Below are 72089 nucleotides of genomic sequence, written 5' to 3'. Positions count from 1 at the left end.
TCACCTGCGAAGTGGTCCTGAGTGCTTCCCGATATTTGTAACCGACACTTGGAGATATTTTTCATTAGATTTTTGTTGCCCAAATGCCCAAATTCTCCTTGTAAGTCACCAATGATAGGTTTCCTTAGTTTTTAAGCTAGGAATTTGGCAAAATATCAAGGGAATAGCTATCATTGTAATTTTGGTATAAAAGGGAGCCCGAGGAGCCTGTTCTGGGGTGTTAGAGCTTGTTCCAGGAGAATCCATCATAGATATATGTAAGCAACGAACAGAGCACTTGCTCTGTTTCTTCTATATATTTTTGTTTTCTTGTTCTTTGTCTTTCTAGCCAATCAAACTCTGAGGATTTTTCCTCAGAGGATGAGAGGCTAGACTCTTTGTCTCTTGGAGCTAAGGTAACCGGGTAAGTTTCCTCATGCATAAATTGGAAGTTTTGTTGTTTTAGTTTGGAATGAAGAGTAAGTGTGTCCCATGAATGGTTTCTACGTTTTTAGTTAACTTAAAACACCTTGGAGTCACCTGGGCCAACACTTGGTAAGGCAAGTGATCTCTAACCATGGAGATGCACTAGTTTACCCCTTGCGAGCCTCTGGTAGGTGACTTGAAGGTAGGATTTTCTAGAATAGCCAACACTTGGTAAGCTTTTGGACTCTTAGGAGACATCCATTAGTTACCTCTTGCGAGCTTTTGACGGGTAATCCAAGGTTAAAGATCACCTTGAATGGTAAAGGCTAGTGAGAGGCTCAAACCATTGCAAGTTGCATCAGTGAGAGAATTAAAGCTGAAATCCAATTGAGGGATGCATTTGTGCAGCAGCTATTAGAGAATTGACTTTATGTTAATTCTCTAATGTGAGGAAATGAAACAAGTGACCGGAACTCTCCTTTTTGTATGATGAATCTGAGCCTAGTGACCTGAAACTCCAAGAAACACTTTTCTTTGTAAGTAAAATCAGTTACTACTTTTGGTTAGTTTAAAACCTTTCATTTTTTCATTCAAACGTCTTTATGTTTTCTTTTAAAGCTAACCTTGAAATGAAAAGGCACCAATTTATCTTTGAAATAATATCATTTGTGAAGTGAAACCCATCCCAGTGAACGATCCTAGAGCCACTATGCTATAGTAGCTTTGTCTTTGCTACCCTAGTATATGGTGTAATAGGTTATAAATTTTGTTGATTAATCCCTCAATCAAGGAGCACCAGCTGGACACGAATCAGCTGAGACACCAATTAGGCATGAATCAAATGGCGCCGCTGCCGGGGATGGTGCCACTTTGCAGTGATATGATCTTTTGAGAACACTTGTGATCTTCATCACAAGTTTGGTGACTTTTCTTTTCTTTTTACTAACTCTTTTTAATTGTTCTTTTTCTTTATTTATGTTTTAGTTAACCTTTCAACTAGTTTTAGTTAGTCTTAATCTTTAGAATTTTATTTTCTTTTATTTTCTTTTGTGTTCTCTGTTTTTAATTCACAATTTGCTAGTTGTGCATGCCATATTGAATACGAGATAGCAGAGGAAGCCATGAACTTCATGAGTTATGTGGCTGAAGTTTCAAGAGAATGGGGTGAACCAAAAGCTAGAGATATGGGAAGAATGATGTCTCAACCTAAAGCTAAGGGTGAGATGTATATTTTAAATGATGGCATGGACATGAAGGCAGAGATTGCAGCTATGGAAAGGAGATTGGATGAGCTAGAAATGAAGAATATGCAACCAGTGCAAGCCACCTCTCAGACACCATTGCAAGCTATGCCTTGTGCCATTTGTCTATCTTATGAGCACTTGGTGGAAGAGTGTCCTATCATTCCAACGGAGAGGGAAATGTTTGGTGATTGCAACACCTACAATTCCAATTGGAGGGACCATTCAAAATTCTCTTGGAAATCACAGCCACCTCAGTACCAGCAACCTGCTCAAGCACCTCAGCAAGCCTCAAACCTTGACCAAGCTATGATGAATCTTAACAAGGTCATGGAAGACTTTGTTGAAGCTAACAAATCCATCAATGCTCAGCTCAGTCAAAGAAATGACTGTGTAGAGAAAAAGATGGATGAAGTGCAAAATTATCTATCTCAGAAGATAGATAATCTCCAAGATTCAATCTCAAGGTTTGCCAACCTCAACACAGTGCAAGAGAAAGAAAACTCTCCTTCTCAACCTTATCAAAATTCCATGAGTATCCATGAAATGGAGGCTAAGGAGGGAGAATCTTCACAAAAGAGGGAAGTCAAAGAAGTGATCACTTTGAGTGGTAAAGAGGTTGATCTGCCCACATGCAAGCTAGAGCATAAGGTAGAGAGTGAAACAGAGAAAGAAAATAGGGAGGAAATCAAAGGAAAGAAAAATGGGAAAAGCATAGAGAAAGATGACTATGATCTTAAATTGGATGAAGAACCACAGAGGATAGTCATCAAGGAAAAAATGAAGAAACACATGCATCCGCTTTTTCTCCAAGCTTTGTATGGCAAAAAGGGAATTGGTTTTGTTGCCATCATACAATGCAAATCTCTAGTGAGAGATGCAAACTTCATATGGGATCCGGGCAAGCTAAATCAGGATCAAATTTTTTGATGGACTTAGTCTTTCTAAAGACTAACTAGTCCATAGCTTTTTGTTTTATTTATTACTTGTTTTAATTTTGATTTCAATGTTTTAATTTTGATTTAAATGCTTTAATTTTGATTTTAATGATTTAATTCTACTTTGTTTTGATGTAATATAGGTTTTTGGATGATCAAAATCAAGAGGAATTGCAAAGGAAGAAATCGGGAAGAAATCGGAGCGAAAACAGAGCGAAAACAGAGCAAAAACAGGGGAAAAACAGGGGTCTGCGAGATTTCGCAGCCTCTGCGAAATTGGCATTTTGTTGCGAAATCACTTCGCAACACCTTTGAGCCCTCTGCGAAAGTTTTCGCAGCTGCGAAACCACCTTTTGGCACACGAGTGCCATTCCGCGGTACAGTAACCCCAATTTCGCAGCTGCGAAGTGGGCTGCGAACCACCAAAGCATGAAAGATCCCATTTCCGCGGAGAAAGCTCCATTTCGCAGAGGATTTTGAAGCTGCGAAGCCAACTTTTGGCACACGAGTACCATTTGGAAGCCCCGTACACTCATTTCGCAGCTACGAAATGGCTGTGAAAACCTCCACACCTTAAAATCCTTCAGCGCACACACCATGAACAGACCTGTCACAGCCGCGCCCCCATTTCGGCAACTATTGGACACATTTCGATCACTTTCTGAAGTTCATTTTGTGCATACCATATATCGTTTGAAAGCTTGGGAAGTCAGAAGTCCATAGCTTCAAACGGTGCTCGATTTGGATTTGAAACGGAAAAGTTATGGCTGTTTGAAGATGACTGTGCAAACCATGAGCGGAAATGTCGCACCTCCATTTCGCTACTGTTGGAGACATTTTTGAAGCACTTCCTGGAGCTCAAATTATGCATACCATATCTCGTTTCAAAGCTTGGGAAGTCAGGAGTCCAGCGCTTTAAACGGTATGCAATTTGGAGGTAAAATGAAGAAGTTATGGCCGTTTGAAGACGAGCGCGCAAAGCTGAGCGGGAATTTCACAGTCGAGACGCCATTTGGAAGGGTGTTTCGCAGCTGCGAAACCACTTCTTGGCACACGAGTGCCATTTCGCAGCACAGTGACCCTCATTTCGCAGCTGCGAAATGGGCTGCGAAAATTTTTTTCCTCCTTTTCATCACTTTTGGGCTACGAAATCACCTCCAAGCTTCAAAATGGCTGCAATATCACCACCAAAAGTCGAAATGGCCTTCAAATTGTGAAATTGACTTGAAAAATGGAGGGAAGTTTGCAAAAACACCTTGCAAAGCCAAGGGAAGTTGCTAAAATACCAACAGAGCCCCACGCACCAGCTGAGTACCCTCTGGAACTCATGAACAGCCACCTCTCCATTTCAGCCATGGCCAAGACTAGAGGAGAGCCCCGCGCACCCTGAGATCACACACATGAAGCCTCTCATTCCATTTCTTACCTCCTTAAACCATCAAATCCCATAGCTACCAACTGAGAGCTCCAGTTGAGGAGACTATGCCATCTAAGGAGACTATCAAAACAGAGGTTGAAGTCTTGATCCAACCCACTCAAGAGGCCACCACAGATGCATCAACTCCACAGGACCCTTCCATTACTTGATCATCTTTTTATTTTTTTTTTGTCTTTACATATTATATTAGTATTGATAATTCCATGTTTTGATGTTTTATATTGGATGTATTACTGATGATACATCATACATAGACATCAATTCTTGTTTAAACTTGGCATTTTTCTATTTTCTCTACTCACTGACTCTTATGTTTTCTTTGAAACATGTGGTTTCTCCTATACGACTCAGACTTCATGTCACTCAGGAGACTTCATGTCACTCAGGAGGTACCACTTCCTTCCTCCCTATTTTTTAATCGCTTTTGTCACATTGAGGACAATGTTCAGCTTGGTTGGGGGGAGAGTTGAGGAAGTAAGTATTGCTATTAATGCTAAGTTATTTTGGTAATTTAGTTGCTTTTTGTTTAATTTTTAAAATTTTTAAGTTTTTATTCTACTCTCCATGGTTATTAAGGAAAAATTTTCAAAATGAAAAGGGAGAAATTGAATTTTTTTGTTCTTTTTACTTGACTTAGAGTTTGTATTATGCTTACTAAAGTTGATGAATTGTTGAAACATCTATTGAATTCAACCTTAGTTTTTCCACTTTAAGCTATTCACACACTGTGCACACTAGGTTTCGTTTATAAGATGAAAAACTATTTCCCTCTTGACTTAGGAAAATTTTAGACTTGGTACCTTTGACCTCATTTAATAGTGTTGGGACACCTTATGAAAGGCCAATGAGCCTTTGAAAAAAAAAAAAAAAGAAAGAAAAATGTTTGCTTGCCTTGAAACCCGAGCAAGGTCTGAGGGGTATATGGTGAAAATCTTTAAAACCTGGTGCCCTAAGCCTTAATTGGTTGGGAGTCACCGACCTCAATGCTCGTTACATGGGTGAATAGGTGGAGTTTAACATACTGTAGGTGCTTGGGTATTAAAAATTCATTCTCAAAAGTCCGGGGTGAAATCCGAGGAGTTAGTGGTTGAAAAATCCTTAAAGCTTGATGCCCTAAACCTTGATTGGTTGGGAGTCATCGATGGACCCCCGTTACATGGACAATTTAAAAAAGAATACCTTTAAGCCTTGTACTCCTACAATAAAAAAAAGTGTGAAAGAAAAGAGGTGCGTTCTTAGCCTATTGGAGGTTGATTAGTTTGCTAAGCTTTGAAAAAAAACTAGGTTGGGGGAGAGATTAGTTTGACATACTATATTCGGAAACTAATAAATAACACTTAGATTTTTGTGGAAGAGTAAGTTTGGTCCTTTGGAAGTGGAAATGATTTTAAAGCTTAAATTTGCATAATGCCTTCTCTTTATGAATTGTGACTAGGCAAATTATTTGATAGCTCCTATTGAAGTTTGAGTTTTATTTCTTTAATGTTCCATGTGAGAGTTTGATCAGTCATGCCACTTAAACATTTTTTGAAGTGATCAGCATGATGTTGTAAATTATGGTACTTTTATTTTATTTTTCTCTCCTTCATTGCTAAGGGACTAGCAATATGTTGGTTGGGGGGAGTGATTACTACTCAAAAAGTGCTATTTGCTAGCTTCTAATTAACTCTTTTAAACACTTTTGAGTAGTAGTTAGTGCCTTTTAACCCAATTAGCATGTTAAGGCCCCTTTCAATCAATTCTAATCAAAATGTGTAAGTTTTGGTGTTTTTGTTAGTATTTTGATCACCAAAGCAATATGAGATTAAGGAGAGTTATTTGGAATCCTTGGAAAAGAATGGGGAGCTCAAATTCATGAAGAACCAAGATTTGGAGCTCCATAGCCCTTTGCCAAAGTCGTTCAAAGTATGCAAGGAGATAAGCAAAGAGGAGAAAAGCAAAGAAGAAAATAGGGGACAGCAGCTGCAGTCTTCCTTCGCACTTTTGGAGCACTTCCCGAAGTCCATTTTCTACATTCTATATACCATTTGAAAGCTTGGGAAGTCAACAATCCAATGCCTCAAACCGTGTGCAATTTGGAGCTGAAATGAGGAAGTTACAGCCTTTGGAAGACAACTGCATCAAGCTGAAGGAAGGCTTCAGAAAAGTGCTGCGAAATCACCATTTTGTTGCGAAGTGATTTCGCAGCCTTTTTGCATAGTGCCATGGATTTCCCCTGAAGTCTCATGCCGTGATGGAAGCCAAACTCCACAAGGTGGAAGTCAATTTCGTGAAGGTGTTGAAGCAGCTGGCTGCTATGAAGAAATTTCGCAGCTCTTCTTGTTCACCTGCGAAATCTCGCAGACCTCACTTGTCACCTGCGAAGTGGTCCTGAGTGCTTCCCGATATTTGTAACCGACACTTGGAGATATTTTTCATTAGATTTTTGTTGCCCAAATGCCCAAATTCTCCTTGTAAGTCACCAATGATAGGTTTCCTTAGTTTTTAAGCTAGGAATTTGGCAAAATATCAAGGGAATAGCTATCATTGTAATTTTGGTATAAAAGGGAGCCCGAGGAGCCTGTTCTGGGGTGTTAGAGCTTGTTCCAGGAGAATCCATCATAGATATATGTAAGCAACGAACAGAGCACTTGCTCTGTTTCTTCTATATATTTTTGTTTTCTTGTTCTTTGTCTTTCTAGCCAATCAAACTCTGAGGATTTTTCCTCAGAGGATGAGAGGCTAGACTCTTTGTCTCTTGGAGCTAAGGTAACCGGGTAAGTTTCCTCATGCATAAATTGGAAGTTTTGTTGTTTTAGTTTGGAATGAAGAGTAAGTGTGTCCCATGAATGGTTTCTACGTTTTTAGTTAACTTAAAACACCTTGGAGTCACCTGGGCCAACACTTGGTAAGGCAAGTGATCTCTAACCATGGAGATGCACTAGTTTACCCCTTGCGAGCCTCTGGTAGGTGACTTGAAGGTAGGATTTTCTAGAATAGCCAACACTTGGTAAGCTTTTGGACTCTTAGGAGACATCCATTAGTTACCTCTTGCGAGCTTTTGACGGGTAATCCAAGGTTAAAGATCACCTTGAATGGTAAAGGCTAGTGAGAGGCTCAAACCATTGCAAGTTGCATCAGTGAGAGAATTAAAGCTGAAATCCAATTGAGGGATGCATTTGTGCAGCAGCTATTAGAGAATTGACTTTATGTTAATTCTCTAATGTGAGGAAATGAAACAAGTGACCGGAACTCTCCTTTTTGTATGATGAATCTGAGCCTAGTGACCTGAAACTCCAAGAAACACTTTTCTTTGTAAGTAAAATCAGTTACTACTTTTGGTTAGTTTAAAACCTTTCATTTTTTCATTCAAACGTCTTTATGTTTTCTTTTAAAGCTAACCTTGAAATGAAAAGGCACCAATTTATCTTTGAAATAATATCATTTGTGAAGTGAAAACCCATCCCAGTGAACGATCCTAGAGCCACTATGCTATAGTAGCTTTGTCTTTGCTACCCTAGTATATGGTGTAATAGGTTATAAATTTTGTTGATTAATCCCTCAATCAAGGAGCACCAGCTGGACACGAATCAGCTGAGACACCAATTAGGCATGAATCACTGGCCACTCGGGAGAGCTGGGCATTTTATTTGTTGGAGTGGGGGAAGGCTTCTACGGAGGTGAGAAAGCTATTGAGACGTGTGGCAAGGATGTGACCACCTTGCCACGGTGGTGGTTGAAGCAGTAGAGCTGATGGAGGTTGAGCGGTAAGCAGTGGAGTTGGTAGAGCTTGGATTGGAAGCTAAAAACAGAGGGAGAGTTGGACTAAGACAAGGAGCAGTTTGAGAGAAAAATATTGGAGTAGGGAAAAGAAAAATAAGGGAGCTACGGAGGAGTTGGGGGGGAAGGGGTTTCTTTTTTTTTTTTTTTCAAGAGGAAGATTTAGAGAGAGAGCTATAGGAAGAGAAAATTTGGGTTCAAAATGAGAAAAAAAAAAAAAAAAAAACAAAGCAAGGAGAGGTAGAGTGGGGTTAGAAAGAAAGCAGGAGCTAAGGGTCACCCTGATTATGGTAGAGGATGCTCACATAGTCGAAACTCATGGATTGAAGTGGGATTTTAGATGAAAGTGAGAGGGTTGTTATGGGGGTGGAGAGCTGAAGAAAGAGATACGATACTTGGAGCTAAGAGCCAAGCATATCGGTGCTTGAAAGGGGGGTTTTACAGGTATGGGTATTCACTCCCTACTGTTCTTATTTCCTTCATGTTGATTTTGGGTTTATTTGATGCTTGGGTAGTGGGAAAAAAGTTACCTGGATTTCTATATATAAGTGTTCATGGTAGAAATAATGCAACTTTAGCCTTGATCCTTGTGACCACTAGTTCGTTTTGTTGCTAATCCATGTGCATGAGAGACAAACTTGAATTAGAAATAAGTGTTTTTTTTTTTTTTTTTCAGTTAATCATGGAGTCGTTGTGGAAGCTTTCATATTTGTTGGAACCTGTACCTATTACTCTTGTATTAATAGTCATGGTTGTGACATTTGGTCCTACACTTCGAGCTTTAAACCATGGGAAAGAGATGGAGCAAAACTGTGACTTAAAGCATCCATTTCTTTATATAGGTCCCAAACTATGATTGTCCCGATAATGAGCTCTTACAGTTTTCTCTTGATGTTCCACTTGTTCTCTTTTGTATCTCAACTCCTCACTGCATGCACTATTGTTGCCTCTACTTCATCCATTTTCTTTTTCCTATTCCTTACGTCATGTATTTGAAGTCACAACTTGGGTTTCTGGACCTATTTATGTCACGCTGCTGTTCGAAGTCTTTTACTCACATACAGGGGCTCCTATTGTTGTTATGCTTTGGAATAGTTGCGGCTTGGCTTGTGTCCGGGCATTGGATATTGAACAACTTGTTAGGCATTTCTATATGTATTGCATTTATGAGCCATGACTACCTTTAGAACATTAAAATATGTGCCATGCTACTTGTTTGTTTGTTCATATACGACATTTTCTAGGTTTTCTTTTTTGAAAGATTTTTTGGGGCAAATGTTATGGCGTCAATAGCTGCACAACAAGCATCTAATCTTGTGCACATGGTAGCTAACAGTTTTGAGTCTTCCCTAGTTGTAATTGATCATAAAGAAGCTGGAGTTGCCGGTGAAGATTGTTTTTCCTAGGAATTTGTTTGGAGGAGTTGTTCCTTACGGTAATTCTGCAAGCTTTATAATGCTTGGTCTTGGTAACATGGCTATTTTTGCCATGCTTTTCGCTTTAGTTCTCTGTTTTAATCATAGAAAAAGCAGGGATTCAGTAAGTCCCTTAGATATACCTTAAACTAAAGGGCACAAATATATATGGTATGCCATTTTGGGATATGCGATTGGACTTGTAACTGCTTTGGCAACTGGTGTTTTGTCTCACCACCAACAAAACCTACCACTTTGCACCTCGGGCCTACACTCATGCATAGTCACCTTTGGCATGCAATCCCACGACCACATTTTTTTTTAATTAATTAATTAATTTAAATTCTTCATTTTTTTATATCAAAGTTTAATTTTTCAAAATTCCTATTTTCAAATCTAATTTTCAAAACTTTCATTCTCAAATAATTTTTCAAAATTCCAATTTTCAAATTTAATTTTCAAAAGTTCCATTTTCAAATAATTTTCCAAAATTACAATTTTCAAATTTAATTTTTAAGAAATTCCTTTCTCAAATAATTCTTCAAAATTCCAATCAAAACTTCCATTTTCAAATAATTTTCCAAAATTCTAATTTTCAAATTTAATTTTTAAGAAATCCAATTCTCAAATAATTCTTCAAAATTCCAATTTTCAAAACTTTCATTCTTGAATAATTTTCCAAAATTCCAATTTTCAAAACTTCCATTTTCAAATGATTTTCCAAAATTCCAATTTTCAAATTTAATTTTTAAGAAATCCCATTCTCAAACAATTTTCAAATTTAATTTTCAAAACTTCCATTTTCAAAATTTAAAATTTCAAAACTTCCATTTTCAAAATTTAAAATTTCAAAATTTCAATTTCCAAATTTAATTTTCAAAACTTCAATTTTCAAATTTAATCTTCAAAACTTCAATTTTCAAATAATTTTTAAAGCTTCAATTTCTAAATTTAATTTTTAAAACTTCAATCTTCAAATAATTTTCAAAACTTCAATTTCCAAATTTAATCTTCAAAGCTTTAATTTTCAAAACTTCAATTTCGAAATTTAATTTTCAAAACTTCGATTTTCAAATTTAATTTTCAAAACTTCAATTTTCGAATAATTTTCAAAATTCCAGTTTATCAAATAATTTTAATTCAACTTCGATTTTCAAAGTATTTTTCACGCCACCCCGTTTGTTTTTTTTTTTTCAAATAATTTTAAGTCCTCAATTTTTCTTCCTTCCTTAAGGATCAAGGTCACCAAAAATCCTATTTTTTATAATAAACTTGCTATCTTTTATTCCAAGCAAGCACCTTCACAAATTTTCTTTAAATTTTCAAATAATTTTCGATTTTCTCGATTTTTAATAAGCATAAATGAATTTTTCATAATTCCAAAATAATGGAATTTGTGGGATTAATTCATGCAAAATCAATTGGGCTTTGGTAGGGACCCAACATTCATTTCTTTCGAAAATAATTCAAGTGAATTGCATGATTGATATTATTTGATTTTGATTGGTTTTGTGTGAGACATTTTACACTTATCATTGTGCACTAACTCTGTTTCATGATAGCGCTTTATTACTTGCTGCCAAGGTATGCTCTTACTCTCTCTTTTATTTTATTTTATTTTATTTATTTGTTATCATGACTTGAACTTTATCTACGATCATTTTGGTATCCATTGATTTTTTGGTTAATTGTTATGCTTGCTTCATCATATTTAGTAGATACCCATTTTTAGGGGCTTAGAGGGATGTTATGGTCTTTACCGTATCTTCCCAATAAGTAATCTGACCTTCGGACTCGACTTTGGTTTTCCATAGACTGTCTTTTCCAAATAAGGGGTCACATTTAGGATTTTCTTTCTTATTTTGTTTTTCTTTAAAAAAAATAAAACAAAAATAAGTGGCAATTCCAAGTCTTTTTTTAAAAAAAAAATCAAATTTTCACAAAATAAAAAACGAGTCTCGCCATCAAGTGAGAACACATTGAGCAAAATACGAGATCCACAAAATGACGACTCTGCTAGGGATGTTTAGAGGGTCAAACTTGAACTTAAGATGAGACAAATGTGGCGTTTAATTAGTTGGTTGATGGATACTTCTCTTTGTGCTTCTCCATGCTTGAGTGTTCATAGCTTATTGGGAGTTTTGATATGATGATTTTCTATGATTGACTCCTATTTACACTTAGGACATTGACATGTTGATTATGTTGATTGATTATCTTGCTTGTCTTAGCATTGTGACTCTGGTCTTACCATGATTGTTCTGCCCGCCTCACATGTATAGACTCACTATTGTATATTTTTCAACTTGATGTGTTGATTCTCTTGCTTGTATACTATCTTGGTCATGTTTAAGCATGTTGTCTTTGTCACTATTCATCTTGATTGTCATATTCTCGTTTAGCTTGTGTGTGGACATGGATGATATACTTGCGCTCTGCTTGACTACCTGTTGCATGACTGCTTTTCTCCTGTGTGATTGCATGTTGCTTGTTTATATGGGTCGCACTTTTATCCTCTTACTTCTAACCCTCTAGTTTCGATCATTTCCTTTATTTTGGATTTTACATTTGCAAGTATAAGTCCTTGTGTGTACTTGTTTCGCTTACTGAGCTAGAGATGAGGAGTAGGGTCTAGCGATGGGCTATATCGATGTTTGGAAGCATTCTGGAGGAGGTGGACATATTGATGCTGATTGGAGTTCGATCTTTGAAGACCTATGTAGCTTAGAGATAGGTTTCATGATATTTGTGTGACCAATGTATTTTTTTTCTACTTTAGCTTCATAGGATTTTTGGATGCACCCACACCACTCCTTGTGCACTTTAGTTGACTACTAAGTGCTGAGAGTTGTGAGAGCTTTCACCATAGGAAACCCCTTGGGATGTCGAGGTAGTGCATGTGTGGAGGTGATGACCACCTTGCATGGAAGCGCCCCATCTCTTCGAATGTGTGGAGAGGGTTGCATACTGCTGAAGAGTATGATCGCTTCTGCTAAGGATCTTTTAAAGTCCATCATTCCCCTTTTAGAGCCACCTTGACCTTGTAGGTTGAGTCTTAGATCCTTCGACTAAGACTCTTTCCTTACACACGGATGCATTTGAGAGCCTTCATAGCCTCTTTAGTTATAGTTCGGATCCAATACTTCCTCATTTAGTCATCAGTTGAGAGTACTTAGAGATCAGTATGGGTTTGAGTTATAGTTAGACCACCCTTCTGCTTTGTGTTAACTCATTTATTCCAGTTTAGATTAGCACTTCTTATGTGTTTTCCCCCGTGCCATGCCTTATCTTGTGTTTCATGCTTTGTAGGATTAGTTCTTCATTCTCAGTGTGGATTTACCATCTTGGGTTAGAGTAGAGGGCAGATTGGTTCGCAATCCTGTGAGATCAGACATGGATCAGCAGTCCATTACAGTTGACCAATTCACAATCATCATGGCTTCCATTTAGGAGGCCTTGACTAATCTCAGATAGGAGATGGGTAGTCAGTAGAGTAGAAAACCTATAACTTAGGGTGAGGTGCCTCATGATTCGCTGCCGTCTCCACCACCACTACCACTTGATTAGAAGGCACCACAGGCCTCGCCTTACCTATTACACGGTCAATCCAAGGTCATCTCACCTACAACAGTATAGACCATAGTCTTTGAGGATACTCATGCACGCATAGATCGTATCGAGCAACGTATCAAGCAGTTGAGAGTATCTGATAGTTTAATTATTTGGGATGATCTTGATATTATACCAGTGGCCAGTCTACCAGCCAAGTTTAGGATGCTTGACATTGAGAGGTACACGTGTGTTGGTTGTCCAAGTATTCATTTTTGACTCTATAGTATTGTGATGAGGGCCCATGGGACAAGTTGTAGATGATCACCATGTTCCCTTTATCTCTTAGTAGCGTAGCCTAGGGTATCGTATTGAGTCCATTTCTTCATTTATCTCCTGTTGGTAGGGGAAGATAGCAAAGATTGTTGATAGACTATCCGAGAGAAATCAGTTATAAATGATTTTGAGGAGTCTGTAGCCTAGGATCACTAGACATGTGGTCAGAGTACCTTTTACAGACTTTGGATCTCTGGTTTCAACATTGTATGATGCGGAAGATGGAATTTTGAGAGGGTTATGGTCCCTATTGATGCTAAGGGGAAGAAACCAATTGGAAGACAGAGATCAGATGTGGGCACTATTACTTCTACTAGTCAAAGGTCTCCCAGGCGTCATCAACTAGTTCCACAGCCTATTAGGACTTACCTTTCTTATTCACTTCATCAGTATAGGCCATGAGCACCTCCTCAGCCGTATCATCAAACTTACCTATCTTTCACACTAGTATAGTCGTGTTATGCGGTACCGAGCACAGAAAGGCCTCCAGTTTCATACTCTACTCTAGTACAGCCATGTTATGCATCACAGATCATAGAGACACCTCCAACTTTATACCCTAGACCTAGGGCTCCATAAGCATTTGCTCATTTTGCTCTGAGGACACCTAGACAGTTTTCATAGTTGGGTATACCATTGAGCCAAGCTCTTCAAAAGCTCACAGATGTTGGATTATTGACGTTTCTTGCTCCCAGGCCATTGCCTCAGCCTATTCCACTACAGTTTCAGATGGATCTACACTGTGCATATCATCAAGGGTCAAGACATGAGATCGATCGTTGTACTACTTTGAGGCATGCCATCCAGGACTTGATAGATCAAGGTTTGGTTCACTTAGGTTAGCTAAGTGTAACCACTAACCCTCTACCAGCTCATATTTCACATGTGGCCCCTCCTCCAGCCAACGGTGTACACTTCATGGATTTCACTAAGCCTGATGATCTCATTCACATGTTGAGTTGGGATGATTCTAAGCCCAAGCCTATAGTAGTGGATGAGAGCTATGAGGTTGATGGAGTAATCTCAGGCACATAGGCATTTGCACCATTTAGATTGGTTCTTGACACACCACCAGTGTAGTTGACTATGATTGGGCCGTTGATTCACCCATGCTATAGCATTCAGTTTTCGTTTATATTGAGTCGAGATCCTGATGAGATGGTTATTGAGGATGTTCAATGTGTCATCCGTGGAGGCAGAGTGGTACGACAACAACCTTCCACAGTTGCTAGACCTTTAGAGAGTGATGTCACTCGAGAAGAGATCAGACGAGAGGATGATGAGATTTTGAGGCAGTTCTAGAGCACTCAGGCTCGCATCTTCATTTGGAGTCTTTTAGCATCATCTACATTTCATTTAGAGGCATTGGTCAGGGCGTTGATTCAGATACAAGTTAAGACATCCACCTCTCTCGAGGAATTGATCCATATGTTGATAGTTGACAGGACCACATGCATTATCTTTTTTACTGACAATTTACCTCTTGAGGGTTCTAACCATACTTTACCTCTCTACATTTTATTTTTTTTGTTGTTCTAGGCATCGAGTTCCATCTATCCTTTTAGACAATGGCTCTACCTTGAACAATTGCCCTCTAGCTACAACAGTCACTCTCGGCTTCAGACCTTTAGACTTTGAGCCATTTTCTCAGACAGTTCAAGCTTATTATAGTACACGTAGAGAGGTTTTGGCTACGTTGACATTAGACTTGCAGATAGGCCCAGTCACATTCTCTATTTATTTCAGGTTTTGAGGATTCCCATATCTTTTAACTTGTAACTGGGTCGGCCTTGGATCCATAGAGCAGGAGATATACCATCTTCCCTTCATCAAAAGGTGAAGTTTATACATGAGGGCAAATTCATTACTATATAGTCTACTAGAGACACTTATTCTACTTCCGAGACAGTATTAGAGATTAGTCATGTCGACGACGACCTATTTTTGACTGGCTTCATCTTTGATGAGATACAAACTATGGAGGTTGAGCAGTTCTATAGAGATCATGTTGCACTTCCCTTTGATGAGCATGGTAGTATAGTGGTTTGAACATGATGAGATCTATGTTTTTCTTACCTGGCTTGGGTTTAGGACATCGTCAGCATGGCTTTGGAGAGTTCATTGCCATAGTTGATCATGATAATGATATTCCTTTTAGTCTTGGTTTTGTTCCTATAGAGGTTGATTACAGACACATGGCGCTTCTGCGCAATGAGAGACTCAGAGATCATTTGCTCCACATGCCATTTGACTATCATGTTTGCCCGTACAGGATGGACTTAGTAGATTATTTTGTGAGGCCACCAGAGGCACAGATGCATTCAAAGAGGATTACTAGTGGACTTAGTGTTGATAGGAGATTGAGCTTCAATGTCTAGTTCATCAGTTGCAGTTGAGTGACTGAGATCTTAATACTTCCACTTCTGTTTTGGTTACACATCCATCTTCATACCGTATGAGCCTATTGACACTTTATTTTCCAGAGGAGACTGATGAGTAAGGGACATCATTGAGATTGTACACATGATAGACGAGGCTATTCCGTGTAGTGACTATAGTGATGAGATGCTCGTGGTAGACATGAGTCAGATTACCAATGATGTTCAACTAGAGATTGCTTCTATACTCGATCTGTTTGGGGTACTTGCTATCGAGATGGCTGAGGATGTTCAACTTGTCCATGCTCCTAGGCTGCTTACTGCTATTACTCATGATGATGACGTATTTGAGGGTGTTACTAGCCTAGTGGTGATAAAGTTCAAGCATGTGGACTCACCACTTTCTTTTGATGCATTATCAAGATTTGTCTCCCATTTTGATGATATACTGGTTCTTTCTTCATATATGGATATGAGTCTTTTTTAGTATTTGCCTGTCTCTTGTGACATCATTTTATCTACATCTCATTCACCCACATCATAGATATTTGATATAGATGATGAGATTGTACAACACGATTCAAATGAGGACTCTTCTTCTGCTTCTGATCTGAGTCCCAGTGATCAGAGAGTTTCACCTACCACAGGAGACGCTAAGATTGTTGATTTTGGTACAGCAGACTAGCTTAAGGAGTTGAGGATTAGATTGGATTTGTCTATAAATGAGAGAGATGGCCTTGTTCAATTACTCGAATCATATTTGGATGTTTTTGCATGGTCTTATAAGGACATGTCAGGCCTTGATCCATCCATAATCCAGTATCACTTACAATTTTTCTCTCATGCCGGATCGATTAAGAAGAAGTTGAGATGATTACATCCTCATTGGAGTTTATAGGTGAAGGAGGAGATTCAAAAGCAACTCAGTATGGGATTCTTATTAGTGGTTGAGTATCCTAAGTGGTTGGCCAATGTCGTCCCTATTCTAAAAAATGACAACAAAGTGAGAGTCTCTGTTGATTTTCGAGATCTCAACAAGGCCAGTCCCAAGGGTGATTTTCCTCTCTCACACATTAACATGCTAGTTGACAATACAACAAGTCATTCGATGTTATCCTTTATGGACGGGTTTTTGGAGAATAATAAGATCCTCATGGTTCCAAAGGACATAGAGAAGACTTCCTTTATCACTGAGTAGGGTACTTACTGCTACAAAGTGATGTTGTTTGGTTTGAAGAATGCAGAAGCTACATACTAAAGAGCAACGACCACCTTTTTCCATGATATGATGCATTAGGATGTCAAGGTTTATGTAAATGACATGATTGTGAAATCCCGAGATAGAGCAGATCACTTAGCATCTTTAGAGAGATTCTTTGAGAGGATCATACAGTTTAGATTGAGATTGAATCCCAAGAAGTGCACTTTTGGAGTGACTTCTAGGAAATTGTTGGGATACATGGTTAGTGAGAGAGGTATAGAGATAGATCTAGATAGGATCATAGCCATCCTTGACATGCCTGCGCTGAGGACAGAGAGAGAGATCATAGGTTTCTTAGGTAGACTTTAGTACATCAGTAGATTCATCGCCAGATTGATAGATATTTGTGAGCCCATTTTCTGATTCTTGAGGAAAAGTTAGCCTACTGTTTGGGATGATCAGTGCCAACATGCATTTGAGAGGATTATGGGGTATTTTTTTGTCACCTCCAGTTCTGGTACCTCATTCACCAAGTCATCCATTACTCCTATACTTGTCAGTCTCAAACATAGCCTTGGGATGAATGTTAGCTCAGCTCGATGATTCAGGAAAAGAGCGACCTATTTATTATTTGAGTAAGAGGATGCTTGATTATGATACGAGATATGTCATGATTGAGCATTTTTGCTTAGCGTTGGTTTGGGCTGCTTGAAGATTAAGAAATTACATGATAGAGTATTCAGTGCACTTGATATCCCGTCTAGATTCTCCAAGATATTTGTTTGACAAACCTGCTTTGATTGGTCGACTCATGAGATGGTTGGTACTCCTAACTGAGTTTGGGATTCATTACGTCACTCAAAAGTCTAGCAGATGGAGCATTGTTGCAGATCACTTAGCCTCATTATCTGTTTATGATGGTAGAGCGATTGATGACGACTTTCCAGATGAGGATATCGCTTCGCTGCAGTGACTAGTTTGTCAGGTTAGCGCATGTACTTTGATGGTGTGGCCAACCATTCTGGATGTAAGATAGATGTTCTATTGACATCTCCTCATGGTAACCACATTCTTAGATCTGTTCATTTGGGATTCTCTGATTGACACCCTGCCACGAACAATATTGTTGAGTATGAGGCTTGTATATTGGGATTGGAGACAACTCTTGAGTTTGGGATTAGACAGATGGAGGTGTTTGGTGACTCTAATCTAGTATTGAGACAGATTCAAGGCCATTGGAAGACTAGAGATGTGAAATTCAGGCCTTGCCACGCATACTTAGAGCTACTGGTTGGGAGATTTGATGATTTGAGTTATACGCATCTGCTTAGAACACAAAACCAGTTTGCTAATGCCTTGGCTACTCTAGCTTCCATGATTGATATTCCTGTTAATGCCACTATTCGCTCTTTACTGATTGAGTCGAGATCGGTTTCTGCCTATTGTTGTTTGATTGATGAGGCAGAGTTAGATGATAGCTTGCCTTGGTACCATGACATATACCAGTTTATAAGATTTAACACATATCCTAAGGTCGTTATGTCCAAGGATAAGAGAGCATTGAGACAGTTAACCACCTGGTTTGTGATCTATGGGGAAACACTGTACAAACGATCAGTTGATGGGATGTTACTATTATGCTTATACCGCCCCTCTGCCAATCGAGTGATGAGAAAGGTTCATGCGAGAGTTTGTGGACCACATATGGGAGGGCATATGTTAGCCCATAAGATTATGAGGACCAGGTATTTCTGGTTGACTATGGAGACAAACTATTGTCAGTTTGTTTAAAGATGTCTAGAGTGTCAGATACATGGGGACCTCATTCATGTGCCACATTCAGAGTTACATGTACTAGCTTTGCTATAACCGTTTTCAGTATGGGGTATAGACATTATTAAGAAGATTTCGCCGAAGTCTTCCAATTGTCATGAGTTCATCTTGGTTGACATCAATCACTTCACCAAGTGGGTAAATGCTACCTCATATACAAGATTGACATAATCCGGGGTCGCTAGTTTCATCAAATCACATATTCTTTGTCGCTATGGAGTCCTTCATGAGTTAATTTCAGATAGGGGAGTACATTTCAGAGCAGATGTTGACACTTTATTACAGAGATAAGGTATCGAGCATCATAGATCATCTACGTACAAGTCGTAGACTAATGGGGTGGTAGAGGCTACAAATAAGAATATTAAAAGGATATTGCGGAAAATGGTTGAGACTTCTCGGGATTGGTCAGAGAAGCTTCCATTTGCATTGTGGGCTTATCAGACTTCTTTTCACATCTCTATAGGAGCCACACCCTACTCCTTGGTGTATGGTATGGAGGCAGTGCTACCAGTCGAGATAAAAATGGGTTTGATAAAACAAAGGCTATGAATAATTAAGGAAAATACCCAAAAGGGGGGAGGGGGGTGAATTGGGTTTTTCAAAATCTTTTTCCACACAATAATATATGCACAAAATAAATAAAGGAAAGAGATAAAGTTAGAGAATTCAAACTCGGGTTTATAGTGGTTCGGCACTCCCTTGCCTACGTCCACTCTCTTCAATCTCCTAACCGAGTGAGGGTTCCACTAACTTGAAGCTTCAATCAAGCTTTCAATCTTCTTACACTTGGATTCCGGCTCCAATGGGCTCTTACACAATCTCTTCAAGATTTGAACCACTTGAAAGCTTTCACACTCAGTTTACACAAAGATGAAACTCTCAACCTAGCTTAAGGATGGCTCAAGTACAAGAGAAAGCTAGGATGATTTACAAGAGTGCACTAAGAATATGCAAGTGATGGTTTAATGCACTAAGAAAGAAATGAGAGCTTTTTGATCAAGAACAGGTAGGTAGGTTTTGAATGCAATTGTTCTCTTGTCAATAAATGAAGTGGAGCTCTCAATTTATAGGTTTCTAAGCTCGGGAGTCAAAAACAACAAAAGACAACCTCGTCCGGTCGAGCTAGGGGTCGACCGGTTCACTAGCCGTTGGAGCATTTAATGCATGATAGGTTACCGTTGCCTCAACCGGACCTCGACCGGTAAAGGAATCACCTCGACCGGGAAGAGAAGGCTACTGGGAGAGAGAGAAGGTTTTTAACCTTCCTCGATCGGACGACCTCAACCGGTCAACCGGTTGGCCTTAGCCTCGACCGGTTGAGCCTTTTTGGCCCCGAAAAACCTATTTTTGATTCCTTTATTTTCTAACACTTAGGCAAGGTCTTTAGCTAAATTATTAAGCCAATTTTGAAACATTTTGCCTAAGGTAAATTAGTTAAAAACTCGGGTTTTAATGAAATCAACATTTTAAAGAATAAACTGAGTTTTCTAAGATGCATGAAAACGTATGAAAATCCTAAGTGCACTCATGCATTCATCTTACATTAGTTTCCTATGATCTCAAGTCTTCCAAGCGCCTTGATCTTGTGTCCATTTGGTCCTTTAATGAATTTTCGAGTTTATACCTGAGATTCTTAAACATTAAACCAATTAGTTACTTAACCATGGTTTGTTATCATCAAAACCCGATTAGGAGAACCCTTGGGCTAACAATCTCCCCCTTTTTTATGATGACAAACCTTGGTTATCTAGGAGAGAAAGAAATCTCCCCCTCAAACCAATCATGGATCAACCAAACGATAAGCAATGTAAAACACGAAGAATCAATGGATAAAAATATCATATCATATATATATGGAAATCTCACATGTACAATAAGATAGATATGATAATGATAACAATGACATGCATGAGAGACTCCTAGATCCTAGATCATACTATAAATATCTCCCCCTTTGGCAACAGCAAAAAAAAACGAAGGGGGTGTCTAAAAAGCCTTAAGGCTGAGGGGGTGGAGGAGGAAACATGGAGCGGAGATATGCCATCATCTCCTCATGCTGACTCGCCTGACGGCTCTCAATACGATCCATGCACTGCTCAAAATGGTTGAAGGTAGCCTGCTGCTGATCCATACGCTCCTCTATGCGCTCAAATCGCTGCTGGAAGTGATCAAACCGAGAGGTGACTCCAGTCTGATACTGATCGAGATGCTCCTCTATAGAGTAGAAGCGGGAGTCATGGACTAGGGCAAACTCCTCCATACGAGTCCCAAGAGAGCTGATCTGCGCGGAGAGATCCATCCAAGGTGCATGATCAGGAACATGAGGTGCCTGAGATGGTAGCTCGGTAAATGATGGCTGGGAGGAAGGGCCTGCTGTGAAGAATGACTCAGTCATCATAACCTCGGAGAAGGTAGCCTCAACATGAATGCCCTCTGACTGATATGGAGGCGGAATGTCAAGCTCGGGTCCTCTCTGCTCAAAGTCTCTCTGAAGGTCCAACCCATCCTCCATCTCTCTGATCTCGGCCTCCTTCTCTACTCCGGGGTGTATCTGATCATGTCCACAGGCGTGTCACTCAGCTTTCCTAACCCAGGAGCCATCGGGTGCCTTCTCAAACTTCATGCGCCCCAGAGACTGCTCATTATACGTGTCATAGGTAGTGGGGGCCTCAAAATCTGTCTCTCTACTCAAATCAACCCCGACATCCTTGAAAGCACGGGTAAGAAAGCGGCCGTAGGGGAGTACTCGTGTCGAGCTCTCAACATAGGAGATCATATGCATCATCATAAGGTAGCCAACATGAATCCGTCTCCTGGTAAGGATCGAGTCAATCATGAAAGCCTCGAGGTAGGAGACCTCGTCTCGATGTCCTCCACATGGCAAGAGAATCGAACAAATCATATGGTGAAGGACACTGCTAGTCACTGTCAAGCTGTGAGCCGATGGTTTGCCCATCCCCTGAAGATCGGCAAGTCCGCACAACCTCTGAACAGCCTCTCTAGGCTCAAATCCTGGCACAGTGGGCCACACCTTGGCCTCATAAACACAGAGTCCAACCGAAGGAATGTCGAGAATGCGGTAGATGCTCTTGGGACTCAAACGGATCTCAACGCCTCTCACAGTGGATAATACGAGTCCTCCAAGCCCGTAGGTCGCCCGAGAATAGAAAGCCCGCACCAAAGTCGGGAAGACCGGCTCAGAGATCGTCACTATGGGCAGTCATCCCATCCGTCCGAACAACTCCTCAAAGCCAAAGTGCTGAAGTTGGGAGAAATTGACACTTCTCCCTGGGACAACTTTCCTCTGAGCAAATTTTTGCTTGTAGCGCTGATAGTCCTCATTTGAACTGAAGAGTGTCGTGTCAAACCTCGCCTTTCGGTGAGTTTCTGTCTGCTCAGGCTGAGATGGCTCAACAAGGCGCTTGCCCTGAGCCCTGGAAGTACCCGTCTCCTTTCGAGGAGCCATCCAAAATCCCAAAAAAATGGAGATAAGCTCGGAAAACTGAAGCAAGCAGGCAAAGAGAGAAGACCAACCCAAATAAGCCCTAGGCGCGCGGGAAAGGAACAAAACCAGAAGATGGCATGCAATCAGAGAGGAACCCATCCAAATCCGAAGTCCAAATCCGTCCAAATATGAAACCCTAGCCTCAAAATCGTGTCAAAAAACACTCCAAAACCTGAAATCGGTCCAAGGAATAGCCCAAACTGGTCTTTGAATGCGGGAAAATGAAGAGTCTTCAAGGAACGGTGGAGAACAGTGAAAAAAAAAACTAATGCACGGGGGCTTTTTAAATTCCCAGCCCCGACGAACAGGTCAACCGCCTGGTCAACGGTCAATGGTCAATGGCATAGTCAATGGTCAAATTTTCCAATTTTTCTTGCATTTTCTTGTCTCGTGATCCTCCTCCTGCCCTTTTCAGTTGAAATCCCCAATTTTTTATGTCCAATGCCACGGGAATTTTGATTTTTGGTCAAAATTTGACCTCTTTCCTATGATTATTTCTATATGATGCATATGATATGAATTTCACGCAATCATAGGATATATTCAAGAGCAATATCAACAAGAATTCATCAAGCAATCATTTGATCATAAAGAAATCACCCCTAGTTGTCTTCTAATATCAACAAATTGCTCTTCACTTAGGGGTTTTGTAAAAATATTGGCAAGTTGATCTTTTGTGCTTACAAATTCAAGTGTAATGTCACCCTTTTGTGCATGGTCTCTAAGAAAATGATGTCTTATCTCTATATGCTTAGTCCTAGAGTGTTGTACCGGATTTTTTGAAATATTTATGGCACTAGTGTTATCACATTTTATAAGAACATGCTCAAAAATCAAATGGAAATCACTAAGTGTTTGTTTCATCCAAAGGATTTGTGCACAACATAAACCGGCTGCTATGTATTCGGCTTCCGCCGTAAACAAAGCTACCGAATTTTGCTTCTTACTATGCCATGAGACAAGTGAGTGTCCTAGGAAATGACAAGTGCCACTAGTGCTCTTTCTTTCAACTCTACAACCGACAAAATCGGCATCCGAGAAACCAATCAATTCAAAGTTATCACCCTTAGGATACCACAAACCAATATTCATTGTCTCTTTCAAATATCTAAGAATTCTATTAACGGCACTTAAGTGAGATTCTTTAGGACAAGATTGAAATCTAGCACACAAGCATACACTATACATGATATCGGGTCTACTAACGGTCAAATAAAGCAAGGATCCTATCATGCCTCTATACATAGTTGAGTCAATAGATTTACCTTTTTCATCCATGTCAAGCTTGATGGATGAGCTCATTGGAGTTTTCATCACCTTGGCTTCTTCCATGTTGAACCTCTTGAGAAGATCCTTTATATACTTTGCTTGATTGATGAAGGTTCCTTCCTTTAGTTGCTTGATTTGAAGTCCAAGGAAGAAATTGAGTTCTCCCATCATGCTCATTTCAAACTCACTATGCATACACTTAGAGAAATCTTCACAAAGAGAGTCATTAGTAGCTCCAAAAATAATATCATCAACATATATTTGAACTAGGAGCATATCATTTTCTTTGGTTTTTATGAAAAGAGTTGTGTCAATTTTTCCCATTTTAAAACCCTTTTTCAAAAGAAATTTACTTAGTCTTTCATATCAAGCTCTAGGTGCTTGTTTCAAACCATAAAGTGCCTTTTTAAGTTTAAAAACATGGTTTGGAAAGTTAAAGCTTTGAAAACCGGGTGGTTGTTCAACATATACTTCCTCATTTATGAAGCCATTTAGAAAAGCACTTTTCACATCCATTTGATATAGAATAAAGTCTTTGAAGCATGCAAAAGCAAGCAACATTCTAATTGCTTCCAATCTAGCTAAGGGGGCAAAAGTCTCTTCATAGTCTATTCCTTCTTCTTGATTATACCCTTGGGCTACCAATTTTGCCTTATTTCTTACTATGATGTCATTTTCATCCATTTTGTTTCTAAAGACCCATTTGGTTCCAATAACACTTTGATTTGAAGGTCTTGGTACTAGTTCCCATACTTCACTTCTTTCAAATTGATTTAATTCTTCTTGCATAGCAATCATCCAATTTTCATCAACTATAGCATCTTTTATGTTTTTAGGTTCAATTTGAGAGATGAATGCAAGATTATTACAAATATTTCTAAGGAATGATCTAGTTCTTACCCCACTTGATGGATTACCAATGATTTGATCTTGTGGATGGTTGATAACACTTCCAATCTTTTGGAAGGTCTTGACTTGATTCACCTTGTACTTGTTGAGGAGGAGGTAGTGCCAAAGGTGATTCTTCTTTCTTGGGATCCTCTCCACTTTCTTCTTGTTTTCTTTTGTCTTCAATTTGCAATTTTCCCATGGAGGTCTCCAATCCTAAATCATCATCAAAACTTTCTCCTTCTTGAAGAGAATTGTTAGATTCATCAAAAATGACATGGATGGACTCTTCTACAACCATGGTTCTTTTATTGAAAACTCTAAAAGCTTTACTTGAAGTTGAGTAGCCAAGAAAAATTCCAACATCGGATTTTGCATCAAATTTTCCAAGATTATCTTTGGTGTTTAATATAAAACATTTGCACCCAAAGACTTTGAAATAGCTAATATTGGGTTTCTTGTTTTTCCAAAGCTCATAGGGAGTTTTCTTAAGAATGGGCCTCAACAATATTCTATTTAAAACATAGCAAGAAGTGTTTACCGCTTCGGCCCAAAAATACTTTGGCAAATTGTTTTCATTTAGCATGGTTCTAGCCATTTCTTGAAGAGTTCTATTTTTCCTTTCAACTACCCCATTTTGTTGAGGAGTTCTAAGAGCCGAAAAATTGTGATTGATACCATGCTTATTGCAATATTCCTCAAAGTCAAACTTCTCAAATTCTCTCCCATGATCACTTCTAATGCAAGTGATTGTAAAGCCTTTTTCATTTTGAACCTTGTTATAAAATTTTGAAAACTCATAAAAAGCTTCACTCTTTTGACTTAAAAACAAGACCCATGTGTATCTAGAGAAATCATCCACAATGACATAAGCATAAGATTTTCCTCCTAGACTAGGTGTCCTAGAAGGACCAAATAAATCCATGTGTAGCAATTCAAGAGGTCTAGATGTTGAAATGAAATTTTTGTTTTTAAAAGAGTTTTTGATTTGCTTTCCCATTTGACAAGCTTCACAAACTTTATCTTTTTGAAAATTAATTTTGGGAAGGCCTCTAACGAGTTCATCTTTGTTGAGTTGGGAAATGAGGTCCATGTTAGCATGTCCCAACCTCCTATGCCACAACCAACTTTGATCATGCATGCTTGAAAAACATCTATCATGGCCATCATATTTTGAAATATTTATAGCATATACATTTTCACATCTATGGCCCATGAAGATGGTTTTGTCATTTTGAATATCCTTGATGATACAATGAGATGCTTCAAAAATTACTTTAAAACCTTTGTCACAAAGTTAACTAATGCTCAAAAGATTGTGTTTTAAACCATCTACTAATAAAACACTTTCAAAGGGAGGATGTACCATTACCTATGTTACCTTGACCAATGATTCTTCCTTTTGCATTGTCTCCAAATGTGACATATCCTCCTTTTCTCTTTCTAAGGAAGGCAAACTTGGATTCATCCCCAGTCATGTGTCTTGAGCACCCACTATCCAAGAACCACTTATCCTCCTTTGAGCCCTAAAAAATAGAATTCAAGTTGGTTTAGGTACCCATGTCTTTTTGGGTCCTTGAGGGTTAGTGACTTTGGATTTTTCAATCCAAACCTTTTTAACCTTAGCATTTGAATTCTTTTGAGCACCATTTCTTAAGGGACATGTACTACTAATGTGCCCTTCTCTTCCACAAAAGTTACAAATAGTGGAAGGACATTCACTTGAGGATTCTTTTACAAAATAGTTTTTAAAATACTTTTGGTTCTTTGAAGATTTGAATCCTAGTACTTGTTTATCAAAAACACATTTTTGGCTTGCTAAGATCATTTCAAAGGACTTTTGTCCACAAGATAAAATTGAAAGAGAGGAGGTCAACCATTCATTTTTCTTTTTCAAAATTTCATTTTCATTTCTTAAAATCTCATTCTCTTTTTCAAGATGAGTTTTAGAGATTTCATCAATTGAAAACTTTTCTTTCACTTCCTCAAGTTCTTTTTCAAGTTCTTGAATTCTCTTTTTAAGAGAATTATTTTTCAAACTAAGTTTTTCAAAATCCTCATATAGTTCTTCAAAAATAACATGCATATCTTCATCACCAGAGTTAGAGTTTACCTCATCAAGATCATTTATTGCCATGAAGCACATGTTTGCCACTTCTTTCTCCTTTTCTTCCTCGGAAGATTCTTCACTCTCACTCCAAGTGGCCATCATTGCCTTCTTCATTCTTCTCTTGGCTTCAATTTTGTAGAGAGGATAATCATATTTAATGTGTCCTGGCTTTTTGCATTTGAAGCATATCAAATCTCCTTTCTCTTCCCATTTTTCCTTGTCACTATGTGATGAGGATTCCCTTCTTGAGGGATTTCTTCTAGAGGTAAACTTTTTCCCTCTAAACCTTTCACCTCTCATGTACTTGTTGAGCTTTCTTGTGATGAGAGCTAAATCGTCATCTTCTTCACTTGGTTTTTCTTCTTCAACATATTTTTCTTCCTTGGTTATAGCTTTGAGAGCTATGTTTTTCTTCTTTTTGTCTTCACTCTCTTGTAGTTGCTTTGTCAAACTGATTTCATAAGTCATTAATGACCCTAAGAGTTCTTCCATAGGTAGCTTGGTCAAATCTTTAGCTTCTTGAATAGCGGTGACCTTTGTATGCCATTTTGAGGGGAGAGACCTCAATATCTTCATCACCTTTTCGGATTCATTTATGACCCTTTCCAATGCTTCAAGGCCATTGACAATTTTAGTGAACCTAATGATCATCTCAACAATAGATTCAGTTTCTTTCATTGAAAACAATTCATAGTTATGGACAAGTATATTAATTTTTTACTCTTTCACTTGATTAGTTCCTTCATGAGTTATTTCAAGCAATCTCCAAATTTTCTTAGCAGATTTACATTAGCATATTCTATTATATTCATTCCTATCCATAGCACATTGCAAAGTAAAAACGGCTTTAGCATTTAATTGAAAATTTCTTCTATCAAGCTCATTCTATTCTTGCTTGGGTTTTGGAACCAAAACTCCATCAACTAATTTAGTGGGAAAAGTTGGGCCATCTTCAATGACATCCCATACATCTAAATCAGTTGATTGTAAGTACCAAGTCATTCTAGCTTTCTAATAGGGATAGTCGGTTCCCGTAAAGAATGGAGCTCTATGTTTTGAACAATTTTCAGTTTGAGATGAGCTTGATGGAACAACCATTTTCCTCTTAGACGATTAAGTCTTAAGCAAGAGGTTTAGCTCTGATACCAATTGATAAAACAAAGGCTATGAATAATTAAGGAAAATACCCAAAAAGGGGGAGGGGGGTGAATTGGGTTTTTCAAAATCTTTTTCCACACAATAATATATGCACAAAATAAATAAAGGAAAGAGATAAAGTTAGAGAATTCAAACTCGGGTTTATAGTGGTTCGGCACTCCCTTGCCTACGTCTACTCTCTTCAATCTCCTAACCGAGTGAAGGTTCCACTAACTTGAAGCTTCAATCAAGCTTTCAATCTTCTTATACTTGGATTCCGGCTCCAATGGGCTCTTACACAATCTCTTCAAGATTTGAACCACTTGAAGGCTTTCACACTCAGTTTACACAAAGATGAAACTCTCAACCTAGCTTAAGGATGGCTCAAGTACAAGAGAAAGCTAGGATGATTTACAAGAGTGCACTAAGAATATGCAAGTGATGGTTTAATGCACTAAGAAAGAAATGAGAGCTTTTTGATCAAGAACAGGTAGGTAGGTTTTGAATGCAATTGTTCTCTTGTCAATAAATGAAGTGGAGCTCTCAATTTATAGGTTTCTAAGCTCGGGAGTCAAAAACAGCAAAATGCAACCTCGCCCGGTCGAGCTAGGGGTCGACCGATTCACTAGCCGTTGGAGCATTTAATCCATGACAGGTTACCATTGCCTCAACCGGACCTCGACCGGTAAAGGAATCACCTCGACCGGGAAGAGAAGGCTATTGGGAGAGAGAGAAGGTTTTTAACCTTCCTTGACCGGACGACCTCAACCGGTCGACCGGTTCCTCAACCGATTGACCGGTTGGCTTTAGCCTCGACCGGTTGAGCCTTTTTGGCCCCGAAAAACCTATTTTTGATTCCTTTCTTTTCTAACACTTAGGCAAGGTCTTTAGGTAAATTATTAAGCCAATTTTGAAACATTTTGCCTAAGGTAAATTAGTTAAAAACTCGGCTTTTAATGAAATCAACATTTTAAAGAATAAACCGAGTTTTCTAAGATGCATGAAAACGTATGAAAATCCTAAGTGCACTCATGCATTCATCTTACATTAGTTTCCTATGATCTCAAGTCTTCCAAGCGTCTCGATCTTGTGTCCATTTGGTCCTTTAATGAATTTTCGACTTTATACCTGAGATTCTTAAACATTAAACCAATTAGTTACTTAACCATGGTTTGTTATCATCAAAACCCGATTAGGAGAACCCTTGGGCTAACAGGGTTCATTGAGGGTAGCATTGGAGCAACAAATTTCAGAGGCAGATTGGGCTCAGACTCGATTAGACCAGCTCAATCTTCTACCTATCAGAGGAAGATGGCTCGTGCTTTCAAGAAGCGGGTCAAGCCTAAACCACTATAGAGAGGTGACTTGGTTTTGAAGGTCATTAAAGGATTGAACAAAGATCCCAAATGAAAGTTTAGACCCAATTGGAGTGAACCTTATTTCATTAAGGAGTTAACTTTAAAGGGCGTTGCATGGTTGATGGATTTATATGGAAACCGATTCTCAGAGCCAACCAATGTAGATCAGTTGAAGAAGTATTATGTTTGAGACCGTGGTCATGGGATGGGTGGCCATCATTTCGGTTAGCCACATACCTTGTTATTCATTTTTTTTTTTTTTTTTTTACATACAAACCATTGCTAGCCCATTGAGCCTTGCATGCGCATCAGAGTCTTTCTTTCTTATTGTCTTGCTTATATTTCTACACCGAGATAGGGGCCCTTTAATGTATTCATGCTTTATTTAGGAGTTTCATGAGCCTTGGGCCTACGGGCACATCTTTCTCTCATTATTTTTCCTACCATCACACTACTGCATTTCATCACATCTCATTGGTTGTGTTCTTCATCTCTTCTTCTTTATTCTATCTACTACTTGTTTTGCTTCATATTCTTCCCACCTTGAGTGGTGATCCTCCTCAGTTAATTACATGGAGGATAGTCGCATCATTTATACTATTTATCTCATAGACACTGATTCAGAGGTCCTTAGTTTAAGAAGGTGATCTCGTCAGAGAGAGTTTATGTTACTTTAGCACTTAAGAGTATGTCTATCCATTATTGATGTCATCTTTGGGGCTTATTTTGTTCATGTTCAAGGTATGTGTATTTGTATATATGTAAAAAAAAATAATAAAAAAAATTAAAAAAAATAAAAACACGTGTGTATGTGCCTAGTATTCTCCATCATTGAGCATGTATATAGATATTTGAGGGTCACTTTATTGAGTATATTTATTGTTGAGAGTTCGTATGTGAGCTTTCCAATATCCTCTTTTCTTTGTATTCACTTTGTCATATCTCTTTGAGAGTGAGATGAGTGACCTTCTCCTAGGGGCTCTAGGTCATTGTCTTTTCCATCATTACATTCATTGTTGATGTGACCTTACTTCATGTTTGATTTGAGTTGATCATCATTTTTCTTTGTATATTCATTGTTTTGCTATCATCCTCGTCATTGCTTTTGATTCATCCTCTTCGTTTCACCCCATTGCTTTTTTCTTACATTGACCTATTCCAAGTTTGATATCTCCTTACTTCATTCTTACTCAACTCATTATCACTTTGATCTGCTTCATTTGCCTCCCATCGATATTATATTCACATTGGGCACCCTTAGGTCCATGGCTCACGAGCTTTTCTGTACATGTTGACTTTTATACATAAGGGCATGGGTTTTTTTTATCATTGGGTGTTTGGGTTTAGTTTCCCTTCATTTTTATTACCCTATCACCCTAACCTACATTATGTCGCGTGTCTTAAGACCACCCTGGGGCTATGGGATCAGATGTCGTATTTGACAGTCCTTACTTGGATAGGTATTTAGGATTTAGTTGATATTTAGATATCATCATGCTTCTTCTTCAAGGAGACGCCCTTTTGATTTTTGGATCCAATTTAGTTGTGGATATGGATGACTGGGATTGCACATTTGATAATGGATGATCCAATGTTGTCTGATTTTCCAATCTACCATACATCTAATGTCATACTGGGGCATATTTCCCTTTTGGTTGAGATTTATAGATCTTCATAGAGTCGCATGATCCTCATCACTTACGGGATGCATGTCGAGTTGATGGTCTATTGTTATCTCATCATGTTCCCCCAGTGGAGTCTCTCTTGGGCCATTCAATCAAGCTCACAATTTTTGACATTTAGATATCATCATGCTTCTTCTTCTGGGAGACGCCTCTTTGATTTTTGGATCCGATTTAGTTGTGGACATGGATGACTCGGAGTACACATTCGATGATGGATGATTTGATGTCGTTTGATTTTTCGACCTACCACACTTGGTTCCATATTAGGGCATATTTCCATTTCGGTTGAGATTTGTAAATCTCCATTGATTTACATGATCATCCCCATTTACAAGATACATGTTGAGCTAATGATCTACTTTTATTTTATCCTGATTCTCCAGAGGAGCCTTTCTTGAGTCATTTAGTCAGACTCATACTTTCTGATATTGTCATAATTCTTTGATGGAGTTATCTCAAGTGCATAGACTCTCATATCATCATTTTAGTGGAGTACATACTAGATCTCCTATACACCCTCATAGAGTTATTCTCAAGTCACCAAGGCGAATTAGTATGCCCATGCTTTCTAAGTTGTGGTTGGTTTGACTTTTTGATACAAAGGTGATGGGCTTGAGCTATTTGTTTACCTGCATGCTAGGATGTATCAGTTGCTATACTAGGGCATATTCCCTATTTTTTCTGTTATCGAGATGATTGATTTATCACTTAGATTTTATGGCCTTCTTCGCTGGTCAAGGTTCCGATGATTTTATCTAGACGAGGCTTCAAGGGAGCGCGATGTTTGAGTTTTGATTGTTCTAGTTTCTATGACTCCTCAGAAGATCGTTATGTTGAGGCAATGATAGTTTCCCTAGTAGACTATTTTGTTTTAAACCCTTTTAGTGGATCGAGAGTTGTGGCGACATGCCACACTGGGTCATTTTTCCCCTCATCATTCCTCTTCAGCTTGGCGTTTAGAGTCGCCTTGCTCCTTTTAGGTGTTTAAAGCCATCTTGCTTAGTTTAGGCATTTAGAGTCGTCTTTCTTAGTTTAGGTGTTCAGAGCCACCTTGCTCAATTTAGGCAATCAAAGCCACTTTCCTCGATTAGGTGTTCAGAGTTGTCTTCTTCAACTTAGGTGTTTAGAGCCACCTTCCTCAGTCAGGCGTTTAGAGCCACTTTCGTTAGTTAGGTGTTCAAAGCCACTTCTACAGCTCAGGCGTTCAGAGCCATCTTCTCCTATTTTAGACGTTTAGAGTCATCGTTCACAGTTAGGCATTCAGAGCCATTTTTCCCCTTTAGGCTTTCAGAGCCACCACTTTGCCTCATATGCATTCAAAGCCACTATTTTCTCTCACAGGTGTTTAGAGTCACCATTTTCTTTCATAGGCATTCAGAGCCATAGGCGTCCAAAGCCATCATTTTCATGGGTGTTCAAAGCCACCATATTTCTTCAATTTAGGCATTCAGAGCCATCTTGTTTAACTTAGGCGTTTAGAGCCACCCTCCTCCAGTTTAGGTGTTTAAAGCCACTTACCTCAATTAGGTGTTCAAAGCCACTTTTCTTAACTTAGGTGTTCAAAGCCACATTCTTTATGTTTAGAGCTGTCAGTTTTTAGTTTGGCATTCAAAGTCATCATCTTTTCTTAGTTGGGCATTCAAAGCTACCTTTTCGGCATTTAGAGCCACATTCTTAGCATTGAAAGCTACCAATTTATGGTTAGGTGTTCAAAGTCGTGCTCACAGCATTCAAATCTATCAGTTTTCAGTTCGGCATTTAGAGCCACCCCATTATCCCTCATAGGCGTTTAGAGCCACTTTCCATAATTTAGGCGTTCAGAGCCACTTTTATCAGTTTAGGCATTCAGAGCCACCTTCCTCAGTTTAGGCATTCAGAGTCGTCGTTCGTTGTTCACAGTTTTAGGCATTCAGAGCCATCTCTTCTAGTTTAGGCATTCAAAGCCATTTATTCTAGCTTAAGCGTTCAGAGTCATCTCTTTCAATTTTAGGCATTCAGAGCCATCTCTTCCAGTTTAGGCGTTCAGAGCCATCTCTTCCAATTTAGGCATTCAGAGCCATTTCATCAGTTTAGGTATTCAAAGCCACTTTCTCTAACTTAGGTGTTTAAAGTCATTTCCTCAGCTTAGACGTTCAAAGCTACTTTCTTAGCTTAGACGTTCAGAGCCATTTCTTTTAGTTTAGGCATTCAGAGTCACTTCCCATAGTTCAAGCGTTCAGAGACACCATCCTCAGTTAGGCGTTCAGAGTCATTTCTTTAGTTTAAGTGTTCAGAGCCACATTTTTCAGTTTAGGCATTTAGAGCCATTTTGCTTAATTCTACCTTCCTTAGTCAGGCATTCAGAGCCATCTTTTAGTTTAGCCGTTCAAAGCCATCACTTTCCTTCATAGGCATTAAGAGCCATAGGTGCTCAAAGCCACCATCCCAAATAGGCTTTCAGAGCCATAAGCCTTCAGGGTCATTCCTCATATTGGCGTTTGGAGCCACCATTTCCATAGATGTTCAGAGTCATTTCCTTCATAGGCATGTAGAGCCATAGGTGTTCAAAGCCACCATCTCAGATAGGAGTTCGAAGCCATAGTCTTGGAATTCAGAGCCATATTTCAGGCATTCAGAGCCACCACTTTTTTCATAGGTCTTCAAAGCCATTTCTCTCAGGCATTCAGAGCCATAGTTTAGTTGTTCAAAATCGTTTGTCTTAGTCTTGGCATTCAGAGCCACATTTCAGGCATTCAAAGTCATGATTTTCCAAATTTTGTCATCCTTCATTGTGTATGATAGAGCTTATAGCTTGTGTTTTGATTGTATCATTGGTGCCCCTCACTTCACACTCTTGTATGATGCACGTGTAGTTTTCCTTCTATGTATGTTTGTCCCTAGGCTCCTAGATAGTTCAAATACTACTCAACTTTGACATCGATTTTTTATTCATGTCTGAAGACATCTTAGAGGGAGTCTGGATCCATAGCGCAGCTTTTAAGGCACTTTGAGAGCTACCATTCTCTTAGGATTTTAGAGCCATTTTTGTTCATTTGTTGGTTAAAGCAAGTTTGTGTTCTACTTGTGTACCTTTAGGGGTCTTTCTTTTTTTTCGATAAAGTTCACTTCGTTCCACTCACTAGTCACACTTTCTTTTCACTCTAGTGTTCATATTCCTTACACTCGTTAACTCTACCAAAGAGGGGCATATTTGTAGACCCTTTTTATGGACCAAGGGGTATTGTTGGCCACTCAGGAGAGCTGGGCATTTTATTTGTTGGAGTGAGGGACGGCTTCTGCAGAGGTAAGCAAGCTGTTGAGATGTGTGGCAAGAATGTAACCACCTTGCCATGGTGGTTGTTGAAGCAGTGGAGCTGGTGGAGGCTTAGCGATAAGCAATGGAAGTGGTAGAACTTGGATTGGAAGCTATAAATAGAGGGAGAGCTAGACTGAGATGAGGAACAGTTTGAGAGAAAAATATTGGAGCAGGGAAAAGAAAAACAGGGGAGTTACAAAGGAGTTGGGGGGGGGGGGGGGGTTCTTTTTTTTTAAGAGGAAGATTCAGAGAGTTGTAAGAAGAAAGAGAAAATCTAGATTCAAAATGAGAAAAAAAAAAAAAAACATAGCAAGGAGAGATAAAGTGGGGTTAGAGAGAAAACTGAAGCTAGGGGTCACCCGAATTATGGTAGAAGATACTCATGGAGTCAGAACTCATGGATTGACCACTAGTTCATTTTGTTACTAATCCATGTGCATGAGAGACAAACTTGAATTAGAAAGAAGTGTTTTTTTTTCTCGGCTAATCATGGAGCCGTTGTGGAAGCTTTCGTATTTGTTGGAACCTGCACCTGTTACTCTTGTATTGACAACCGTGGCTATGACATTTGGTCCTGCACTTCAAGCTTTAAACCATGGGAAAGAGATGGAGCAAAACCGTGACTTATTAGAAGCATCCATTACTTTAGATAGGTCCCAAGCTCTTATGATCCCGATAATGAGCTCTTGCAGTTTGCTCTTGATGTTCCACTTATTTTCTTTTGTATCTCAACTCCTCACTGCATTCACTACTGTTGCCTCTACTTCATCCCTTTTCTTTTGCCTATCTCTTTATGTCATGTATTTGAAGTCGCAACTTGGGTTACAAGACCCATTTGTGTCACGCTGTTGTTCAAAGTCTTTTACTTGCATCAGGGGCTTCTATTGTTGTTATGCTCTAGAATAGTTGCGGCTTGGCTTATGTCTGGGCATTGGATATTGAATAACTTGTTGGGCATTTCTATATGTATTGCATTTGTGAGTCATGTTCGCCTTCAGAACATTAAAATATGTGCCATGCTACTTGTTTGTTTGTTTGTATATGACATCTCCTAGGTTTTCTTTTTTGAAAGATTTTTTGGGGCAAATGTTATGGTGTTAGTAGCTGCACAACAAGCATCTAATACTATGCACATGGTAGCTAACAGTTTGAGTCTTCCTGGGTTGCAATTGATCACACAAAAGCTAAAGTTGCCAGTGAAGATTGTTTTTCCTAGGAATTTGTTTGGAGAAGTTGTTCCTAGTGGCAATTTTGCAAACTTTATGATGCTTAGTCTTGGTGACATGGCTATTCCTGCCATGCTTTTGGCTTTAGTTCTCCGTTTTAATCATAGAAAAAGTAGGGATTCAGTAAGTCCCTTAGATATACCTTCAACTAAATGGCACAAATATGTATGGTATGTCATTTTGGGATATGCGATTGGACTTGTAACTGCTTTGGCAGCTGGTGTTTTGACTCACCACCAACAAAACCTACCACTTTGCACCCCAAGCCCACACTCATGCATGACCACCTCAATCCCAATGACCACACCTCTTTTTTTCTTTTTATTTATTTATTTATATAAATTCTTCATCTTTTGATATTAAAGTTTAATTTTCTAAAATTCCTATTTTCAAATCTAATTTTCAAAACATCCATTTTCAAATAATTTTCCAAAATTCCAATTTTCAAATTTAATTTTTAAGAAATCCAATTCTCAAATAATTCTTCAAAATTCCAATTTTCAAAACTTCCATTTTCAAATAATTTTTCAAAATTTCAATTTTCAAATTTAACTTTTAAGAAATCCAATTCTCAAATAATTCTTCAAAATTCTAATTTTCAAAACTTCCATTCTCGAATAATTTTCCAAAATTCCAATTTTCAAATTTAATTTTCAAAACTTCCATTCTCAAATGATTTTCCAAAATTCCAATTTTCAAATTTAATTTTTAAGAAATCCCATTCTCAAACAGTTTTCAAATTTAATTTTCAAAACTTTCATTTTCAAATAATTTCCAAAATTTCAATTTTCAAAACTCTAATTTCCAAATTTAATTTCAAAACTCCAATTTTCAAATTTAATCTTCAAAACTTCAATTTTCAAATAATTTTCAAAACTTCAATTTCTAAATTTAATTTTCAAAACTTCAACTTCTAGATTTAATTTTCAAAACTTCAATCTTCAAATAATTTTCAAAACTCCAATTTTCAAATAATTTTTAAAACTTCAATTTCCAAATTTAATCTTCAAAGTTTCAATTTTCAAATAATTTTCAAAACTTCGATTTCTAAATTTAATTTTCAAAACTTCAATTTTCAAATTTAATTTTTAAAACTTGAATTTTTGAATAATTTTCAAAACTTCAATTTATTAAATAATTTTAATTCCACTATGATTTTCAAAGTATTTTTCACACCACCCCATTTTTTTTTCAAGTAATTTTAGGTACTTAATTTTCCTTCTCTCCTTAAGGATCAAAGTCACCAAAAATCCTGTTTTTGAAAATAAACTTGCTACCATTTTTTTTCCAGGTAAGCACCTTCACAAATTTTCTTTAATCTTCAAATAATTTTTTATTTTCTCGATTTTTAATAAGCATGAATGAACTTTTCATAATTCCAAAATAATGGAATTTGTGGGATTAATTCATGTAAAATCAATTGGGTTTTGGTGGGGGTCCAACATTCATAACATTTCTTTCGGAAATAATTAAAGTGACTTTTGTGATTGATATTGTTTGATTTTGATTGGTTTTGTGTGAAACATTTTACACTTATCATTGTGCACTAACTTTGTTTCATGATAGCGCTTTATTATTTGCTACCAAGGTACACTCTCACTCTCACTCTCACTTTATTTATTTATTTATTCATTATCATGACTTGCTTTTGATCTATGATCATTTTAATATCCATTGATTTCCTAATTAATTGTCATGCTTGCTTCATCTTATTTAGTAGAGACCCATTTTTAGGGACTTAGAGGGAGACTATGGTCTTTTACCGTACCTTCCCAATAAGTAACCTGACCTCTAGACTCGACTTTGATTTTCCACAGACTGTCTTTTCCAAATAAAGAGTCACACTTGGGGTTTTCTTTCTTATTTTGTTTTTCCTTAAAAAAAATAAAACAAAAATAAGTGGCGATTCTAAGTCTTTTTCAAAAAAATCAACTTTTCACCAAATAAAAAATGTCTCGTCGTCGAGTGGGAACACATCGAGCAAAATACGGGGTCCACAATGGATTTAATACATATATAGCTTCTTCTTTTTTCATGTAGAAATGATTCAATATATGTATGACTTTCCTTTTGTTTATTTGATTGTTTGTAAATGCATGTTGTTCAAATGAAACTGAAGGGATTCAACCCAAAGAGATTGATAGTCATTTAATTTTATGTTAGAGTTTTTGAAAGATTCCATCTATTTAAAAACTTACAAAGAAACTTCAACTTTGACTTTGGAAAATGAAAAAGGAAAAAATAAAGGTTTATGCAATAATTATGTTTTTATCTTAATTAAAATGTGTATACAAATTAGAATAAATATAAAATTTAAAAATAAAAACATGTAGACAAATGAAAATAAATATAATCTTTGAAAATGATATTTATTTCTCATAAAAAAAGAAAACCATTTAGAAGATTTTTTTTTTTTTAATAAATTTCAAGAAAAAGATGGATTATGATAATAAGGTTTGTGAGTTTTTTTACTAGCATAGACAATGTTATTAATAGTAATTTTTTTTTAAAAAAATAAAATTAATAATAAGTGACATAATAAATAAAATTACATAAATAACTTTTATATGTCATACTTATCTTCTCAAATAAATAAATAATAAAGAAAAATAATATAAATAGGGTGGATTAAGGTTGCTATGGTATATTACAAGTTAGTTTCAAATGAAAGTACCTTGCACACCACAACCAAACAAACCCATCTTCAAACTTCTAATCATTAAAATTAATTTTTAAACATTAAAATCTACATCTCTAAAATTATCACAAAAAATATATATATTCTTAGATAATATATTTGTAAATATTATTTATTGATTAATATCATATTCTCAATTGAATTATTAGTATATTATATATTTTTATATATTATTTAAATTAATTCAAATTATATATAAATTGTTTAAAGGAAATAATTTATCAAAAGTTAATATTTTTTAATAATGAATATATTTATAGAAAACTCTCTAATCTAATTTAAATTATTTCATTAAATATGATAAAAAATAATTTACAAAAGCTTCATATATTCAAAATAATAAAACCAAATCTTCTTCACTATTTCTTCTAACCCCAATTATACCACATACTGACTTATAAAAAACTAATTATTTTTAATAAATAAAACAAGATTTCAAAATGTGTATATAAAAATTCATTTAATGATACTAATTTAAATAATATAATATGGATAATTAAAATTAATTTTCAAATATTAAATCATCTAGAGTTACCATAACAAATTTTGATTTAAATAATATAATTGAAATAATAATCGAATAAAAATCTATATGATTATAAGAAGTAAATGCATATGTTAATTTTAACTCTTATGTAATAAATTTCTTATTTAAAAGTGAAACATTTGAAAATGACTATAAAAAGATAATTAAATTATAAAAATAACATCATCTATGTGCACCCTTGCGGGTGACAACGTGTCCACCTACTAGTTTAATTTTAAAATACTTAAATTTTGAAAACCATTTTATAAATTCATGCTTGCATGTAAAAGTGACAATGGAATTAATAGTTAACACAACATATAAAATAATTTAAAATAACAGGCAAATCATTTTAAACAAATTACGTAAGATTAAGTATAAGGTTTGAATGAGATTAATCTCACATAAGAAAAATATTGATAGTAAAAATGTATTTTGTTATTTTAATAACATTAATAATATCAATGTCAAAATCCTTTTTAAAATGATAATTTTAATATAAATTTATAGATTGTGTTTATATTGAACTCCAATTTTGACAAGATACTTTTAGTTGATATTAAAATTATCTTTCAAAAAGATGACTTCAGTATAAATTTATAAATCATAGTCATATTAATATCTCATTTTGAAAAGTTGATTTTATGTGAAATAAGAAATGAATAAAAGATGAGAAGCGTGATAGTATATAAGTGTAATTCACATGCAAATATAACAACATTCCACAATCAAGATTTATATTAACATCGAACAACACAAATTCAAATATCCTTTATTTCTTAAATCAATCTAGAAATTATTTCAAATCATTTCAATGATTTATTAAACAAATTCATCTCAAATTCTCCTCTAATCTACTCATTAAAACAATGTAACTCTTTTAATCCAAGATAAATACAAAGGAATTGGCTGAAAAAGATGTAGAGATTGTTATGGAAAAATGAGAATAAGCAACAAGAAAAATAAGAACACACAAATTTACGTGGAAAACCCTAGACGAGAAAAATCATGGGTAAAGGGGAAGAATAATCCACTATGTCAAAAATTGGTAAAAAGAGGGAAAATATCAAGCGACTACTACATAAATACTTGAAAACCTATACACTAGATCATAAATAGATATGGGAGAGAAATAAATAAATAAACCAGGAAAAATTGATAATTTTTTCTTTACCATATATATTGCACTACGAACTTTTCAGGTTTGACCAAAAAAGGAAATCGGGTCACCAAGCTTTAACAATCTTCCCCTTGACACAAATTCAAATGTAAGGAATAGAAAATACAAACTCCAATCTTCAACAAAAAAAAAACTCCTCACCTCTTCCAAAAACCCCCAAAGTGTAATTCAACAATAAACACTAACCAAGTCTAAACAATGCTCAACTTGGCTCCAGGGAATATCTTTGTCATCATATGAGCAGGATTATGATGGGTGCTAACTTTGGCCACAACAATATCGCCACGAGCAATGATATCACACACAAAATGATGCCACACATGAATGCGCTTTGTCCTCTCATGAAACATCTGAACTTTTGTGAGGAAAATAACACTCTAACTATCACAAAAAACTGTGGTAATCTGCAAGTTGTCACTAAGTTCACCAAATAGTCCTTTTAACCAAATAGCTTCCTTAAAAGCCTCTGTAATAGCCATGTACTCAGTCTTAGTAGTAGACAAAACAACTATAGTCTATAAAGTAGTTTTTCAATTGATAGCACAACCACCAATAGTAAAAACATACCCTGCAAGAGATATTTTATCAAGACCACTAGCAAAATCAAAATCGACATATCCAACAACTCCATCTCTAGTTCTCCCAAAATGCAAACAAGCATTAGTAGAACCGTGCAAGTATGTGAAAATCCACTAAACTACTTTCCAATGTTTTTTACTAGGATTTTCCATGTATCTACTATTTGCATATGATAAATTTGGATGTGAACAAACCATAACATACATGAGAGACCCCACTACACTAGAATATGAAACTCGTGACATATAATCAACATCATCATTTGATTGTGTAGATAAAGCGGATGAAATTCTGAAATAATCCGCTAGTGGAGTAGTAATAGGTTTGACATTCTACATATTGAACCTATGAAAAACTTTCTCAATTATCCTTTCTGACTTAGGTATAATTTACCTGCCTCCTGTCTCTCAAAATCTTCATTACAAGTATCTTCTTTGCTGTTCCTAAGTCTTTCATCTCAAACTCCTTATCAAGTTGGACTTTTACCTTTTTTTTTATCTCTTCCTTATCCTTGGTTGCTATTAACATATCATCAACATATAAGAGTGGATATACAAATGACCCATCATCACTCTTCTTAAACTAGACACAACTATCATAATTGCTTCTTTTGAAATCACGAGTGGTCATGAGTCAAACCTCTTATACCACCACTATTTAGGTGACTGTTTCAGGCCATAGAGAGACTTTTTCAACAAATATACATAATCCTCCTTTCTTGAAACTATAAAACCCTCAAGCCAATGCATGTAGATGTCCACTTCAAGTTCTCCATGTAAGAATGTTGTCTTCACATCCAACTACTCAAGCTCAAAATCATGCATGGTCACAATACTAAGCAAAGCTTGAATCGAAATATGCTTTACAACTAGAGAAAACACATCAGTGAAGTATATACCTGGAATCTAACTATAACCCTTTGCAACTAATCTTGCTTTATACTTGGCTTCTTCAACTCTCGGTACTCATTCTTTCATCTTGAACACCCATTTGTAAGGAACAACCTTTTTACCTTTAGGTAGTCTCACTAAGTTCTATGTGCCATTCGTTTGAAGTGACTCCATTTCTTCTTACATGACAATCATCCATTTGTCAGAATCATCACAATTAACTGCCTCTGAGTAAGTAGAAGGTTTTGCACTGGAATCAATACTTTCAGCCACATTTAAGGCATAAGCAACCAAACCAGCCTCAACATATCTCTGTGGAGGTTTAATATCTTTTCTAGGTCTGTATTTAGAAATAGAATACTATGGTAGTGCTGTGCTGGTGAGAGAGTAGCAACAACACCACTCTTCATCTCTGAAATAAACTGAGATGTAGACTCTAGTATGGATCCTAACCTAATCTCAAACTCCACCTGTGTGCTTGATTTCTATTGCTCTTTATCACAAGAATATCTAGAAGATGAGTCATGAAGCATAGTATTTTCATAAAAAATAACATCTCTAGTGACTATGAATTTCTTGGTATCTAAACACCATAGCTTATATCCTTTAACACTAGACTTATAGCCAAGGAAGACACTTTATAGATCTAGGTTCTTGTTTTCCATTATCAACATGAGCATAGGCAGGACATCCAAATATCTTCAAATTAGAGTAACTAGTACGAGTACCAGACCATACCTCTTGTGGAGTTCTTTTGATAATAGTGGTTAAGAGAGAGCGATTAATGAGAAATCAAGCTGTAAAGGCAGCTTCAATCCAAAAAGACTTAGGTAAACCAACATTGGAAAGCATACAACATACTTTCTCCATCAAAGTCCTATTCATTCACTCAGCCACACCATTTTATTATGGAGTATGACGAACTATATGATGCCTCACAATTCCTTCTGACATGCATAGAGCATTAAACTCATCAAACTCCAAGCTATTATCAATGCAGAGACATTTTACTTGTTTTCATGTTTGCTTTTTAATCATAATCTTCCATTCCTTGAATGTAGCTAGCACATCACTCTTTTGCTTCAAGAAGAACACCCAAACTTCTTTGGAAAAAACATCAATGATAGTCAACATATAACTAGCATCTCTCTTAGAAAGCACCCTAGATGGTCCCTAGAGATCAAAATGTATATATAATCTAGTGTCCCTTTTGTGTTGTGAATGCCTTATGTGAATTTGACTTTTTTCTGCTTCCCAAAAACACAGTGCTTATAGAACTTCAATTTACTAATACTCTAACCGTTAAGAAGTCCTCTTCTGCTCAATTTAGTCATCTCATTCTCACTCATATGCCCAAGACGCATATGCCAAAGTCTAGTAACATCACCATCTGATAAGGAAGTAGTAGCAACAACTACATCACCTGTAACTGTGGATCATTGCAAGACATATAATTCGACAGACCTTTTCTGTCATTTCATCACAACAAGAACATTTTTGCTAACCTTCAGGACTCCACCTTGACCAGTGTACTTGTACCCTTTTGAATCAAGAGTACTCAATGAGATAAGATTCCTATTTAGATCTGGAACATGTCTCACATCACCAAATGTCCTGACAACCCCATCAAACATTTTGATTCTAATAGTTCCACTACCAACTATCTTACAAGATGCATTATTTCCAATCAACACAATACCTTTGGACACTATTTCATATGTTGAAGACAAGTCTCAATTAGAACACATATGAAACATGCAACCTGAATCAAGAATCTAATCATCGCAAGGTTTAGAGTTGCCATAAAAAACAATTAGGAGTCCTCCATCACTGTACTCATCTTCTACAACACTAGCTTCATCAAATTTTTCTAGTTGTTTTCCCTTTTGATTTGCAATAGCTTTCTTATTCTTATTCTGCAACTTATAGCATTTAGATTTAATGTGCCCATTTTTCTTATAGTACTTGCAGGTTTTGTTTTTATTACTAGATTTCAATATGCCCCTCACATCACCACCAAAAAAATTTTCCTATGTCCTTCCTCGAATATCAAGTTCTGAGTCTTCTGGTAGCTTTTCATCTGAATAAACTATTCACCTGGTGCAATAGAAATAGAGGACAACCTAGTGATGTCCACCGAGGAAGGTCATCGAGAAGCAGGGCAGTAAGCCCATCACTTCAGATGAATGAGCCTGCTTTGCACCCTCCACCTGTATTGCCACCCATTAAATCTGCTCCAGCATCTGAAATGACCAAACGTCACATGCCTTTCAAACCCACCAATCACACCCATTTTCCATACCCACTAAGCCCATTTGCCATGCATGGTCATGCATGGCCACGTGACGCCCGCCACACCCATTTCTTGCTCAGCATACCCATTTTCTCCCTCAAACTTATCCACTGCAAGCTGCCGAACCATGGGCTGTGGGACATAGTTGATGATTTTGTGTATCAGTTTGAGAGCTTTTGAAAGTAAGGGCCTTTATTTTGTGCACATGCATGTTGGGACCCATCTTTTTGAAGTCATCAACCAGGCGGTAGAGGCTGTAGAGAAACGCATAAAGGAAACGTGTAGGAGTATTATGGAGTGCTATAAGGATGATGCCTCTCGAGCGAAAGATATTGCCCTGAGGAAGTTCAGGGATAAAGACCTTTTGGGTGCAAAGAAATTTGTTTTAAATGCCCAAAATTTGTATCCTGGGCGTGAGGGTATTTCTCAAATGTTAACTATACTTGATGTGTACATCTCAGCTGAGAAGAAAGTGAGTGGAGGAGTGGATTGGTATGGGATACTTGGTGTAATCCCCTTGGCTGATGAGGGAACTGTGAAGAAACAATGCAGGGAGCTGGCTCTTATGCTTTATCCTAATAAAAACAAGTCCATTGGTGCAAATGGTACATTTAAGCTTGTTTCAGAGGCGTGGAGTTTATTATCTGACAAGAGCAAGTATTTGCTGTAACCTTTTCGTTTCCCACTGATGGCATTGTTTAAACAAATTGGTGAATAAAAGTCAAAGACATGAGTTTTTTATATTATTTTTTATTCTTCATTGGTGGCATGGTTCCAGCAGGCTTCAAGGTGGTTTATTATTATTTTTTCTCTTTTCTCCCACGTGCCATCTTCTTAATTCCACTTTACATGTTAAAATTTTCATTTTTTTGAAAGTCCTGTTATCAAATAATTCTTTTAAAAATCCAAACGTTTCAAATTCATTCATTTATTCATTTATTTTATCTATTTTATTCATTTATTTTTTATTTGTCTATTTATTTATTTATTTATTTATTTATTATTTTATTTAAGAATATATATATACACGTATCATTTCCAAAATAATCTCGTAAAATGTGATTTTTAAATTTATTTTACGAAACTTCAAATCTAACATTCAATTTTCCAAAACTCCAATATTTTAAGTTTAATTTTTCAAAATTCAATTCTCGAAATAATTTTCTAGAACTCTAACTTTAAATTTAATTTTCCCAAAATTCAAATTTTCAATTCCAATATTCCAAAAATTCCATTATTCATGTTCATTCATTTAAACATTATTTTTGTTACTATTATTATTATTCCATATTTATTTATTTATTTTAAAATTTTCGATCATTAAAGTTTAATTATTCAAAAAAATCTGACTTCCGAATTTAATTTTCAATATAAAAAATTTTACTATTCACGTTCATTCGTTTAAACTATCATTCCATATTTATTTATTTATTTCTTTTAAAAATTCAAATTATTAAAGTTCAATTCTTGAAAAATTTAACTGTCGAATTTAATTTTCAATCTCAAATATTCCACTATTCACGTTCATTCATTTAAATATTATTCTCATTATTATTATTATTATTATTATTCAATTCATTTATTTTACAAATTCCAATAATTAAAGTTCAATTTTTCAAAATTCCGTTTTCCGAATTTAATTTTCAATCTCAAAAATTCCACTATTCACATTCAGCTGTTTAATGATTATTTTCGTTATTATTATTATCTCGTTCATTTATTTATTCACTTATTCATATATTTAAAAATCTCATCTCCAAATAATTTCTCAAAATCTCAATCTCTAAATTCAATCTCCCATCTCTAAAATTCTATTTTTCGCAATTATTTACCTAATCTTTATTATTTCATCATTATTATTATTTCACTCATTTATTTATTTACTTATTTGTTTATTAAAATTCCGTATTTAAATAATTCTTCAAAATTCCGATTCCCAAATTTAATTATCTGAAATTCCAATTCCTTTCAAATTTAATTACTAAAATTCTCATTCGTATATTTAATTTTTAAAAATCCAATTTTCAAATAATCTCTAAAACTCCAATTTTCAAATAAATTTCAAAAATCCAGTTTTCCCTCAAACAGTTTTAATTTCTATTTGGTGACGCATGTGGTATGTTTTGTGCTCTTTATTATACACTGACCCCATTTTTATGATAGTGCATTGCTCGTTCGTGGCCCAGGTATGCATCCCTTCCCATTCTGGTCATTCTCTATGCATGTTTTGATTCCCATGTGTACATGGTCAATTTGAATATCCGTTGGTTTTCCTATTGATCGCCACGTTAGCTTCATTTTATTAGTAGAGATCCGACTTTAGGGACTTAGAGGAGTACTACGGTCTTTACCGTACCTTTCTGATAAGTAACCTGACCCCCGAGCCCGATCAGGTTTTTCACAGACCACCTTTTCCAAAATAAGGAGTCACACTTAGGGTTTTCTTTCTTATTTTGTTTACCCTTTTAAAAATAAAACAAAAATAAGTGGCAACTCCAAATCATATTTTTTGTTAATAAATAAATATCATTTTCGAATAAAGATCGAGCTTGCCATCGAGTGGAAAATGCATGAACTGAAATACGGGGTCCACACATGCGATTTAACTTCTTGGTTAAAAGGAATCGAAAAGAGAAAAATATTTACAATGAAAAATTCTAAGGGAGAATCATTTTTTGGTAACCATTTCAAATTGATAAAAACACCAACTCCCCTTTAACATGATATATATTAATCTTCCTAATTTTTATGTTTTTTATAATCTTTCTATAACCATTTAATAAAATACTATTTCAATAAATATGTTATTTAATAAATGTATGCACCTTAACTCTATTATCTATTACAAATGAGCAAAAGAGAAGATACTTATAATAGGACTTGTATGTGTGAATCCACATTTTTCATGTATATTCCTACTTGATGGTGAAACTTGCTTTTTATATTGTGAAAAACTGATTTTTGAAAAAGATTTTAGAGTCATAATTTTTTTTTGTTTTATTTTATTTTTAAAATAAAACAAAATAAAAATGAAAACCCTAAGTATAATTCCTAGAAATGAAAAGTAGGTCTGAACAAAACCGAGTCTGGATTCAAGAGTCAAATTACCTATCGAGAAGGTGGGGTAATAAACCATAGTACCTTTATAAACCTTAATAATAGGTATCTACTTATCAAGGTGAGGCAAACATAACAATTGATTGATTAATCTATGGATATTGAGCAATAATCATCATGATAACGAGGAATAAATAAATCGGAGAGATTGGGGAGCGTACCTTAGTAACAAGTTGTGTGCTTCACAGGAAACATGATTTGTGTACAATGACAAGTATAAAATATCTCCCGTATCACAAAACAAATCAAAGTCAATCAAGGTCAATCATCCATCTTACTTGAACTGTTATCAAAGATGATATCACAAATGTTGAGCCCCCCAACAAGGCCCAATTTATTTTAGCATAAATTTATTTATGAATTCCATCTTCCCAATGATCATAGAAAAGAATCATAGGAATTTGGATAAATTCTATTATTTTTGGAATTTAGAGAATTTATTCATATTTATTAAAATAAAATAAAAATATCAAAAATCAATGAAAATAAGAAAATGTGCATGTCGGAAGTATGACAGAAAATGTTTATTAAAACTGAATTTTTTTCTTCTAAATGTGAAATATAAAAAAACTGGGATTATTTTAATGAAAAAGACTTCGAAAACCCAATTTAAAACATGTAAGATCACAAAGGAAAATAAAGAAAAGCATCAAGAGGAGGATGGTGTGTGGCCATGCAAACCATGCAGGAGTGGTTCCCAGGGTGCAACTGGTGGCTGCGGCTGGTATTCTCTGAATTCCTCCTCCTGCTGACCTGACAATCCCTCTCATGTCCTTCACCTGCTTGAAATTGCCTCCTTTCAGCACTGTGCTTTGTCAAAGGTACATCTTCTTGTTTGCACAGGTTTTGATTGCCTGTTCCAAGCTTCTGGCAACGCTCTTTCTAACAAACAGAGCAAAGAAGTCCTCTTGGTCCTCAGCTGGATCTTTTCGAAGCAGATGTTCAGAGCCTTCAAAAACAGGGAGGCCAGTGAGGGAATGGTTTTGCGAGTTGGAAACCATGTGTCGCAGCAGGGATAGGACAGATTTGATTCCGTCTTCCTTTTCAATTTGATGGATGGGGCATGTGCTGTAAACAACTCTCCTGTCTACCGGAAAAGATAATGCATGTTCCAAAGCCTTCTTCTGAAAAGCAGCAAGCTTGTTTAGCCCTTACTGTGCCAGCATCATCTGTGGCGTCACCTTTGAGTATGATGAGTCGAATTCCAAAAGATGTTCTGCACTTGTGATGACAGATGACTTTGAAAATAACTGGTGACTGCAACTGACTAGTTGCCATGGGAAGGAACAAAAAAAAACAACTATCTCCTTTGCATTCCAAGGGCAAGATATGAGGCAAAACACTATTGGATCAATCATCTCTCTTTATTGCTTGGTTTTACCACCAGAACTAAATAAGAAATCCAAAATTGTTGGAGCTTTCGTCAATTTGTTTTGTGAACCTCCACTATTTTCAACACTCCTAATTTCTTTATTGGTCTCCATACTGACAGAGGGGACAACAATGGACCAATCCATCTTCAAGGCAGATTCAGACTTTTGCTGCAAAAGCTAGAGTCGAAAAGAGAGCCTTCTGAGCTGGGCTTGATGTGTCTTTATCATGTCCATGGACTAACTGGTCCGAAACTGAAATAATTAGAGAAGCTGGAAGCCCCCATGGTACTCTGCTTGAGTTTTGAAATCTACTAGATGCCCTTTCATGATCCTCAGCAAGATCTGAGATAAATGGAAGTTGACTCACACCAAGTGTTCATAGTCATTTGAGCAGAAAAGAGATTCATGACTGATGTTACCGTCCATGGCACTCAACATTTTTCACTACCCAAAGAGCACATTTCAGATACTAAAAGCTCCTTGGACCTTCTGATTCTAGCCTTTTTCTCTTTCGTTGGACTCCTGAATGTCTTCAAGTGCCAGAAGACTGATCAAGAGATCCTCATAAGAATGTTTCCGCAATTCCAGGAAATCTGTATTACAATATTCTGTAAGGACTGGCGACCTGATGCTCCAGCAGAGAATGCAAGAAGTTTAGGAAGTTCCTTCCTCAAGCTTGACAGGTGTTTCTTTGGTCAAATGCTCATTGGCAACAAATGCACCATGTGCCGAACCCAAATCAATTGCATATACACTTCCATTCTTGTGAGGAATGACATCAACATGTTGTCATAAAACAGAATGATGATCAAGCACAAAATCACAACTAGTAGACTGCCTCCCAAATATGGCCCTCTGCTTGTCAAGATTATTCCAATAAAGAACCTCACCATTCTTCAAAATCTCAAGATGATACACCCCTGGTCAAGGCTCAGTGGCCCAGTCGGGAGGCAGTCAGATTGATCCCCTCACACCTGAGTCACCTGCTGAGGCAGCACTGCTAACAGTATCAGCATAAGCAACAGTTTCGAAGAATTTGCAGGACATGGCCATTTTGGAGAGGTGTTGGAGGTCGAGGTAACGCCCACACTCAGCCAGAGAATTGGCATCCATGTTGGTGATGAGGGTGGAAGTCTATCAAGGTGCTCCTATATTCTATGAGCCATCGGAGAAGATTGATAACCGAATATCAACTGTCTTCATCAATTCAGGCTGTGAAAAGAATCCCAGTAGCGAACAGTTCCATCCAGTGAAGAAGTCCAGCAGTAGCACAGGTATAGCAGTCAATTCTGGAAGTTTATGGAGGCTGGCTATGCATTGGATATCAATGTAAATCTGATAGCAGTACCAAGTCACAGGATCCAAAGTAAGTGTCCTCTAACAGCTACAGGTTATGAGACAACAGCTGCTCCATATGGATCAGGATCAGGCTTCAGCTTCTCTATTAATTACTTCAGTTCAGGAGCTTTTGGTTGACTGCCAGAAGGAGAGACATGAGACTGATCATTCTTCATCAGTACAGGTTTACTTATCTTACTAGCTGACTTGCTTTGAGATTCATCACGAGCTTGCTGGGAACACATGATCTCCCATTTGATTTGCAAATGGAGTCATATGACTCCCCTTTCCTTCCAACTAGAACATGAATGCTATTCAATCTCAATTCTAGATGGCAGTTTTCAAAGAGCTCTTGCAGGTCATCGACCCAGTTCTTGAAATGCCTAATTAAGCAGTTCATCAGAAGCTATTTCAGAAAGATGGAGGATTAAACGATTGTGATCAGCCCTGCCAGTCCAATCACTATCAGATTCTCATTTTAGGGCATGCACTTCCTATTGGTAATCTCTTATTCCCTTAGCAAACTCATCACAGAGGTCTTCTAAAGGCTCTCGTGATGCAAGACTTGAGAGTAGAGGCCCCATGACATATGGAAATTCCTTCTGCTCATAACCAGTTCTGATCCATGAAGAAGATCCCTTAATTTGCTCTCATTTGGCATTTCTCTTCCCGGAGTTCCATGGGATCCTCATTGTCATGTCTATTCTCATCATTTTTCTCATCGTCATCTTCATTTTGGTCCCTTGTGGTGCAGCGGGAGGTTTGTTTTGAAACGAAACAGAAAAAACACTCAAGAACAAACACAAAGATCACAATAGGGTCTGAAATTAGGGAATAATTCTGAAAATATATTGAACTCCTTCCAACAATTACAATAAGCCTTTAAATAATGTTTGTAATGCAAAAATAAAGGAAAAAACTGAAATAGGAAACTTAAAATAGGAAACTAATGATCAAACTAAAATAGAAACTAATGATGTAAAAAATAGAAACTAACCTAAAATAAAAACTAATGACGTAGAAAATAGAAATTAATCTAAAATAGAAACTAATGATAAACTTAAAATAGAAACTAATGATGTAGGAAACTAAAAATAGAAACTAATGATGATTGTGAGTTGCATCACCTTGGTAGTAAGAATGAGAAGCCTGAGTTTTCACAAATCAGTGGGGGAGGAGCTGAAGTTCGCAATGGTCCTTGTGGAGGTCTTGTTATTCTAGAGGCTGGTTTAGACTTCTCTATGGTCTCTGATGCTTTAGATTGAGCAGGACCATTATGTTCTGTTCACATAGGAAAACCACCATCGAATGTATCACTTGATCTCTCATCACAATCTGCCTCCCCAAATTCTAAGATCGGAGCATCTGCAGAATTAGTCTGAGCTATGTCCCCACTGGCAAGCTTTGATTTCCAAAGGGATTCACTGGGTTGTTTAAACTTTTCATTGGACTGTTGGGAAATAGCATCAGAATGCTTGTCACTATATTCTGAACTATTGTCCTGATCAGAAGCTGCTCTCTCAGCTGGTACTAAGCCTTTCCCACCTGATAGTTTCTGGCTTAATTGAGCAGTCCCACCTGCGAAATTCCCACTTGGCAATGAAGATCCATACTTAAACGAACCTGTAACACTTCCCTCACTCTTGAGACCAGGATATACAGTTTTGAGACCTTTAAGTAGTTGCAATCGCTCGATCTCCTCATCTTTTTTAGCAATTGTGTCTTTGGGGGATGCCACCTGATCCACTCCTCAAACGACACAAGATTGCAGTGCAGGCAGCAAAGAAAAGAGCATCTCCATGCATTTCTCAATGTTTGGTATATACTCTAGGGAGTCAACAGAAGCTCCATCCAGACAATGATCAGGGCCCTTCCAGCATGAAACCGATAACAAGCTTTTCCGACCAGGGTTATAGACTTGGTAAGAAGAAACTGAAGTAGATAGGTAGATGTCATCAAACAATTTCTCATTCCTAGAGCAGAAAATAGCTTTATCAGATCTTCCAAGTGAGAGAGCAAATGTGACTGCAGATTTAGCTTAAGGGAGCTGAACCTGGAGAGTTCAGAAAGCTCATCAAGGAAACCTAAGAGTGGATTGGCTACTGAAATCTGGAGCACTTTAATGTGTCATGTCCCATGACCCCAATGGCAGTCACCATCATGAGCAGCAGATGGAAAATTTTAGACCAAACTTGAGTATCTTAAACCACTTTCCTGCTCTATCTCAAACTTGGACCAGATCACTTTCCATGGCCCACTTTTAGTGCTCAACCTCTAGATGCCAGCTACAACATGCAAGATCATGAAGAAAAACAACCTAGTCCAGACTCCAGTCAAACCACATAGGGGAGCGGCCAGAAACTACCACAGAGTATGCAGCATATCCAAAGTCTGAAACCCCATAGTAGAAGCCATCAATAACAAATGCAATGGCATTCATTGGTTGAGATCCAGCAACAAACAATATACCACACCAGGCCATCTCCAGAACTTCCGAATCTGTTGTGAAGAAGCAAGCAAAAGTCTCAAAGCCAAGGAAAAGGATAACAGCCAAAGCAATTCTTGTGGCTAAATCCATCTTGAGGACTTTGTAAATTACTTGTTGTGCTTCCTCATCATTCCCTCAGGAGTAGCCACTGGCAAGAAGAGCCTTTAGTATAGGGCCCTCTCTTGCTGTCATTCTTTCAAAAACAAGTAAAGTAGCTTTCTGTACAGATGAAGCTCCTTTTTCAACTCACGAATCTTCCACAGGAATGGATTCTTTATCTTCAGTATCAAAGTATTCATCGGCTGGAAGCTGAAGATTGAACATTTTTCTCCTAAGCTTTGTGGGCCTGAAATCTAGCACCTCATAATCCTTTGAACAACCTCCATTTTGGAATTGAACAGAACCAGCTAGTGAACTGTTCCCTTCTATGAAACTCAAGGGATGATGACTGTTCTCAGTGCCTGAAACAGGTGGACCAACACGAACAGAATTTTATCAATGGTAAGCCAGGGATATGCCATTTTTGAGCTTCTTCAGACGGCATTTGAGATGATAAGGAGCTTGATGACAATGATGCCTCAACAGATACCCTCTGATTATGCAGTTCCTTTTTTAAATCCTGTACCACGGAAGACCTCTAAGCCTCTTCAAAGTCAATCAACTGAGAGTTCTCTGAACCAGTACTTGTTTCGACACCATCACTGTATGCTTTCTTTTTACACCAGCAACTTTCATATCCTCCATTGTCATCTCATCATTTGAGCAAGTCATTGTTGAATGTACAAAATGCAAGTGGACCTGAATATGAAAGAATCCGCCTTAATCTAAGGAGTCTGCATGGTCCATTTGCCACCCAGCTGAAATCTCCAAGTGTAGATTCCTTCCCTTAAGAATATTTCCATCCAGATAAACAGGATACTAAATACCCTTCTGGTCAAACATGTGTGACCCATAATTTACAGGTCCCATGCTTTCAACTTTACTCATTAATTCCAAATTTTCTTCTGTCTTCTGATCACACTGTTCTGAGGAAAACCTGTTGGGTGGCCCACTGTGACAGACATGATCATGAGATTTTTGACAAGGGTCACTATCTTCACCAGCAAGCATAATTCTAGATGTTCCCAGGTATGACAATTCTGACTGAGAACATGCCTGAATTCTTTGAAATTGCAATACCAGCATCTCCACCAGTGAAGCTTATACAGTTCACCCCAGGATGCATCGTGAGAAAATCAACAATTTCAGAGCCTTTCCCAGTAACAGAACTGATAAGGTCTTTTGGAAAGCCAGCCAGGTGAAAGCAATGCACCATATGAAGAGCAGATACAGCACCCTGGGTTGGAGGCTTGAGCCTGATTGAGTTTCCAGCAATCAGTGCAGGAGCAATTTTTGAGACAGCAAGGTTGACTGGATAGTTAAACTGGTGGAATGGTCAAAATGACCAGGTGGAATCTTTTATGTGAGGCAGTACTTGCTCCTCTCATTCCCAAGAAAGCTATCAGAAACCAGGAACTTTTCCTCTCCCACAATCTTAACTCCTTCAGCAGTATAAGAAACCAAATCCCCAGACCTCATAACCTCAGTAACTGCATCCTTGGCTGGCTTTGCAATTTCTTTCTCCAAACACTCTGCAATTGGGCCTTTGTGTTCTTTGAGGATAGCAGCTGCCTTGTGAAGCAGCTTAGCTTGCTTCCAAATCGGTGTCTTTGCCCATAGCTTTTGTGCACTTTTTGCTATTTCCATGACCTTGTTGACCTCTTCTTGTGAACAAGCTTGAACCCTGTACCGAGTCTTCCTGGTGGTGAGGTTAACAATGGCCACAGACTTCCCAGAAGCAGCCTTCTTCCATTCTCCCTTTGAGTAGTATTTGTGCACATCTCCATCAAAACCTCCAAAATGTTCTGCAGCATCCTGATTATTGTGCCCAGAATAAATGCTGAGAATATGAGAGTGCATATCAGTTAAATAATCTTCCACTCAGGTTTATAACAGATGATAGTGCCATCAATCATAACACTAATGTTCTGGCTGGAATCCCCAAGTACATGAAGACATGCCCATTGTACATTGGTATTCCATTGCTTCTTTTGTTTAACTCCACCCTTCACCTTCTGCACACCCTCAGTTGCCATGAGACCAGCTTTTTGAGCGTGATGGTGGTCACCGTTGTGTTGGAAATTTTCCTCATGATGGTGATCGTGGGTGGTAATTTTTATCCAACAAGGGTGCCTGCTATTGTGATCCTCATTTTGGGGCATAGTTCGAGATCACCCCTGAATACTGTAACAAGTGCTAGCTTTGAGTTCTAAGGGCACCCAAATTCTTCATTGATTCTCCAGCAGCTTTCCTTTATTTCGGTCTGTATTTCCTTCAAATCTGCTCCTTTACTTCTTGCAGGGTTTGCATTCTGAACCAACACGGCCTTTCCTGCACTACTTCCAACAGCCATGAGAAAACCATCATCTCCATCAAATGCTGTTCTGAATGTCCATGTCTGCCATTGAAGCTACTGCATATGAGTCATCAACTGCAGCTGGGGTGTTCTTCTTCTCAACAGTTTTCTCAATCATATCCTCTTGGGAATCTCTTTTCCTCCCAGGTGCCTGTGTATCTGACAAAATTCCAAAAATGGAGAAGATAAAGTCACTTGGTTGTCAGGATATGTCACATCCATGACAGAGTTAGGTCCCATGCATCAAAGCCCAATGATAATATATTTGAGACTGCTGTTGTCTCCCGCATCCATGGTGGCACTGGCATTGGCCACCAGAAGGGTGGAATTCTGCAAGGCAGAAGGCTTCTCAGGAGATAGGTCAGTCAACAAGGATGAACTGAAAAGTCACAAAACTAATCACTCAAAGTAGAGTTTCATAGCTTGAGAGCAGTTATATTGTCAGTAACCAGCTTAAACCCTTGCTTGAGCATCAACAATCTCAGCAATGGTCATTACATCAAGCAAGAAAAACACTATTTCACTAACTTCAGCAGATGCAAGGTGCCCCAATGTTTCTTGTGACCCACAAGCTCATAGCCATCAATAACCCCACTCTGATTTTACTAAAGGCTAAAGATTCTTCAACAACTATTCCTGCATATCCCACTCCAAATAGCAATGCCATAGCAACATCCTGATTGGCAGCAGCCCAGGACTAAATAATTGCAACTGCACCTGTTATACTACTCCTGTGCACTTCAGCATTTGCTCTTCAGTTACACTGCCCCCTTAGATGGCATCTATTCCACACCATGAAGCAGGCAAGATTCACTATAATAGGATCTAATAGCAGCAACAAACAGTGTAATCCTGAAGTGATGTGCATTTCCATCATGAGGTTCACCATAATGTGTCAATGGTCTAACATCAATAACTGACTGAGGATCAAGTTCATCATCGAATGCAAGACTATGCTTTAGCTCTCAATCTGAACTGTCTATTCATATCTTGAATTATTAAAATGCTGAAATTAATGACTCACTGAAACCTGCAGATTCCTCATCTTTCAGTTTCAATGGGTTCCTCTAAACCTGCTTTATAACGGCTGTGATCTCACCTGGAGATATCTTGAACTCGATTTCATTAATATCTTCAACATGCACTCCTGTTGGAGCACATAGCAGCAGGAAGAGGTGCAGTAGGTTTTCCAAAATCAGAGATGAATTCCAGCACCTGAGCACCAGTAAATTCTCCAAATACACCCTGTATTGCCTTGCCAACTTCAATGTATGGGGAATCTTATGTGGTTCTGAAAAGACATCAAATACGCCAAGAGGTGATAATTTGCAGACAGTCTTATTTCACACTGCAGTTCTGGTTGGAGTCTTCAGTGTGGAACCAAAAGATGAAAATGAGGCAGCAGCCAATTCTGAAAGGTAACCATTTAATCTACTGTGCCCCTCTTGATCTCCAATAGCAAAACTCTGCTCACCAGATCACAGTCCATTCCCATGATAATAACCACTTCCAAAACCACCAATGATAGGAGTTCTTTGATTAGCATAACTCACATGAATACTCTGGCACTTAGCTCTTGGCCATCCACTCAACTCGATGACAACTTTAAAGCAACATTCAGCATCCTCATTCTACTTGATCTTCAGTAGCCATAGATTATCACATGAATGGCTTCTTTAGGCAAGGATGTCGGGCTGGCACTTTCAGTGGGCAACCAGAAAACCAGGGGAAGGTGCAGAAACAGGAAAAAGGGTGAAACAGAGAGAAACAAGAAGAAAATAAACAAACAAAATAGGAATACAGTGAAGCCACATTTCATGCTCTTTCAATAGGCTTGGAATGGTGAGAAAAAATTTCACAAGCAGATTAAAAACAAAATGCAGTCAATATTGTTGAATATAATGAATTTATAGTGTACAATCTTTCCTTTTTAATATAGATTACATGTATGGTAGTTAGGACTCCTAGCCTTGTATATATATATTTTCTCAATTGTAAGTAGACACTACATGAATGAGAATCAAGGTTTTCTTCTCTCTCTCTCTTAACATGGTATCAGAGCCAAGGGAGAAAACCTAATTCTTTCCAGTTTCCCGTGTCATCAATTCCGGGAAACCTTCCTGTGACCGTGTTTCATTCCGGTCACCTTCCCCAGACCCCAAAGCTTTCCAGTCGGTCGAATCGTCGTCAGAAAACATTTACCGCCAACGACTTTTCCGACAAACTTTTCCGACGACGTCTTTTTCCAACACCGCAAGGAGCGCCTGGAGGAGATCTCCATTTTTTCCCAAAGCATCGGAGCCAGAAAACCACCCACGCGCTGGCCACGCACGTTTTTCCGGCCGACGACTACATCTCATGCGCCAACGCATGAGGGCGCGTGAGCCACTTTCCGACGACGCGCTTCCTCCTCCAGCCTCGCCTGACGTCGACTAGCCACCCTTCATACCTGTTTTTGCCATCCGAGCCCTGCACGTGCCTCTTTTGGGGTTCTTTTGCCTCCGTCGGCCCTCCGAACAGTTTTTCCGGCGTCCTCCGACTATTTTTTCTCAACCCCAATCCCTGCACGTGCCTTGGGAAGTGTTCTTCTACCTTTCCGGTGGTGCCACGGTTGTTTTTCTTTTCTATTTGGTCTCTCACACGGGCGATTCTTCAGTTTTTCCTTCTTCAGTCGCATCTGAAGCCGTATTAGGGCTCTCTTCGATCCAAATATACTTCATTCTCCAGATAAGTGGATATGGCTACTAAAACTTCCATTTTTTCCTCTGTCATATCTAGATCTCCTATGATTACTTCGGAGAAATTGGTTGGCAATGAAAATTATCTTTCTTGGTCTGCCTCTGTTGAACTTTGGTTTATGGGACAAGGATATGAGGATCACTTGGTTACACAGGAGGCAGATATCCCTGAGGTTGAGCGCGTATAGTGGAGAAAGATAGATGCCCAGTTATGTAGTGTATTATGGCAATCAGTTGATCCCAAGATCCTTCTTCATGTTCGGGCCTACAAAACTTGTTTTAAATTTTGGACTCAGGCCAAAGGATTATACACGAATGATATCCAGCGTCTTTATAAGGTGGCTTCTGCTATTGTCCATATCAACCAACAGGACTTGGATCTATCTACTTATATTGGCCAGATTGCCTCTCTTAAGGAGGAGTTCTTGACTGTGATGCCTCTTACTCCTGATGTTGGGGCTCAACAAACATAGCTTAATAAGTTCTTCATGGTCCTTACTCTTATTGGCCTCCGTCCGGATCTTGAGCCTGTCCGCGATCAAATTCTTGGTAGTTCATCAGTTCCGTCCTTGGATGATGTGTTTGCTCGCCTCCTTCGTATCTCGTCCACTCAGACTTTGCCATCTGATAGCATTTCAGATTCTTCTGTGTTAGTTTCTCACACTACCTCTCGAGGAGGACACAGTGATAACCGAGGTAGAGGCCAACGTCCTCATTGCACCTATTGCAATAAACTTGGCCACACTCGCGATCGTTGCTATTAGTTACATGGACAGCCTCCTCGCACTGCCCATGTGGCCCAGTCCTCTGATTCTCAGCTGCCTCAGCCTCTGAGCTCCTCCGCATCTCAGGCATCTCAGGCTTTTGTTGCCTCTGTTGCCCAGCCTGGTAATGCTTCTGCCTGCCTTACCCACACATCTTCTCTTGGACCCTGGATTCTAGATTCTGGAGCTTCTGATCACCTATCTGGTAATAAGGATCTTTTCTCCTCTATTACTACTACCTCTGCTTTACCTACTGTTACCTTAACTAATGGTTCTCAAACTGTAGCTAAAGGTATTGGTTTGGCCCTTCCTCTGCCTTCTCTACCTCTCACTTCTGTCCTTTATACTCCTGAATGTCCTTTTAATCTTATTTCCATCAGCAAAATCACTCGTACTCTTAATTGCTCTATTACCTTTTCTAATAAATTTGTGACCTTGCAGGAACGGAGTGATTACTACTCAAAAAGTGCTATTTGATAGCTTATAATTAATCCTTTTAAACACTTTTGAGTATTAGTTAGTGCCTTTTAACCCAATTAGCATGTTAAGGCTCCTTGCAATCAATTCTAATCAAATTGTGTAAGTTTTGGTGTTTTTGTTAGTATTTTGATCACCAAAGCATTATGAGATTGAGGAGAATTATTTGGAATCCTTGGAAAATAATGGGAAGCTTAGAGGCATGAAGAATCGAAGCTTTGAAGCTCTTTTGCCATAAACAAGTCTGGAATGCAAGGGAAAGCAAAGAGAATCCAGCCATGAAGCATTCTTGAAGACAGTCACTGCAGCCACTTTTGGAGCACTTCCTGAAGTCCAAATTATGCATGCTATATGTCATTTGAAAGCTTAGGAAGTCAACAATCCAATGCTTCAAACCGTGTGCAATTCGGAGTTGAAATGAGGAAGTTACAGCCTTTGGAAGATGACTGCTCCAAACTGAAGGAAGGATTCAGCAAAGTGTTGCGGAATCAGCCTTTTGTTGCGGAATGATTTCGCAACACTTTTGTACAGTGCTATGGATTTCCCCTGAAGCTTCACGCCGTGATGGAAGCCAAACACCACAAGATGGAAGTCAACTTTGCAAAGGTGTTGAATCAGCCTTTTGCTGCAAAGAAATTTCGCAGCCTTTCTTGTGCACCTGCGAAATTTCGCAGACCTCACTTTTCACCTGCGAAGTGGTCCTTAGTGCTTTCCGATATTTGTAACCGACACTTGGAGATATTTTTCATTAGATTTTTGTTGTCTAATTCCCCAAATTCTCCTTGTAAGCCTCCAATGATAGGATTCCTTAGCTTTTAAGTTAGGAACTTGGCAAAAATATCTTTGTAATAGCTATCAATGTAATTTTGGTTTAAATAGAGCCCGAGGAGCCTGTTCTGAGGGTGATGAACCTTTTGTAAAAGTTTCAAAGGAAGAAATACACAGAGCTTGAGCTCTGCTTTACCTTCTCACTTTGATTCTGTTTTTTACTTATTTACTAAGTTATGCACTCTCTGAGGAGTTTTCCCCAGAGAATGAGTAACTAAATCTTTTAGTTCCTTGGAGTTAAGGTTGCCGGGAAAGGTTCCAAGTGCAAGAATCAGAAGCTTTGTGGTTTAAGCTATGAATGAAGAGAAAGTGTGTCCCGTGAATGGTTTCTAATGTTTTTAGTTAACTTAAAACACCTTGGAGTCACCTGGGCCAACACTTGGTAAGGCAAGTGATCTCTAACCATGGAGATGCACTAGTTTACCCCTTGCGAGCCTCTGGTAGGTGACTTGAAGGTAGGATTTTCTAGAATAGCCAACACTTGGTAAGCTTTTGGACTCTATGGAGACATCCATTAGTTATCTCTTGCGAGCTTTTGACGGGTAATCCAAGGTTAAAGATCACCTTGAATGGTAAAGGCTAAGTGAGAGGCTCAAACCATTGCAAGTTGCATCAGTGAGAGAATTAGAGCTGAAATCCAATTGAGGGATGCATTTGTGCAGCACCTGTTAGAGAATTGACTTTATGTTAATTCTCTAATGTGAGGAAATGAACCAACTGACCGGAGCTATGCTTTTGCATGAGAAACCTCCCCTGTAAACCTGAATCTCCAAGGAATGCTTTTCTTCTTAAGTAATTTTCATCACTTGCCGTGTTGTTAACTTAAGCTTAACCCTTTTTCAACCAAAGTTTGTGTTTTATTTCTTAAGCTAATCTTGAAATGAAACAGCACCAATTCACTTTGAATTGGTATCATTTTCAACTTGAGTACCCTTCCCAGTGGAACGATCCTAGAGCCACTATGCTATAGTAGCTTTTTATTTGCTACCCTAGTTCATGGTGTTATAGGTTAAAAATTTTGTTGATTACTCCCGCCATCAAGGAGCACCAGCTGGACACAAATCAGCTGAGACACCAATTAGGCATGAATCACGGAGTACGGGGAAGAAGATTGGCATAGGACGTGAGTATCAAGGCCTCTATCACCTCACCTCGGATTCATCTCCTGCAGTTTGCATTTCCACTGATGCTCCTCTCCTTATTCACAACCGTTTGGGCCACCTAATCTCTCCAAGTTCCAGAAGATGGTCCCTCGTTTTTCCACTTTGTCGTCGCTTTAGTGTGAGTCATGTCAGCTTAGGAAACATACTCGTGTCTCGTTCCCAAAGCGTTTGAATAATCAGGCAAAGTCTCCTTTTGAGCTTGTCCACACTAATGTTTGGGGTTCTTGTCGAACTGCGTCTACTTTATGATTTCAGTATTTTGTCACTTTCATTGATGACTATTCTCGATGTACTTGGTTATTTTTAATGAAAAATCGAGCTAAGTTATTCTCTATTTTCCAGAAATTTTATGCTGAAATCCAGACCCAGTTCAATATTTCTATTCGTGTGTTATGCAGTGATAATGCCAGGGAATATTTTTCAGCCCCATTTACTTCATTTATGTCTCATCATGGGATTCTTCATCAATCTTCTTGTGCTCATACTCCTCAACAAAATGGGGTAGCTGAACGCAAGAATCGACATCTTGTTGAGACAGCTCGTACTATCCTCCTCCATAGTAATGTTCCTTTTCGTTTTTGGGGGGACGTTCTTACCGCTTGTTATTTGATTAATCGTATGCCCTCCTCTGTTTTACATGATCAGATTCCTCATTTCCTTCTCTTCCCTGACCAACCACTTTATTTCCTTCCTCCTTGTGTCTTTGGTTGTATTTGCTTTGTTCATATTCTCACTCCTGGACAGGACAAGCTTTCCGCTAAAGCCATGAAGTGCCTCTTCTTGGGATATTCCAGACTTCAGAAGGGTTATCGTTGTTATTCCCTTGAGACTCATCGATACTTTATCTCCGCTGATGTCATTTTCTTTGAGAACTCACCATTCTTTTCCACCACTTCTGAGTCTCTTCCTATTTCTGAAGTCTTGCCCCTTCCCATTGTCTCCCCATCTGATGTTGTGCCTCCTCGACCACTTCAGGTTTATCATCGTCGCCCTCGTGTCGCTGCTCCTCTCCCTTTTGCTAAGGCACCTGCTAACTCACTTCTTATCCCTTCGGCTTCTCCTGCCCCGGCTTTGCCTTCTCCTGATGATTTACCCATTGCTATTCGGAAAGGTACTCGCTCTACTCGTAATCCTCATCCTATTTACAATTTTTTGAGTTATCATCGATTATCTTCACCCTATTCTGCTTTTGTTTCTGCTATATCCTCTGTTTCTCTTCCAAAGAGCACCCATGAAGCTCTTTCCCATCCAGGCTGGCGACAGGCAATGATGGATGAAATGGCTGCTCTGCACTCTAATGGCACTTGGGATCTTGTTGTTTTACCCTCTGGTAAATCTACAGTTGGCTGTCGTTGGGTCTATGCAGTTAAGGTTGGTCCTGATGGTCAGGTTGATCACCTTAAGGCCCGCTTAGTTGCTAAAGGCTATACTCAGGTTTATGGTTCTGATTATGGTGACACATTCTCCCCTATTGCCAAGATTGCTTCTGTCCGCTTGCTTCTCTCCATGGCTGCTATGTGTTCTTGGCCTCTTTATCAGTTGGATATTAAAAATGTCTTCCTTCATAGTGATCTTGCCGAGGAAGTTCATATGGAGCAACCTCCTGGTTTTGTTGCTCAGGGGGAGTCTGGTTTAGTGTGCAGGTTACGCCGTTCTCTATATGGCTTGAAACAATCTCCTCGAGCATGGTTTGGCCATTTTAGTTCTGTTGTTCAAGAGTTTGGCATGCTTCGCAGTACAGCAGACCATTCAGTTTTCTATCATCATAACTCCTTAGGGCAGTGTATTTATCTGGTTATTTATGTGGACGACATCGTCATTACAGGCAGTGATCAGGATGGTATTCAAAAACTAAAGCAACATATTTTTACCCACTTTCAGACCAACGACTTAGGGAAACTCAAGTATTTCTTGGGAATTGAGATAGCTCAATCCAGTTCCGGTGTGGTCCTTTCCCAAAGGCAATATGCTTTAGACATCCTGGAAGAAACTGGTATGTTAAACTGTAAACTGATAGACACACCTATGGATCCGAATGTCAAACTTGTACCAGGACAGGGGGAGCCTTTAGGAGACCCTGGGAGATATCGACGGCTCGTAGGTAAATTAAACTATCTCACCATTACTCGTCCAGACATTTCTTTTCCTGTGAGTGTTGTTAGTCAATTCCTACAGTCACCATGTGATAGCCATTGGGATGTCGTAATCCGCATTCTTCGATATATCAAAGTACACCAGGCCAAGGTGTGTTGTACGAGAACAGAGGTCATACTCAGGTTGTTAGTTACACAGATGCAGATTGGGTTGGCTCACCCACAGATAGACGTTCCACTTCAGGGTACTGTGTTTTTATTGGAGGTAATCTAATATCTTGGAAAAATAAGAAACAAGATGTAGTGGTCAGATCTAGTGTTGAAGGTGAGTATCGAGCTATGGCTTTGGCAACATGTGAACTCATATGGTTGAGACATCTTCTTCGAGAGTTGAGATTTGGAAAGGATGAACAGATGAAACTCATCTGTGATAACCAGGCCGCATTACATATTGCATCCAATCCAGTCTTTCATGAAAGGACCAAACATATTGAAGTTGACTGTCACTTCATTAGAGAGAAGATCGCATCAAGATGTGTTGCTACAAGTTTTGTTAATTCAAATGATCAACTAGCAGACATCTTCACTAAATCTCTCAGAGGTCCTAGGATTAAATACATTTGTAACAAGCTTGGTGCATATGACGTATATGCTCCAGCTTGAGGGGGAGTGTTGAATATAATGAATTTATAGTGTATAATCTTTCCTTTTTAATATAGATCACATGTATGGTAGTTAGGACTCCTAGCCTTGTATATATATATTTTCTCAATTGTAAGTAGACACTACATGAATGAGAATCAAGGTTTTCTTCTCTCTCTCTCTTAACAAATATGAAACAGAGCAGGAAACAGCATAGTCTCATCAATCTCAAAACAAACTAAAGAAATAGCATGAAAGGCTAGCAGCAATAAGCATATGAGCAATCCAAAAATCTGTAGAAACATCAAGCAGAATGGTGTGAAAATGAGAAAATACGCAGCTCACAGTGATCATACCTGGAGAGTCTCCTCCCAAGCAAGATTTGCTCGTCTTCAAGCTCTCCTTCCTCTCCCAAAAACGCATATATCCTCCCCAGTTGTGTTCCTTTTGTAAGACGTTCCTTAATTAAGCAAATCAAACCCTAATTTTGCACAAATCATAATAAACAAGGATTTAGAACAATATGATTTTCACAGTTCCATTATTGAGAAAAAAAGTAGAGAATTTTTAAGAGAACAAACAATAAGCATAGTAGAAATCGTGTTTCTCTCCCTTTAACCCATTCACCCTTAGGTTTTCTCTTATGCGTATTATTGATGGAATAGAACGCTTATTTTATAGGGTGAAGAGATGACCAATTTCCTTATAGAATTAGAAGCGCACTTTCCATCAAAGTGCCTTTAATTTAGGAAACTAACTTCCTAAAAACTGACTAATAGGATTTTAGCTTTATTCTGTATTAAACCATAATATTTAATTTAATATTTAAATAAATATCATGTAATGATATACACGTAGGCCACATAAAATTCGTACACCTTTTTCTCTGGTTCTTCCCTTTCCTATGAACTATGAGCCTCCTCTCCAACTCACTCAAGTTTTGCCCCCTCTGGTTTTTCTTCTCCTCAAGCTTTCTTTTTCTTTCCTATAACCCTTAACTAGAGAAAGAGAATATCCCCCACTGCCAATCTCTCTACTCTCCCCTCTGCCTTCTTGCGCAAGACTCCTAAAATGTTTTTCCAAAGCTCCCTCCTCCAAAACGTGCTCCCCTCTCTCCATCCTCTCTCCTCTAACTAACCCAAAAAAGAATCCGACCCTCTACAGAATCTCCTGCCTTTTTGTCTGCCAGCCCCCAAAAACCAATGAGCACGACCTCTCCTCTTCACAAAATCCCAGCTCCTTCTCCTCTGGTTTTCTAGCTTCTCATTGCTTGCTCTGGTTTTTCTCTCTCTGAAACAACTTAGCCTAGAAGAAATGCTCTCCCCCCTCTCCTTTGGTTTCCTCTAGCTCCAGACACCCTCTCTCTCTACAACAAAACCCACAGAAGGAGCCTTCCCCTCTCTCAAACGTCTCTCTGCAGCCCCCTAGTAGCCAATCCCCTCTCTGTCACTTGTCCTTTTAAAACAGAAAATAGCTCCCACTAAAAAAAACTGTGTTCCTCTTCCCACTCTGAAAAAAGTGTCCCCAAAAGTGAGGAAAAAGCCCCACAAAAGGCCAAAAATGGTCCTTAAAATAATAATAATAATAATAATAATAATAAAAGATGGTTGGGATGAGGACACATGTCCTCATCCTAAGCCAGGCTACCAAAAGCACTAAAACCTCAAAAAAATAAACTAAGAAAAAACTCCTAAGAAGCCTCCAATAATTGTACTTAGACCTGAAATAATCCTCTAATGATCTCCAAAATACAGTTTAAAAATTAGTACTGGGCCAAACAATAGGACAATAAAAAACTGAGCAAAAGGGATCCTAAACATGCGCTAAAAAAATGAAGAGTGATAAAAAAAAATGTGCTACGGACAAAATAAAGGGTCCACAATATATCATTTGAATTAATATTTAAATATTTAAAGGAAATAATATTTCATCAAACCACCATTTTTAGTTATATATATATTCTCTCATATTTAATTTAAATTATCTTATTGAATATAATAAAAATAAAGTTTTTATACTCAAGCCTTTTTTTCCTGAATAAAGCTATTCTCTTACGCGATTGGAAATGCAAGTTTAGGTTTCTCTTAAATATTCAAGACGATTTCATTTGAAATTAGTATGTAATTTGGGACCTAAGCAATAAGAAAGGAAATTAAAAGAGTAAAAAAAACAAAACAAAACAAAATGCCAAAGAAGCTAACTAAAAAATAATAATAAAAAAAAAAAAAAAACGATTCAAAGCATCATAATAATATGGTTACATATATTGTTAGTTCCAACAATTTTAATTTGATCACCATGGGATTAACTTTGCCATTAAAAAGATGAAATAGTTTTTGTTCAAATTTATTTCCTTTCTTTTACTTCCCATGGCTCACTCAATTGTTATGCAATTTTGGAAGAATAATTGTTGTGAACATGCAAAACTCAATGTTACAAGCATATCCTCGAACTCTTTAACCATTCTTATCAATAGGAATATGAAAGTAAAAATTCTTTGGATAATTTAATTTCTTAATCCTATCATCAAATAAATAAAAGATAAAAAGGAATTATTTAAAAAACCAAATAAAAACAAAAAAAAAAAATTGAAAATAAAATAATGTCAAGAATATGTCAATTAAATTCCAAAATAAATAAAATGCATAAAATAGCAAAATGAAGTGATTTTTTGTATAACATATCAAGTCAAAACAAACAAGAATTCTTATAAGAGTAGAATCATGTAGGCTATGTTTGGTTCCTAGAAAGTACTAGAGAAAGAAAAAAAAATGTTAAGGAAAATGATTTTTTTATATTTGATTTTATCATAGAAAATACAAAAGAAAGTTAAATATAATTAAAATTAGTAAGAAACTTATATATTTTAAATTATTTAATCTTCATACAATGAAGTTATATAAGTTAAATGAATTTGAAGTAGTATATAAAAATAATTTATTTACTTTAAATCTATTTTTCATTTTCCTTCACTTTTTTTTTCCTTCTACTTTTCTTCATTATTTTTTTTCCTTAAACTTTCTGAGAACCAAACATATCTGTAAGGGATTGGAAATTGAGAGAAACTATGGAGAGAAGAGTTATGAATTTAAAGTTGCAGAAAAAATCTATCTGCTTCCATCTTCCCAAAAGCTCTCAAAGCTTTCTTGCCTTCACCATATATTCCATATGCAGAGACCATTGTTGTCCATGTCACCATGTCTTTTGTCTTCATACGCTTGAATACTTAACTGAATTCTTTAAACTACCACATTACCAACTGAATATCTCACTCCAAACCCCAATTTCAAAATGCATCAGGTCCTTTGCACCTGAGGCATAGTAGTCAAACAACATCTAGGGCAATTGTTCCTTTGTTGCCTCATACTCCAGCCCATTTCTAATCTCCATTTTTCAGTTCACTATAACTCCATTACATCAAGCCACATTACCTAAACCCTAATATTCTCTTAAAAAAAATTAACAAATATCACTACATAGGAGAAATCTTTAATCTCAAGACAAAATGATTGTCAGGTTCTAATCTCTTCTTGATGCCACTATTGCTGCAACAGCAGCATCTAAATGAACCTCTAGGTCATAAAGTAGAATGAATAAGAAATCAGATGATACATGTCATATTTCATGTTAAGGTGCGTGTGCAAGTGGGAATCTTCAAATAGTTTGCAATTGGAATTACCACAAAAGGAGGGCTCTGCCACTCTTCTTCCTCCCTGATGAAGAACCCCTTGCACTAGTAATCGTCAGAAAGCCTTATCCCTAGCTGTTTTGAGTCTGCAACAAAAATTGCATTTCAACAATAAAATGGATTTTATATTTGATATTTTCTATGACAAAAATATAAGGCTATAAATAAAATCAGATTGAACACTTTTTTTCTTTTTTTTTCTTTCTAGTATTCAGTAGAGCATGGCCATAAATAGTAGTAATGGTGCATTTTAAAGAAATCAAGTCTAAGACAATGAAATAAACCATACATAGGATGGAAGAAGACACAAAATTGCAAGTCAAAAGGACACAAAATTTCAAACATTTCTGAGGAAAGAGTGAAATAGAGACACCAAAAGCCAATGAATCACAAATGAAAAGTGACGCATTAGCTACCTAGAAAATCCAGAAAGGAAGAATAAGAGAACATGAATTCTAAAACCTTTAAACCAAACCTACTTTGCTTTTCTAGATTGAGTTGTTTTTCCCACTAAAATCAAAGCCCTCAATATTGGTTACCTCAAATCCTGGGAGTACTTGCACTGTTCGGTTATAAAAATAAAAGAATATGAACATGAAAAAAATGTAGAAATATCAATGTAAAACAAAAACTAAAAGCAGTTTCCAAAGAATTTTGCATCCTTTCCATTGCTCTCAAGATAGAGAAGTGACGTAATATAATCACCATTCCCAACGGTCACATCAATTCCTGATCTCCAAAGGAAGGACAAAGAGACAATTCCGTAAAACACTTGGAATTTGATGGAATTGACATATAGGGCACCAAATGGACAAGGTCCTATCAAAGATAACTGGACACAGGGTCCTTCTAGAAGGGAATTTGATAGGTAAAATATATATTGATGCTCAGAGCACTCTTGGAAATAAAAATAACATATTTAACCAACAGAAAGCTCTATTTCTTCTGCCACAGATCTTCAGTCAATCACTCCCCTGATTTTTTTTCCCTGTTTTTACCTTCTGATGTTTTAAGCAAACAATCATAACACATGCAAGAATGGATGCACCAACACTCTCACAAAAATTGAAACAACGAAAGTAACATGCAAATAAACCAATACTCCCCAATCAAGAGCTATTTAACCTTTCGATGACAAGCATCAATATTCAAGTGCGCAACCAATCCTTAGATAAGTATGAAATTATTTTAACACTTTCCTAAGCATAATTGGTAAAAATTCAACCAATGTTGTCAATGATCCAAACCATTACAACAGTTTAAAATTCACAATCATAAATAAACTAATCAAGATAACCAAATGAAGAAATAGTAAGAAAGAGATAATGACACAAGGATTTTATGTGGAAAATCTTTGAATTAATAAAAAGCATGGCTCACAAGTGATCAAAAAAATCCATTATGAAGAAAATAACAGAACACATGGTTTTACTAGCTCAAGTCTACCAATCCTCTTCTGAACTAGTTAACTAGTACCTCCAAACTTTAACTATACACCTTCACTAAGAACAAGCTTAAGAGTTACCACAAAGATCAATCTTAGTGACTTCTTGATGCCCAATCAAGAAGAAAGGATTTTATCCCCATCCAAAGATAACAATGAGACAAGGGTATGGCATGACACGATTATCTACTCAAAAGAAACCAAACTAAAACATGTTATCTACTCAAAATAGGGGAGGATTTGCTTGGAAAACAAAAACTGCCAATTTGATAAGAAGAAAGAGCTCAAAGGGGTGTCTTAATGACTGGTTTGTTTTCACAAACCCTAATTTGGAAATTTGGGTTTAAATAGAAGGAACTATAGATCAATCCAATGGTTGTGATTCAACTAGAATATTTTAAAGAATTTTTATGTTGATTAATTGAACTTTGACCTAGATTGATAGATATATATCAAATTGTCCATCCTTAGTTCTTTAGATGAATCGATTAAACTTAAGGTTCGATTACAAATAAAGCAAAAAAGGACTAAGCTAAAAAATGACACCTTCTAACATCCTTGATCTTTTTATTACAAAAATTGACCACGATACCCACAATTTAAAAAAATAAAATAAAATAAAAATTGATTCAATTTTGTCCATCTATAACCTCAAACCATTTACCATCATCTCTAATGACCTTTGAGCATAATTGACTTTGACCAAGCAATTAGTCCAAGGGAGGATTATGAAAGACCCGAACTAGAAGTATATATAGGAATTTCGACTAGGAATTGGCAATCCACCTAAAGCATGCATAGGTTTTATATTTAAATTAAACTAATTTTTATATTTCTCTATAAAGTTTCTGATACGTAAAAGGGGAAGCTTTGCACAAAAGAAGACTTAGTAGATTTGGCTAGATAAAAACACTCTGGCAGTTAATATCTTTGTCCCCAACTTTTTGTTGTATTTTTCTCTTGCTTTTTTTTCTTTTATTTCATTGGGTGCATACTAGACTACTTAAAAATTGTTGGTTTCACGCTCTCTCCAGCTCATGGTTGTAACATTGAAGTCAAGGAGATTATACTTATAAATCAAATTGGGCCAATCATGGAAGGAAATAAGAAAAATAAAAGATATGCAAACATGATGGAGAAATTAAGGTCCTTAAGGGTCATTAAGGACTAGATGCAGAAGTAGAAACTCTTGATTGGAACAACATAAAATATCATTACTAATTTACTACTGCAACCGTTCTTTGAAACAACTAAGGAAATACAATCTGATATTGCTCGTTTGTCATAGAAATTCTCTCTTTCTTTCTGTGGATTTAATGAGTTATGTTCTAAATATCTGGAAATCTTGGTTGGGTGTTCCTTTTACTTAATTTAACAATTATATATGCCCAAGCCAACAAAGAGTACAATTACAAGACAAAATCAGACATAGGGAACCCGTGAAATTGTAGACATAGGGACGATAGAAGGTGTACCCCTTCTTCTCATGTGCCACTGTCGCATAGCTGTTAATACTGTATCAAGGTTGTCCATGATCTTAAGGTGAATCCAGAGAGAGCATTTCCGGAGTAGGTCATGCATGTTGGCAAGAGAGAGGAAAGTGTAGAAGACATATAGAAAGGGCCGCAATGCATCAGGCAACAATAGTGATGCCAATGAAGCCAATAAGAGGGAACCAGAAAACATCATGGCAGTGCGGAGGAGAGCAGCACAAATAGGAGAGAAGTGAGAAGAATGGAAGGTGAAGTCGATTCCGAATGCCAAGACAAATGCTAGTAAGGTAGCAAAGGCCATCATGGTGGTGATAGGGTGGGCTTCAAATACTGAGTTGGCCTCTTTCTGGAACTTCAAATCAATGAGGTCAAGGAGCGCAGGAACAAAGAAAGCAACAAGGGCGAGAATGGCGGTAAGATAAGTGGGCATGAAATTCGGTTGTTGTACATTGTTGATGAAAGCGGAAGACTGAATAAACATGAAATTCCGTTGTTCTTGCCAGTTCATTTCCACAATGTTGATGGTGATGTGGGAAATCGGTAGGGTTAGGTTAGGGACATTCATCTTTAATCTGTCATTAGATAGGATTAGATAGGAATTAATTAGACATATATCTCACTTACTAAAGTAAATAAACAATCACGAAATTAAAGAATAAATATATCTCATTTACTAAAGTAAATCAAACAATGCAAATAGAAATTTATTGGAGCCTTCAGCTGGACGTACCTGATCTCGACCTCTTGCCTCTTTCTCACAGACCAGATCTGTCGCTCTTATTTGCTTCGTTGCTTCATGTCTTGTGTGTCTGTCTATATGTGGTATACAGAGTGGAGAGGTCTATATATAGTATACAGAGTGGGGAGGCGTTTCGGCGTGATGTTAACGACAGCCGTCCGATGCGTTTTAAGTACATAAGCCGGTCGACAACGTCTTCTTCGCAATTTGGGGCTTGACTAGAAGTCTAGAAGCAACTTAGGCTTGACTAGAAGGTTCCGGAATTTTCTTCTTCGATACAGACGACAATTTTTAGGCCAATAAGGTGGACTTTTGATAGATGTACGGCTAATGGGGGAATTAATTTTTAAAATGCGGTAAATTGGAAAATAATTTCAATTCTTCGGCACTTTTGTACACGTAGGAGTGAGAGTAGAAAAACAATTAGTATTTTTATATTTGAGAGAAGCAAACCTTTCCCCAACCCATTTTCTTCTTTGCCTGCAAAACCCATTTTCTTCTCTGCCTCAAAACCCATTTTCCCGCAGGCTCACCATGGAGCGGAGCTCCATGCATCAACACCGATAGGAAGGAGGTGAAGTGTAGATTCGAGACACCATTGCCCCCCAGGTGTTTTCTGTAAGTTTTGTGGTTATGTTCGGTAGTGTGGTTATGTTTGGTTGCTGAGAAACTGTGGGAAAGTTGAAAAAAATAAAGTTTTTATTTTTTTTACAATAAAACTAGTAGACTGAAAATTACGAAGAAAGTTTCATTTTTTTGTGGTTCCGCTTGTTGTGATTCTGTTTGGCTGTTGAGAAAGTGTGGGAAAGTTGAAAATTTTGTGGTTCTGCTTGTGGGTTAGCTTGTTGTGATTTTGTTTGCTATGTATTAATATTTTAATTGTTGCATTAGCATTGTATTTGTTCCATCTCAAACCATGACCCAGTTATTGATTACCTGAGACAACCGTTGGTTGCGATGTTGCCGTGGTGTTGGTTCATGTGATGATTTAGGAAACAAAAGAACACATTTTTGTTTTTGTGTTTTATGCCATTTGGAATTTTTTCTTTTTTAAAAAAAAAAATCTCAACTCTAACATATTGAATGAAGCATGAAATTCAGTTTTTTTGAGACAATTTGATATGGTAATGATCAGATCATATAGGAAAAATTTATGAAAATGAGAGAAAATAATGTTCCGAAAATTATGATAATTGTCCCTATTTTTTTAAAATATATTTATTAAATGACTAGGTTTATACCTATCTTAAATTAACACTTAAATGATTAGCTCAAGTATAAATTCTTGTTAGGCCTAGTTGACACTTAATTTCCTATATTTTATTATTATTATTATTATATTTTTTATACATTTGTTAAATAATTAGGCTTAGACCTGTCTTAAATTAAATTAACACTTAAATTCCTAGTCTAAGTATCAATTCCTATTGGTCCTGATTGACACTTGAATTCTTATATTTTATTATTTTTTATTATTATTATGTTTTAAATATATTTATTAAATAACTAGGTTTACACTTGTCGTAAATTAACACTAAAATTTGTAGCCCAAGTATAAATTCTTGTTGGTCCTAGTTGACACTTAAATTCCTATATTTATTATTATTATTATTATTATTATTATTATTATTATTATTATTATGTTTTAAATATATTTATTAAATAACTAGGCTTAGACCTGCCTTAAATTAAATTAACACTTTAATTCCTAGCTCAACTATAAATTCCTATTGGTCTTAATTGACACTTAAATTCTTATATTTTATTATTATTATTATTATTATTATTATTATTATTATTATTATCTTTTAAAAATATTTATTAAATAATTAGGCTTATACCTATCTTAAATTAAGACTTAAATTCCTAGCCCAAGTGTAAATTCCTATTGGTCCTAATGGACTCTTAAATTCTTATATTTTATTATTATTATGATTATGTTTTAAATATATTTATTAAATAACTAGGCTTAGACCTTTCTTAAATTAAATTAAAACTTAAATTCCTAGCCCAAGTATAAATTCCTATTGGTCCTAATTGACACTTCAATTCTTACATTTTATTATTATTGTGATTATGTTTTAAATATATTTATTAAATAACTAGGCTTAGAC

At 37.3% G+C, this 72089-nt stretch overlaps 1 protein-coding gene and 3 pseudogenes across 3 annotated transcripts; 2 read left to right on the top strand and 2 right to left on the bottom strand.

Annotated features, from left to right (window-relative positions):
• The first annotated feature begins 8463 nt into the window (after positions 1-8463).
• LOC117932046 lies at positions 8464-15459 on the top strand (annotated as a pseudogene).
• Positions 15460-34232: 18773 nt separating this feature from the next.
• Positions 34233-43805, top strand: LOC117932044 (annotated as a pseudogene).
• Positions 43806-50022: 6217 nt separating this feature from the next.
• Positions 50023-55845, bottom strand: LOC117932460 (annotated as a pseudogene).
• A 6897-nt stretch (positions 55846-62742) lies between these two features.
• On the bottom strand, positions 62743-70047 carry LOC117932461. 3 transcript variants are annotated; one of them, XM_034853716.1, is made up of 4 exons: positions 69967-70047; positions 69219-69808; positions 66291-66397; positions 62743-63092 (listed from the first exon to the last, which is right to left on the bottom strand). In XM_034853716.1, the coding sequence occupies exons 2-3, from the start codon at positions 69799-69801 to the stop codon at positions 66345-66347; spliced, it is 636 nt and encodes a 211-aa protein (XP_034709607.1). In that variant the 5' UTR covers positions 69802-69808; positions 69967-70047; the 3' UTR covers positions 62743-63092; positions 66291-66344. The 3 variants fall into 3 exon arrangements, with proteins under 3 accessions (XP_034709607.1, XP_034709609.1, XP_034709608.1); XM_034853718.1 differs by having other exon boundaries at positions 66291-66385; XM_034853717.1 differs by lacking the exon at positions 62743-63092 and having other exon boundaries at positions 66189-66397.
• Between the last annotated feature and the right edge of the window lie 2042 nt (positions 70048-72089).

This window comes from Vitis riparia, chromosome 15 (assembly GCF_004353265.1).
Source record: "Vitis riparia cultivar Riparia Gloire de Montpellier isolate 1030 chromosome 15, EGFV_Vit.rip_1.0, whole genome shotgun sequence".
NCBI classification, from domain to species: Eukaryota; Viridiplantae; Streptophyta; class Magnoliopsida; order Vitales; family Vitaceae; genus Vitis; species Vitis riparia.
Note: the sequence above shows the minus strand (reverse complement) of the source record. Positions and strands in the feature narration are given on the sequence as shown.

Bases quoted from the DNA above. Each gene is read 5' to 3' on its own strand.
- LOC117932461 (XM_034853716.1), bottom strand. From the start codon at position 69,801: ATGAATGTCCCTAACCTAACCCTACCGATTTCCCACATCACCATCAAC. The intron at 66,398-69,218 runs GTACACCTTCTA...GTTGAAATGCAA, and splicing joins GTGGCACATGAGAAGAAGGG to TTTTTGTTGCAGACTCAAAA.